We start from the raw sequence: 72089 nt of genomic DNA, 5'->3' as shown, positions 1-72089 counted from the left end.
TTTTTCTAAAATATGTAAGGGAAAATAAATAAAAGCAAATTTCTATACTTCAAAGGAAAAGTTAATCGAATTTTTATATTTAATAAGGTTTATTTTTCTAATTTATTAAATAGAGTTTACTGCATTTTCCATTAACTATCTTTGAAAATGCAGCATTGAGTGAAATATTTTTAATAAGTGTAACATTTTAATTTTTAAATTTTTTGAAATTACATTTGATTCAACGATTTTCATGAATAAAAATATTGAATAAATAAAAATAATGAATAAGTCTCTTTATCCCTTTCATACGATTATTATTCCCTTTCATAGAATTTGAACAATAATTGACCTTTTGACCTTTACATTTTATTACACTGATGTGTTGTACTTTTGTTCTTAACTATTGTCGGGAGAATTCATTAAGCTGTTTTGTTCACTTAATCCAGATACCTATTGAATCTTAAATCTATATAAAGCTTTATATCATAGATATTCTGATGCAAATATATTCAACTGTGAATTATCTACATTTTTAACAAAAGCCTTTAAAACAAGAACAATAAGGAGATTAAAAAAGATGAAATATTCGCGACATAAAATCAAAAAAGATAAGATGTTTGATAAAGGAAGAAATCGCGGCCTAAATTCTTTTATTATTCAGATCGATTTTTGTCCAATAGTTTTGAATCAAGAAACATTTTAATGAAGGTCGCTATTATCCAGGAAGTTAAGCGTCAATGTTCAGAAAACTTTAAAACTTAAATAAGCTAAATTTTTTAAAAAATCAAATATTTTAACAACGATTTTTTTTTTTTTAGATTTTAGGAAACTTGTTAGATTGTTTCATTTCACGCTGACTTTTATTTATAGATTGATTCTTTTACAGCAAAATCGACACTTTCTTTTCTTTGGTCTAAAATATCAATTTCATCGCAGAATTAAGAAGAAAAATAATTTTGTGTTTATATTAGAGCATGTTGCAGAGTTATTTTTCAGTTCTTTAATACATGCCACTGAATTAATATATATATATATATATATATATATATATTTTTAAATTTAAGACGGCTTAATTTCTCTGCAAATAGGACATAGACCTATTGTTGGAAAAATATAACGAAACAAATAAATTAAAAACGGAATAAACAATTTAATATACGTCTATACGTCATCTGAAACAATATGTCACATGACAGTCATAACCGTGCATACCGTCTGTAATTTAACTTCATTTTCGCTCATTGAACCGTAATTCTAATTCTCTCATGTGAACAATGGAATCAAACCTACAGATTGAAGCAGTACATTAAATATAGCATTTACAGAGGTTATTTAAATAAAATTTTAAATTTAACTTTAAATGTGCAAAAGAAATTTAGTAATTGTTATGAGACAATCCCTCGTAAAGAGATATTTGATTGTAAGGACAAGATTTTTCTCAGGACAAATTTTACAGGAAAAAGGATTTTAAATCAATGAAAATAACATTAATAAAAATTTATCAAAAGCCACTAATTTGCCATATATTTTCTCTGAATACTTTGAATAAATTTTTGAAGATTATAAAAAGCAGTTTTTTTTAAGCTGCAATATGATTGCAATTGATTTTGAGGTAAGGGATAAAGAAAAAAAAATGATTAATCAAATAATTAATTGTTATTGTAGAATTTTTATTTTAATAATAATTCTTGAAAATGATGTTACACTAAACAGTTTTTACATCAATGTGAAACAAAATTGACAATGTATATCTTATTTACTTGCAATTTTTAAACGTGCTCCCTCCCCCCTCATTTTTTTGTTGCTTTTCAAATATTTGTTTTAATTTTTTAAGTACACTTATAATAATGCATTTATTTGGCGAAATGAAATTCAAATCAATATAATTATTCCTTCAGTTTCTGTTGTTTGTATTTCACTCTTCTCTCTGTGATGTTGTGTTGTGACTTATGGCACTTTACAAGCCCACTGACAGTTATCTGTCAGCGATTTAAGCCGAGTGAGCGTATCTTGTTTTTTCAGTAGCTCCATCAAGGGCCAAGAGAACGACTTAGCTACACACGCCACAATCCTTTTTACAGGGCGGACTTCATTCATGCATTTCATTCACTCATCCACAGATCGTAATTTAGGCGTGAATCAGAGAAGGGTCACCTCTGAACCAGTACTCCCAGGGGTATTACTCTCGACATGCAGGACTTTCCGACCACGACAGATATATACGTGCATAATATAAGTAACAATTTATAAAAAAAATAAGAGAGGTAGATAGATAAGATATGTTACACAGATTTCACCTTTATATTGTAGATTTGACAAATTTTGAGCCAAGTAAGCCATCTGACTATCAGACCCGCCACGAAGGCACACCGATTTAAACCATAAAAACTGAATGACCGGACCGTCGCAACAGCAACACTGGCGGGACTGTGGTGGAGTCCTAATGGCCATCACCATCTACGGTACAACCCTCCCCGAAGGAAGTACGTCCCGTCATCGATGGGAAGAGTCAGATCTCCCACCTATTAGTGTACCCTCCAGGGTGGCGAGATCCAACCACCATGCCGGAAGCATCTCATCCTCATTTCGAGGCTTCCCCCCCCGGGGGTTCAAATTTTGAGCCAAAATCATCAGCGAATTGACTGTCTGTCGATGTTTAATTTGAAAAAACGTATAAATACGATAATTCTAAAACACAATAGATTAAATATACAAAATTTAATATAGATTTTTTTTTTTTTTTTACTACAAGTGCAGTTTTGTGCCACATTTTTGGATCAATCAGTTGAGAAAAATATGTCTGAAATGCAAATTAGATTTTTGGGTACTATTAAAGCATTCCAGGGATTAGTTACCAAATAACACGCCAAGGAGAACACAATTGGAAATAGATTCATTCAGTAAAAATGTTAAATTTACTCCAATAATTAATATTTCGTAATTTTTATAAGTCATTGATTGATCTGTAATGAGTTCTTTCGCATGCCAAATTTACTAAACAGTATGCGAGAAATTTTTGGAGTGACCACTACCACTCGTTTTATATCATTTTATTATAATTTAATCATAGTTTAATGCAGTGAACATTTTCTTAGTTTTAAAATTTGTTGATCAGATGTCGTAAAGTACGTTTTAAAAGCTTAAAGGTAATCCCGAATATACCTTAAACAGCAATAAACATCCATTAAATTTTCAAACATTATTTTTATTGGTCTTTGGTAGTGTTGAATAAATAGGATCTGACTAGGAAAGAAAGAGTGAGAAAGAAAATAGTTCACAATAAATTCTTTCTACTTCCATACTGCGAGGCTGAAGTCGCATAAACCAATAGTGAGAAATACCAGAGTGCTAAGATTACCCTTATATATTTATGTTTCGCTTTGGAGAAAAAAAAGAAAGAAAGAAAAAGCGCCAAAACTAGAACTAAAAATAACACGATCAATAAGGAACAAAATGGGCCTGGACGTTTACGTTGGCAATAATTTAAAAGCTGCTCTGCTATTACGTTGTAGGTGGAATTTCTAGAAAAGTAATGCTAAAAGAGATTAAAGGGTGAGCATTCAGATTTCCTTTTTATAAACTGGGAAAAGTTGCTCCATTTCCACCTGCATATAGCAGCAGTGCTTTTATCTCTATGTTTTTTTACATGCATCATGTTTTACATCACATTCATGGTGTAAAATTTTCTGTGGGTTTTTTTTAATTTTGCATTTTTGCATTTTTTTTTTTAATTTTAGGAATTTTTCTTTCGAATATTAATAGATAAAAGTATATGTGTTAATGATTTACCTGTCAAAGCACTTGTCAAAACGATACCAAATTTGGTACAAACGAATTTTAGACGGTGATGGAAATGTAGACTTGAAAATAACCTTTTAAAATTTTGATAAACTAAAAAATGAAGCATGAATTCGGTGTTTCACCACTTAACTCTTGTAAGTAAATTTGTATAAACCTCATTTTTGGCATCGTTTTAAAATTCTAAAAATTATCATTTTTTTTAAAATATCAATTTAACTGCGAAGCTTCTTTTTTTCCTTGAATTTTGACAATTTTTCAATATTTAACCGCGTACTTGCGCAATAATTTGTGTTTTTATGGAGTTGAATACTTAAATAATTAAATATTACAATATTTTTAAATTATACTGCCTAATATATGCGTTATAAAAATCATATTCATATATTAACACTAAAATTATGCGTTAATATCCTGAATATTTACTGCAAATAAACTAAGAATTAAAAACTGAAAGTTGATAGTTTGGAGTTTCAAACCTTGGCATTGTTTCAAATCATTTTCTAGGAATTCCAATCCGTACTCTCATGAGTAAGGACTTTTTTAAATTAAAACTATTAAATTTTTAACAATTAATTAATAAAAACAATTAATATTTTACAATTAAAACAATTTTATAATTGTAAATTTACAAGCTTAGTGTTAAACATATTGCACTATTTTTATTAATATATAACATTATTTTAATATGACGTTTATATTTATCTTTATGTAACATTATTAATAACTATTAATCTCAAATTTATTTTAGCTTATGGGGCTTAAACAAAATTCTCAATCTGAATTCATTTTGCTGGAATTCGTTTTAATAAACAAACCGCACTAACAAAATTTTAAGAAATGAATACCTATCTTTGTCTTTATCTCTTATACAAGAGAATGCTAGCAGTCTATAGGTCAGACTGTTAAACTTAGAATTTTTACATTTAGCTTAGATATTCTTCGGAAAAGCAGTCTTTATTACATCTTAGCGCAATTTTTATGTAATTTTATTTAATTAAAAGTTATGTTAGATTTTAGCACTTAACGATAACTTCTAAGAATAATATTTCTCAAACATGATTACTTTAACATTCGAAACTCAAAGCAATTATCCTTGAAATTATATCAATTTAGCCGTAAAATAATGTTTTTTTTTTTTTTCAATTTTAACTAGTTTTTTAAAATAATTTTTGCATAATTTCAACAATAGGCTTCATTGTAGCAATTAAACTCAAGTCGTTTTCATTGTTTTGTTGCGGCATAAATCGTAAATATTTTATTTAAAAGTAGCTAACGATTATTTTAATAATTATAAATTTTATTTTGTAAATAGTTGTAAAATTCAGATTGGCAACAGTGATACTTTTGGAACTTGTTGTTTAAAAACGATGCTAGAATGTTGAATGAAAATAAGTTAATGTAAATTTGATAATATTATCTATATGTAATATTTAGTTTTATAGTACGTTTGTCTGCATTTTATTTTTGTTGATGCACTAACACAACAGTTTCATCAAACAGCGAATCACATGATTTTTCTTCCATTGTTGAAAACAAAAGAAAAAATATTTTACTCTTTAGCTGTGCAATTTACTTAAGAAATTAAAAATAAAACAACAATGTGTAATTAAGTTAAATTTAAATGACGTTAAAATTCTATTGAATTTTAACGTCATTTAAATTTGGACTTGAATCTAATATGAAAGTTAATGCATACATTAAATAGAACAAGAATGATGCTAAAAAATTGCACTTGTTTTAAAATCAAATCCAATTTAATACTTAAATAAATTATTAGAGAGAATCTCGAACTTTAAATTATCATAAGATATTTGATTGAAATTAAATGCAACCAATATTCCAAACAAACTAACTGATCACTTATAGTAGTCAATGTTAAAATAAAAACGTTTAGACAAAACCACAGAATTGAACTTTGGCATTTCATTGTTTAACAACCACAATTTACAAAAACTCTGTATAAACAAGAATCTTTTTTTTTATTCTTATTCAGTGTTTACAATTAACAGACGACTTAATAAATTTCCACAGAACAATTAAACAACTCGACGACAGATTTGCGTTTATTTGCAAGCAAATTTATTCATGGGAGAAAAGGAAAAGCAAACATTGTCAACAGAATGCATAAATTTGACTCAAGAAATGAAAGAACATATTTTTTTCGGTGCCATCAATAATGATTCAGCACATGCTTAATTTTTTTTAACTGTTGATAAAAACAACATACAAAAAGACGTTGAAGCTCGCCGTTTTATATTATTCATGTGCCACTAATGTTAATTTGCTTACCTCAAATTGAAGAGCTTCGTGTATTTTATTTCAGACACTATCTTATAAAGGTATTCATTTGATTTTTTTAAACTATCAGTTTTGGGAACACTGTCTTTCCATCATTGATTCAAGATGGATATGTTTTTAGCCGCGAGGTAAATTTCTAAGAGGTTTCTATAGATGCTATTTTTTTTCAAATGTTCTTTTGAAAAAATAGAGTTACGTATGCATTGTAGTCAGAATTCTAATGAGATAGTTAACAAAATGTTATCTTAGAATTTTATTATTTTTAATTCTGAAACTGTCTGTAAAAAAGGTATTTTTGGAATTATTCTGTTTCTATATGTTCAAATGGAAGAAAATTTCGATTACCATATATAATATATTGATCATTTAATATTTCACCCATTTTAAAGTTTTCGTTTTGCTAAAGCTATGAACGGTTTTTATGTAAGTTAGAATTTATAATAATTTGTTATAACAATAAATATTTATAAGTAGAGATTAAAATTAATAAACTTTAGTAGTGAAAAAAAATTTGTAAGCATATTTTTAAATTTGTATAAAAGATTATTCATCATAAAAATACATGTAATTTGATAGTGCACATAGATTGTGAGTTGGGATCCTCAAATCTACACCCCCGAATGTATCAGACTTTTTTAATTTTGTTTTTATTTATTTTATTTTCTGCGTAAATTTCATTTCGCCGTTGCTTAATTCACTGAAAATGAATGATAACACCACATAATACGTTTTTCAATTTTAGGATGAACTATTCTTCAAGCCATTGAGAATTCATAATTTTGATACCAAATATGTCCGACATCAAATCTTTATAAATTGTTCTTAACCGTCTGCATTTATTGAATAAAATCATCATTTATTTCAATTTTTATCACATATCTAAAGATGTAATTGCAAAATTCTGAAACATCGCACTTTTATAAAGGTTTTTTTTTTTTCAAATCTTAGTTGCTCAGTTTATAATAAAAACTAAATAAATCAATAAAAATTTATTAAATTATTAAAATAAATTAAATTATCAAAAATGAACTTAATACTTATTTAATCTATGGCAATAAAATATCCGTTATTACTTTTTATAATAATTCTTAAACTCAAAACGAATAATAAAGATATGAATTTCAAAAACAATTATACCACTTATTTAACATTTGTACAAAACTCTAATAAAAATTATGATTAAACATAATCTCTTTTATGTACTTTCGCACAACAGAGATGGATTTCTACTTTCTTTTAGCTTAAAAAATATTTCAGAGTAATTAAATTCCTCGGCAAGGAATTTATCTTTACTTGCGTGCGGAATTATTCGTGCGAGAAAAGAGAAAAAAAAAGAGAAAAGAGAGAAAAAAAATGATTGTCAACCAAAAACACAAACTTGACGCAAAAAGGGATTTTTTTTTTTTAATGTAAAAGTGACAGCACTTTTTTTAGGGCCATCAATAATGAGTCGTCGCATGCTTAACTTTTGCTTTTTGAACTATTCTTAAAAATGATGCAAAGGATGTTTTATTCTTTAAATCATATTATTTTTATGCCACTAAGATAAATATTTTTTCTTGTCAGGTTAAAGATGCTCGAAACAGTTCTTATATTTCAGACACAACGAGTTTCCAAAAAAAAAAAAAAAATGTCAAGGGTGTATTTTTTTAATGAACGGTCCTTTAAATATTATTTGTAATTTCTTTTGAAATCGAGATGTATCTGTTATTACTTTGAAAATACTTTATGACAGGTATTATAAATGTATTAATATTCGTTTAATATCTCAAAAATTACAAAGGAGTAGTGCGAGATACACCATTTAAATATTTAATAAAATGCATAAAGCGGTTAATAAAAAAAAACTGTTTTAAAATAAATTATTTTATATACATCAAATTACTATAACTATTTTTATTTAAAGTGATTATTTTTACAATCATTATCATGCATATTCCAAACACCAAAGGAATTTTTGTTTTAAACGGCCTTTGGATTAATTTTTCTTGCTTCATGATTATGATGGTATTCAGTAATTGTTTTTTCATTAATTTCCTGGTGCATTCATTCTTCAAAATTTTATATAAATGCGTATTTTTAAATAGACTACGCAATTTATATATTTCCAAACCAAAATTATTTGTTAACAGATTAGTCCAATTATTTTTATACAAGTGGCGACATCTGGTAGCGGATTAGAAGAAAATTGAGTTTAATATTTTTAAGTATTTATCATAATGCATTTGACAATACAAATATTAAAAAAGGGGGGAAATAATTTATATAAAAATATTCCATTTTATGTTACCTTGATAAAAGTTTGTTTTAAAAGATTTTTTTTTCTTATAACTTAATTCTAGTGATATAAAAAAAACCCCTTTAAATGCCAATTCAACAAACCTACAGAGAGTAAATTAGTATTAAGTATGACTGATATAAAAGTACATGGCGTGTACTTTGTTCGTTAGAGATGTCTACCGACATAAATTTATGGTAAAGGATGGGACCAATGAAAGGATGTCCCAACAAACATCTTAATATTTATTAGTTAAATGGGGTTCTAGTTTCTATATAAACCCCTTAAGAAAGGACAGTCATTGCAGTTTCTGAGGAAGTAGAGCGTTTTTGGGAAAGAAATTCTAGCATTCCAGTATTTTGAGGTACCTGAAATCGAGTGATCTTTCAAATGAAAGGGTTAATATGATTTCCTGAGAGAAATAGAGCTTTATGAGAACAAGATAAAAATTAGTTAATGCAAGTGATTATAATAGAAGGTATTGAATATAAATTATCATTATAAAATTATACATTGAGCATTCATTTTTATGAAAAGAATTAAAAATAAATAAAATATGTCTATTAACAAACGATCTCATCACTGTTTTCATCATTATTTATTATTCAAAACGAAGATGAGTTTCATTTAGAGAAATTATTAAATAAATAATCGAATTCCAGAAGGAAAAAAAAAATTTCTGCCATCACAGTCAAGGGATGTTTTGCCCCATACTTTCGATATTTTTTTCTGAACTTTATGATAAATCTCTTAAATTTTACCAAAGCTGTGATCTACGTAATTGTACGCTAATGTATGAAAAAACTTTAATAAATGAAATATAAAATTTCTTACATAAGCGAAATATAAAATGTCTTAATATATGATAATATAACCATCATCGCAATGATTAAAGACAAATAGCTATACATTATTATTACTTAAAATCTGTAAGTAAGATGTATTGCTATGAACAAAAAACTTTATTATACTGGAATTTTTTATATAAAAATTAACCCTTTACATAATTAACATATGAATAAAAATACATTTTCAACTTTATGAAATGGCATTCTATTTTAATTTGTTGAATGCCGTATTTTTATAATCTTAAAATTATTGATTTGTATCATTATTATTTAAATGTTCTTCGGAAAACTACTAAAATGTTTACATTAAAAAACAATGGAATTTATAATGTTTTTCCAGTTTAAAAAATGCAAAAGTCCTTGAAACATATCTTTTTAAATATTCCTTGAAGGGTATCTTCTAAAATACTCTTTGAAACTTATCATTTTAAATATTCCTTGAAACATATCCTCTTAAATATTCTTTGAAACGTATCCTCTTAAATATTCTTTGAAACGTATCCTTTTAAATATTCCTTGAAACGTATCCTTTTAAATATTCCTTAAAATATATCTTTTGAATAAATTTCACAACGATATGATTTGTCATTTATTTTATGATAACATATCTTATTAAATTACTATAAAACAAGCAAACAACAACCAACCAAAGAGATATTTATTCCATTCGAATTAAGAAATGCATTATTATTATTTACACATGAATGTGATGCAAGATACAAACTGAAAAGAAATTGCAAGAACATCCGTTGCAGCTCTTAAAAATGAGTCATCATATGCTCTACTTCCATTTTTTTTAAAAATATCTACAATATATAAGAAAAATAATAAAAATACTGTTCTGAAATTATACATCTACCTCTGAAGCAAATATCTCCTTGCGTTAAATTGGAGATTCACTTAAACGCATAATTTATTTCATGCACGGCGTTCCAACAGAATTCCCTCGTGTCTATTTTTAAATGAATGATTTTGACAACGCCTTATCTTCTCTCTAAACTTGAGATAATTTTTTTCGTCGCCTGTAGCGAATTTATTTATTCGATAATTTTTTTTCCAAACTTTACACCGTAAAAAAGTGCTAGAAATAGCATTTCTGATGCAATTCTAATGAGGTAGTTCATGAAATATTATCTAAGCAGTTTTAAGTTACTAAGTAAAAAAAATCTATTTGCAAGATAAAAAAATATATAAAAATGGCTAAATACATATTTATTAGAAAGAGATAAATTGTAAAAAAATGTTAAAAATGTGGATGTTATTTGTTATATTAGCATACATTATAGATTGTCAAATAATTTCAAATATGTTATCGCTCAAAATAAATTTCCTTACAGAATTGTCAATATTTTATCATTAACGATAAAATTTTGTAAAACTGTACAGTGAATATATAAGAATATAGTTAAAATATAACAGTCGCTATTCATTCTTTAGATTTAGATATATTTCCTTTATTCACACCATGAGTAAAATGAAATTTTATATATTCCATTTTAAGCTATTTCCTTTTTAAATGAAGCATGAAGAGAAAATAAATAGCAACAAGAATTTTATTTTTAAAATGTTAAAATTTATAGGCTTTCATGTGGTTTCAAATCAGTAACAGAGCCTTCATCAAAACTTTGTATTGTAGAAAATTTACCATGGTCCTTAAGACAATAACTTCGGCCACCATCAAATTTGGCGATAAAAATAAAAGTTATGGACAATACAGGATATATGAAGTTATTTCTTTTAGGAACTGAATTTAGGTATGGTATCCTTCTAGAAAATTCCGTATACTGTCATTGCGTCTGAGAAACTTAAATATATATGTACCTGAGAAACGGAAGACAGACACTCTTTCTCTCGAGCGCTACCGCGCTGAGAGCACATGCGCCAATCGCTTTATGCTATTGCTGTTATTTAAATAGAGATTCGCTATTTGCTTGTATGAAATTAGTTTCTACTGTTGATGTTCTTTGTGTATACCTCGGATGTGTTTTCTTTACCAAAAAACTTCGTAATTTCCATGGAATAAACTCTCATTTCCCATTATCCAGCCTGTTGGAATAAATTCATCATAGGCCAACTCGGAGAATCTTCGTAATAATATTATTAGCGAATTGCGTCATATATACATGGTTAAATATTCTTTCAATTCACTTTGCTTATGGATCGCTTATGGATGAAATGAAATATTCAATAAGGATTTAAAGCAAAATTTTAGCAATTTGTAACATTAATTTTTAATCTATAGCAGGAATATATTTTCTGTCTGTCTATTTACCAGTGCATGAATGCACAAACTATAAATGAACACTTTTAAAAAAATAAGTAAACTTGGGAAGTGAAATTTTATATTCTCCCTCTATGTAAACGACGAGATTGCAAGGAGCTTTGTGAGTATGTTGTCACCCGTGCTTGAGCTTGAAATTAAATAGCGTACACCAAATTGCAAATTTATGACAAAAATGTTAGAAAAAAACTGTCTAGTGGGAACTATTCTACTTTGCAATGCTTTATTCTTCCAATGTTCAGAATAAAGAACATTATGAAACGTATGTGAAGATTGATCGAAAGCTCCGGAATTTTTTTTATTAATATGCTGTTGCCGATTTGATGCATATAATAGTAGTTTTTATTGTAAAAATTTTGATTCGAAATCAAGTATTTTTTTATTTGTCTTATTTTGAATCTATCTATTAGGGATAACTCAGTAACTGAGAGTGCTTAAAGTGCTTAGCACTGATGTTTATATATTTAAAAAAATTTAAAAAAATGTTATTATATGGTTTTTTTTTAATTTAGCTTAAAAAGAAACTTGCTAATAAATAAATTTGCTTCTTTCGAATAAAACTGTATAGTTTGATTTTTTACTGATTTTAAATAAATTATAAAGAATACAAATAACAAGAGATGCTCATTATTATTTTTAAGGGCATAAATTTTATCTCCAATCTATGTGATAAAGCTTTAAAAGTTCCCATACTTACATACACATGGAAAAGCTACATGTATAATTGAATAATATTGTAGAAATACATCGATATATCAATTTCTATAAATATATATAAATTAGTTAAACGAAATATAAAACATTTTTAACACAACAGATTCATTTTCTTTAATAATTCTTATTACTCATCTGTATAAATTGAGAAGGCATCGGAAATATTTTCGAGTTAGAAACCATCATTTTTATAATAATAAAAATTAATAAAAGATACTACAAAATAATATAAATCTGTAAGTTGTAGGTAGGATTCAGAAGGTATTCTGCTTCAAAGCATCATTTTGTACTGGAAGTTATATGAAATTTCAGCCATGTGTAGTTTATCGCTTAGCTACTGCATCATAAACTCCAAATTATGTTGTTGTTTAAAGAAAAGTATCCGTTTCCGTTGAATTATTTTTTATGGTTCCTTCCGATCACCGAAAGGAAATTGCATCAGTGATATAGATGTTCTTTCATAGATGTAGATCGTGATATAGATGTTCTTTCATAGATGTAGATCGTGATATAGATGTTCTTTCATAGATGTAGATCGTGATATAGATGTTCTTTTATAGATGTAGATCGTGATATAGATGTTCTTTCATAGATGTAGATCGTGATATAGATGTTCTTTCATAGATGTAGATCGTGATATAGATGTTCTTTCATAGATGTAGATCGTGATATAGATGTTCTTTTATAGATGTAGATCGTGATATAGATGTTCTTTCATAGATGTAGATCGTGATATAGATGTTCTTTCATAGATGTAGATCGTGATATAGATGTTCTTTTATAGATGTAGATAGTGATATAGATATTCTTTGAGGTTTATGGAAAATACTAGCCCAATATGAAAGCTTCCTCTGCACTGATGTTTATTAAGAATTTCAAACTTACATGGGGTATTTGCTATTTAACAACATATTCCTCATTTATTTTCTGAATAGAATAATTCTTTTTAAATTGGTTTCTTTTCAGACATTCTTCTGGTCATTAGATCTTGTTATACTGATGATTCTTAGACAGGTATGATATTTCACATTGATAATTGTAAAGAGATTTATCTTTAACTCTTGATTAATACTTTACTACTGAGTAAAAGATTCCACTTTTTAATCCTCATTTGAAGTTGATAAATTGGTTTCTGTCTATTTTGGGATATATTTTTTTATCACTGGAAACACCATACCCAGCAGTTTCAACAGATCTTCTGGGCATCACATATCACTGAGAGATGTGTGGAGTTCTAGGCTTGCAAAAATTGACACTTTTTCTATAAAAGTGGTTATATGTTTCTCTGGTGAATAACAGGTTCGTATTCTTTCTATTATGTGGGCGTCTGAAGAGAACCATCTTGCTTTTCTTTAAATTTTTATCAGTTCTTGTGGCTTCATCATTGTCTTGAACAGCTTCAATGAGTTTCAATACATATCTGGATTCAACGTATCATATACACAAGGCATGCTCAGAATCAATACCGTAAGGGTACACAATTTGACGTTCAAATATGGAATAATTAATTGTTGGTCTGTCATCTGAGAAAGAGGATGTGAAAGAGAAGCAGTTTTCTTTTTGATCTGTACCTTGGTGATTGTTTCAGGTGACTCGAAAACGATCAGCAAGATTTATAATTATGTGTTCATATGAAGAGAATCATCTTGTTTCAATAAATTCTCATCAAGACATGTGTTCTGACCATTGACTTGATCAGTTTCAAGCCATATTTTTATTCTATTTATCATGCACACAAGGCATGCAGGGAATCATTATCTTAAGTATACACAAATTGGCATTATGCTATTGAATAATTAATTTTTGATCTTCCTCTGAGAAAAGCAATATGAATGGCGGAAGCAATTTTTCTTTTCTATCTGGCCATGTTTCAGGTTACTTGAAAAAGAACAGCAATTTTATAATTTTGTCCTAATCTGAAGAGAATCATCTTGTTTCAATAAATTTTTATCACGGCGTGTATTCTATTCATTGACTTGAACAGCTTCAATGAGTTTCAATACATATCTGAATTCTACTTATCATATACATAAGGTGTCCGCAGAATGAACATCTTAAGTATACATAAATTGATTCTCAGCTATTGAATTGATTGTTGGTCCAATGTGAATGAGAAATGCAATTTTTCTTTTCTGTCTGTTTTAGGGCCAGGTGACTTGAGGATGACCAGATTTATAATCTGGTTAGTTATTATTAAACAAAACAACTGAGTTTCTATAAGACTCATCATGATTATGGTACCATATTAGCTTGTTGCATGTCACTAGGATTTCTTCTCCAACTGTGTGTCCCTTGTTGACTCAGACATTTTTTTATTTATACGCATAAGTTGGATTGAATCACTAGAATCTTTAAAGCATTTGTTCTGGTCGTTAACTTGACCATCTTCAATGGGTGTCAATGCAAATCTTGATTTTATTTATGATATACACAAGGTATGCACAGAATCAATATCTTAAGTATGCACAAATAGACCCTCGGCTGTTGGTTGGTTAGTTTTTTTTGGCGCAAGAGCCAATCCTGGCCATACTGCGCCAAAATAGCGCTCGGCAATTGAATAATTAATTTCTGATCTGTCATCTGAGAAAAACAATGTGAACGACAGAAGGAATTTTCTTCACTGTCTGTTTCTAGGGCCCTGCGTTAGGTGACAGCAACATTTATAATCTGTCTAGTTATTAAACAAAGCAGCTGAATTTCTATAAGACTAATTCTATTTATGGTACCGTATTAGCTCGTTGCATGTCACTAGGATTTCTTCTGCAAGTGTGTATCCCTTGTCGACTCAGGCTTTCCTGAACTTGGTGCACCTGCTGGATTGAATCACTGGAATCCTGACTACTAGATTCAAAATTCTGTTCTCTTCTGAACAGAAGAATTTGAATGGCGAAAATGCTGGCATAGAAGAGAGGTACTGATAACATATAATAAAAAGGTGCTTCTGGATCACTGCTAAGGGTTTCGTCCACCCAGATGGGAATAGTCTGGAAAAAATAATTTATTTCTAAGTCAGCATTTAAAAAAATATCGAATTAAACGTAATTTTTTTTTTATTTTCCACGTTATTAATTTGATATGTTTTTGAAAAGATCGGTGTAAGGAAACAAATATACAGGGTGTTTATAATTAAAGTTCTACTTAGAAATGGCCATAAAAGGAAAACGACTGAACCAAATGGTTTAGTTTTAAAAACGTCATGGGAAATTCTTTTCCACCAAAAAAAAGTTCAAAAACTCACCATCGAGGAAAAACGGTGCTGTATGCAATATTGTTAAACAAAATAAGACATGAAGACATCGGTTTAAAATGTGTTTGATCGTTTCTGAAACGAAACTGTTTGTGGGGTTATGTAAAACCACAATGTTTTGTAATTAGCTTACGGCAGGAAGAAGTAAATGATTTGTGCAGATGCGCTTTGCACGTCATTTGGTTTTCCAGATAAAAGTGAGCCTATGTGTCAGTGTTCTCATTGTTACGAAACGGCAATGTCTCTAACCATGCAAGACATGCTGTTCTCGTTAAATCTTATTGTGAATGCGACAACATTGAACGGCGTGCTTTGCAAAGGTATCGTTCAGTACGAGGAATACGCCAAGGGATATGCTAAGAGCTGTTTTTGAGAATGCAGTAAAGCGATTTAACTTGCTTTCAGAAAATAATGGATGCCACATTGAACATGCTTTGTAACACATTTCAGAAAAGATTAAACACATTTTAAAACAATGTGTTCATGTCCTTTTATTGTTTAACAATATTGTATACAGCGTCATTTCTTCCTGGTGGTCAGTTTTTGAACTTTTTTTTTTGTGCATAAAAAATTCCCATGACTTCCTTTAAATTATTACCAAATTTGAAAACATTTGAACCAAAGTTTTCATTTGATGACCGTTTCAAAATAGAACTTTAATTATAACCATCCTTATTGCGTATGCATTAGTCTAATATGTATTAGACATTATATTCTGTGTATGATATTGTAATCATCAGATGCATTAATCACTATATATATATATATATATAGGAATAATTATTAGTTGTTTGATTCGAATTTCGAATGTCGAGTTGAATCATGACTCTTCATGTCATTCTACTAGGAATAATGAAGAACTGAGAAAATGTTTCCTTCCAATCATAAACAATCATCAGATTTTCTTGCTTTTGAGAATTTGTTTTGAGAAATAGGATTATGTAAGATTTGTAAATAATAAATAATATTATTTGCATTTACCATAATAATGGCATAATATTGTTTTGAGATAACTGTTGTGAAATTCGAAATTAGGAATTACTAGAAATTTTTATTGGATGGAGTTTATTTTGAGAATTATAGAAAATGACAATAAAAAATGAAAGATTAGCTGTAAAATAAATCAAGCAGTTTTTTCAGCTCTTAAGAGGAATCTTACGTATTTAATTCTAACCACGCATTCCTTTTTTTAAAATAAAAAAAGATGACTTTTTTTTTCATAATACTATGTAATGTAATAAAGAAGAATTCACTTTTAGAATGCGGTTTATTGAAATATAGAGCTTTGATAGCTTCGTATCAGCGCATAGCATCAATTCAAATTCGAAATTGTATCCCACTGAATATCCTCCGTATGCATGCATTAACATGTTGAATATAAAGAAAGTAAAGTGTCCTCTAGAATGAGTCTAGCAAATGAGAGAGCATATGTTTCTTCAAAATCTTACATTCCTTATACACTGAAGAGCCAGAAAAACTGTTATGCTAATCTTATATCATGTATAGGCACCATGAGAACTCAGAAGTACCACAATACGGCGTGGCATGGATTCAATTAATTTGTGAAGATATTGTAAGGGCATTTCATGCCTTAATCCCTGCAGGGCAGGCCACAAAGCCATAGGAGTGCGAGGTGGTGGAGGTTGGGACATCAGGGGAATTGGCCAAGAGAGGGAACGGAATTCAGAAGAATGCTCCTCGAGACATTCGGAACTTACTGTAGACCTATGGGAACGCATATTATTCTGTTGGAATTGCCCACGTCCATCTGAATGAACACAGAACATGAATGGATGTAGGAAGTCAAAAAGGATGTTAACATACCGCTGACGTGTCATGGTCGTATCTAGACGTATCAAAAGTCCCATTTCATAATTGCACACATCCAATGCTATCATAGAGCCTCTACCAGCTTGAACTATTCTCTAAAGGCATGGGGATCAATGGATTCATGTGGTTTTCCCCACACATGTGCACGGCCATCCGCCTGATACAATTGGAAATGTGATTCATCAGACCAGACAACATTTTTCCGGTCATTAACTGACAGTGCGTACGTTGACGTTTGTTGATGGCCCTGCATTCAAATCTGTAGCAAATTAAGGGAGTGTTGAAAGTCTGTCTTGTCTAACAATTCTTTTCAGCCGTCGATGATCCCATTCTATCAAACTATTTATCCTGCCGCATCGCTGTTGGAGATTTGAATTTTTATTGGCACGAAAATACGAATTTCATCGTTACTTCGGAAATGTTATACCTCGTTTCCCTGGCGAATAATCCCCGTTGAAAATCACTTCAATATTAATAACCTACCATGCTAGTAAGAAAAATCGATGCAATAGCCTCATCAGACATCTTTTATCTTATATACGCACTGCCTACCGCATCGCGTTAAGCTGATTGGTTGTATACCTCCATAATTTGCACGTGTCCGGCTGTACCAGGTTTTTTTTGGGGGGGGGGGGCTCTTCAGTATATAACTGTAAATCGTAGATCTGCGGTCGATCCCATTGTATCGTTGTTATATTCAGCATTTGCTTTAACCAGAACACTTTGTTATAATTCAAGATATTATTTTACTACTTCCTTCCCCAAGATATTCTAATATTCTTCATTTCATATATTTCAAACTTTGGAAATAAAATAAATAATCTTTAAAAAAAACTCATAGAATTTTTTTAAAGTCTGATTGCATAATCGACCAAATGTGTCTCACACAAGCACATTAACGACAGATACAAAAATGAAAGTTGGAATAAAAACTTAGTGTTTCTGAATCAAATGACGTTTTAGATATATATGATAACCACATTATAGTATATAATATCCATGAACCATTAAATTGGCTATCTGAAACATGTGATCCATGTTTATATTTACTGAGGGCCATTAAAACTTTAAAAATTGTTTTTCTGCTCCGAGTGGAAACAAGAATGAAACACTCTTCAAATTCTTTCAATGTTTTAATTTTTGTATGCCAAAACACTATTTAAACTTTCAAAATGGATTTCACGATGAATTTAAGCCATTTTCATTTACTAAATGGCTAACATTCCATGGGTAAATATAGCCTTTGTACCATAAAATGCTACAAACCACTTCTAAATTCAATATAAATGCCCTATTTTATATATTATGCATATATTGTTACGGATCTATAATGTTGCTCCCCAGAACAATTATTTCCACCGTAGGGAAGACCATCTTACGGTCGGCTCTATTAGATGCTCATCGGATACTTGAACAATGACTCCCGGGCTTGGGGACAAAATAAATTATACTACAATTTTCAGAAAATTTGGCGACAGAATCAATAGGAGGAGAATTATATTGATTCTCCAAAACACTTCTGTGTTCTATTCCTGAAGCTAGGAAAGGCTGGCAAACAAAGTCGGAGTGAGTCTTATGGATAGTCAACGGTGAATTAGTTGGATCAGACCAGCGACGCGCAAGCGTTGAATGGGACTCAAGCGATTAGTGAATATAGAGAATTAATCCGTGGGCCAAAACTTGGATAGAAGTATTGAAGTAGTTCGAAATCTTGTGTTGAGTAGCCAGTTATATAGTAGTGAGTCGACAGTTCGGTACACTTAAAGCGAGGTGACAGTGGAGCAGGCGTTTGGAGAGATGTGAATGAATAACTACATGAATTCTCTCTTCTTGCTGTCTACAATGTTGTGCGCTGTTGTAGTTCTTGTTACTGCCGATTATTACTTATCGGCTGCAGTTTATTGTAAGTGCTGCTATGTATTGTTTGTGTGCATCTCGACTGTGTTTTATCATTTGCGCATTCGTGTCTTCGGCTTTATAAACGAAGTAATTTCTTATTGAGGCCTGCTGACTGTGACACCTACAAGCGAATCCGCCGTCGAATTTAGCGAAAATTTTTTTCGTAACAATATAATATATTGTTTATTTAATAAATTCTGCCTGAATATGATATTTTATATATAGAAAGAGAATATTTACCAAAAGAGTAACGATACTGGCAGCATACAGGATTCCAATAATTTTTCCAGTGACCATAATGTGAGAGTTCAGCCACGCTAGGGTAGTAGGAATGAGTGATGCGTTCGACAACCCCGCCAATCCGCTTACCACCCACAGTAAAGTCTCTTCAAATATGCCGAGTAAGGGCATCAAGGCTGCAGCAATTACTAATACAATTAGATCGAGAGTGATCATCCACCCTGGTGTGAGCAATCTGAAATTACCATATAGCAATCTTTATGATGAAATTCTTCCTAATTATTTTATATTTACTAATATAAAAATAAAACAGAGTTTTAAGAGAGTTTTTGCTTTCCTGTAATTCAACAGTTTTCATTTAAGTAGCTACAAAATCTTAATGTAAATTGTATACTACTGAGCTTGATATATAAAATTGATTTCGTAAAACTACTGAAAAAAAAGTATATTTTTAAGTCAACTACACATCATGTATATGAAGGTTTTACACGTTGACATCTGTCACTTTGAGATTAAATGCTTATGTATTTATGCTTTAAATGAAAGATGCAAATGTATGATAATATTGAAGAGAAAAATTGTATGGTTTTTTTTAATATACATGTAGTCGAATGAAAAAACAATTAAACTCGCATTGACAAATATATCATATCATAATTTTTTATTAAAAAAATAGCACAAAAACACTAAATTGATGTATTTGAGAACGGACGGTAATAAATTCTTGAGATAATAAGAAATATTTCATTTATCATATAAATATATTCTGTTAAAGTCGGTTCGTTATTGTAATAGTAAGTCAAAATACATGTTCCCAATAACCTCATATTTTCTGAAGTAATTGGGAACATACCGAAGTAATTATGAATTTTGCTGTAATACAGACCGGTAAATTAATGAATTAATTTGGGACAAAAGCCATTCTTTAATGAATCTCACTATAATATGATTAAAAGCACTCACATAAATTATAGACTTATTTCCCTTCGAAACCTTTAAATCGAAGGAAATAACAACTGACGTAGAATTCGTTCCCAAACACCTCTTTTGCTTTCATGCATTGCAACATTTCTTCCCATTTTTTAGTTACAGAATTTACACACACAAGCATTGCAACGATATCAAATAGACTTCGTGTGTGCGTAATATTGCTTCAATAAGTAAGAACTGGTATTTAAAAATAAAATAAATTTCGATGAATCAAGCTTAAAACTTTATCATGCCACTGTAATTTCATAGTAAATTTTAGAATCTGAACATATCACTTACTTGTAGGCGAAAACAATGGCTAACTGTCTTCCTAACACCAAGCTGATATAGTAAAATGAGATGACATTGTCTTCTTGGCGAACAATCCTTCCGAACTTGTTGGTTGCGTAGAACCTGATCATTAGTTCGTAGACAAAATCGAGGAAAGAAGCACTCATGAGCATCGGTACTGTTGTGACGACTGCCAGGGTTTGGAAACCCAAAGTAGATTTCTGTTCAGTTTTGCAAACAAAAGAGTAAAAGGGAGTGCAGTAATTCACCCAGAACTGCGCAACAAAATACTTTGGTGACACAATTATGACGAAAAGACAGATTTGTTACACAATTATAATAAGTTAACATGATGTTATTTTATGTAGTTAAGAGTTTCTTAACTCCTTTAAATTTCATGTCACATAAATGAAAGGGGGAAATGTAAATCGTAGAAATAATTTTACATTTAAGTATCAATGCATTGTAATAAGACTGCTTATAATGAAAGAATGAAACATTAAGTTTATGTTATTCGATAACCTACGCAAATGAAACTTTTACGTCATATTGGAACATGAATATTTTATATTGCATAATAAAGGACGTCTATAAACGAACAATAGCAATTATTAATATTTATTATTTCTGGTTATTAATGCGGCTATCAAGTCTGTTTGTTTGACGATTGACCAAATCTAATTCTCTGGGTAGATAAACGTGTCATCAGATCTGCCGAAAAACAATTTTGAGAAATGAAAGGCAAGATTGCTTTATATTCAGATTCTTTAGATATATGTAAGGATATATCGCTTAAAGAAATTGTCATCTTAAGTCTTTGCTTAGAACATGTCGTCAAATCTGAAGTACATAATGTCTTATCAAGATCGTCTAAAGATTCGTTGTTTTAAAAATTGCAGGTGTTCCGTGATGAGAACATGCTTGCTTCTATATGCCAGCAGGTATTTTGAAAATCTTCCCATGTTAATATATGGAAGTACCAATGCTCATGTTCTCATTAAAAGGGCTTTTGTTTACCGGATAAGATTCATTCGTATTGTTCTTGAAAACTATGGGCCATACAGATATAGTAGTTCTTTGGTTAATTTTTCATATTTCAAACAATGAATTTAGTTCTATAGCATTTGAGCAGTCTTCATGGGAAGATAGCTTTTATATGTCCAAGTTTAGTATTGAAGGAATTGAAGACAAGTTGATATCTTTCCGATACCCAAAATTTATAAATGAACTTTTCGATAAGAGAAGTTGTCCTCTAATCATTCAATGGTTAAATGAACGTGTCATCTGATCTGATATATATGTTTGTGAAGGATAGTATTTATGGAATTAAAGACATGGTTTTTCAGATACTCTAGATTTAGATGAACGTGCCATCAGATGTCAGATATATGCTTATGAAAGATAGCATTTATGGAATAGAAGACATGGTTTATCAGATATTCTAGGTTTAGATAAAAAGATATAGATTAGATTACATGAGATCTTCTCGTTTGATTATTAGATATTGATATGTACATGTATTGTTCTTGTACATTTGTATTTAACAAAAGTAACAAGGGAATGTTCGAATGTTTCAGATATTCTTGATTTATCTAAGAGCATTAATTAGTAGATTCGATATCCTGTCTTTCTATGATTCAATGAACGTATCATTAGATCAGATATATGCGTGTTCAAGAATATTATTTAAAGAATTAAATGCAAGATAAGACTCATTCGGATCTTTTAAATTTATGTTAATTTAGTTATATTAACTTCCCGTTTTAAGGCAACACTAGGGCCGTTTCGAGACAGACCTCGTAATTTTGAACCGCTGGCAAATGACAAGAATGGTACTTGAGCCGGCAGACCCTCTACAAGATTCTAAACCACACCAGCGGGAGAGCGTTTAGCCCCAACGGATTTAACGGGCACCACCTTCGCTTGTACGACGGTTCTTCGGTGGAGTTGTGTCTCGAACCTGAAGCCCTTCGGTTCCAAAACCGAAACCTTGCCATCAGGCCAACGCGACTCCTCTTAGATTTATGTGCGAATATACTGATTAGATAAATTACCAGATAAGAGTTAATCGAATCTGAATGCATGACTCAAGAATAGTATTGAATTGATACACTTTGGGGCACTCTAGAATTGTATATGGTTGAATTGATACACTTTGGGATACTCTGGAATTATATATGGTTGAATTGATACACTTTGGGATAGTCTGGAATTGTATACGTGTTGAATTGATACACTTTGGGATACTCTGGAATTGTATATGGTTGAATTGATACATTTTGGGATACTCTGGAATTGTATACGGTTGAATTGATGCTCTTTGGGATACTCTGGAATTGTATATGATTTCATCGATTAGAGACCTCGTCATTTGATGTAATGAACACGCCATTTGAATGTCAAGTATCCTTTACTACATACCTCTTGGCGGCTGTCATCAAAAGGTATATGGCTACGGAATTCCTTTGGTGAAAACCGATACAGACAAATCCAGGCGAGAGCTAAAACTGCTATGAATGCTCCAAGCGTGCTGTAACTGATAAACAGCTTTGTAAATGCTTCCCGGCGGATCTCGTAGGTATGCGTCATATTTGCGAAATTTGAATATTTTCGGTAATCTATTCTTGTTCCCATCGCTGTAATAACTTTACCGAGGAGATTCCATGCATATATAAACTGTATACCTGTGTTGCTGTTTACACCGTACAGGCCCATTATATAGGAATTGATACCTGAAATGAAAGAGAATCCGGCCAGTTAGAAAAAACCTTAAGGTACATGACAAAAACAATTTCTATTATGAATCTGCAATTCTTTTAAGTTTGGTGGTACTGTTTCTGTATGATCAATCTTCCTTTATTTTTCTCATTGAAATATACAGGGCACTCACATTTATCATAGCCCAAAAGTTAATTCTAGTCTGTTTTAAATAGTTATATACCTTCATTGGGAGAAATGCTTTAATTACTGTATAAACTAATATTTGGTGTGTTTTTTTCATCAATAAATGTACTAAAAAAATACGAAATTTAGATATATATAGTACTAGCCGCCTTTGGCGACTAGTGTGTTCGCCAATCTTAATGCTCGTTAAAATTTTAATAATTAACTATTTTATGTACTTCCTACTTTAATAGCTTCTTCATTAAAATATTTTAAAACTTCAAATTTCAATTCACTCGGAATATTATAAAGGCCTTCAGTCATAACGTAATCTGTATCTCTCCAATTTTCTGTTAGCTCCCGTAGAATTTATGTTTTAAATTAAAGTGGAAATGATTAATCTGCAATTAATATAATAATATTTTTTACTGAAACAAAGCATTTTTTTGTAATATGATTATTGAAAACAGAGTCACTGAGCATTTAAACCTTATGGGCACTACAGAATATCTTTCTTAATTTATGTAATATCTCAAGAATTTGTCAACAAAATTTTTTTGAGATTCATCTTGAGCAGGTATATTAATTAACAATGTTTAATTTTAAATGCATCAAACACTAAGAAAATAAACAGAATCGTTTAAAATAATCGTTCGAAAACAGGTTAAAAAAATTACTTTAAAAACGATGAACTTAAACTAACATAAATACAATTTAATTACAAAAGCATACAACTAACCTAAAAATTATTTAAATCGAGTCCGCTTCCGTTGAAATGTAAACAATCAGAATCAATGCGCATGCGTGAATTTTCAACGCCAGTTACGGTAACGCAAATGTGTGAATTTTTCTACTCCAGTTGGGGTAACGCTATGTAGATTAGATATTTTTAATTTCCTTTAATCTGTTTTATTTTAATTCAAAAGTACTTCCGAATGAATCTGAAAGATCGATTCATTAACAATGTTTAATTTTAAATGCATAAAACATTAAGAAAATAAACAGAATCGTTTGAAATAATCCGCCGAAAAATCTTAAGCCTAGCCTCATTACTGTTGGGAAACAGTAATGAGGCTAGGCTTAAGATTTGAGACTAAACCCTGAAGTCTTACTAATTTGGAGGTGGAGAAAAATGGAAGATTTTTTTGGCGGGAAAGTTAGTTTTTAATTAATAATTAAAATTCTAGTTAAAATTTCAAAAAAAGGGACCCCAGGGGAACATTCCCGACCTCCAAAGTATACACGTACCAAATTTGGTAGCTGTAGGTCAAATGGTCTTTTCTGTAGAGCGCCAACACACACACACATTGAGCTTTATATATAAGTATAGATTATTACTTTCTCTCATCCTTAGTATAAAGTTTAGTAATCGTAAAAAAATTGAGATTTTGACGAATCTCCATGTTTTAGACTTCCTGGAGTTCCAAAAACACATTTTTGGAAATGTCCGTCTGTTTGTCTGACTGTGACAAAGATAACCCAAAAACGCTTCAAACTAGACGGTTGAAATAAAATATACTGTCCTTACACCAAGTTTGGAGTTTCTATCAAATTTTGTGTAAAATCTGTTTATTGGAAGTTCGTCTGTCTGACTATTTTAATATATTTTAAGACCCTAACAACAAAACCAAGAGAGCTAGACAGATAAAATTTAGTGTGCAAATTTAACATGTATAATGTGGACACCTATAAAATTTTCATCCAAATTTAATAAGGGATTAGTGTCTGCCAGTCTATAATTTCGGAAACATGCAAAAGCAATAATTCGAAAACGCATTGACTAAAATTTGGTGTGTGATTTTGTGACTGCAATCATAGTTCTGTGACAAATCTTGGTACCTTTCCGTTAACCGGGCGCAAGCGAAAAATAGTCAAATAATGTAGAATTCCTCTGAATAGATTTCCCTCAATATTTGATAAAAATCTACAAATCCTTTGTCAAATCAATATACAAAATTTACATACATAGGCATATATAGTTTCAAAAATTATGTGTGTATATAATTTCTGTGTCTTTCGAACTCGGAGAAGAATAAAAATTGGAGAATCTTCAAAATCACGAGTTCACAGTTTTTGACGATTGCAGCACTTATTCTGTGAATTATGGCACTTTACAGGACCGCTGACAGTTATCTGTCATGAGCGTCTCTTGTTTTTTCAGTAAAGCTAACTAGGGCCAAGAGTACGACTCAGCTACACACACGTCAAAACCCTTATTACGGGGTGGACTTCCTTCATGCATTTCATTCACTCATCAACAGATCGTAATTTAGACCTGAATCAGATAACGATTACCTCTTAACAAGTACCCAGTTGTATCACTCTCGACATGGAGGACTTTGTAACCACGACAGATTTATACCTGCGCCAGCCACCACACACGGAGAGTCTTCGCCCGGCGAGGTTCGAGCTCGCAATCCAGGGAATGCTAACCCAACGCCCTACCAACCAGGCTATCGCTGCCTTTCATTTATCCTAGGCTTCTTATATAAAAAGTAATATATATATATATATATATATATATATATATATATATATATATATATATATATATATATATATATATATATATATATATATTGGTATTTTTAACACATTTATGATTTATCTATAATCTTTAATGAAAGATTAAAAATTTTCTCTCTTTTCTAAACCAACGTAGCTAGATTCCTTGCTTTGCTGACTTCAACTTCTCATCTTTTAAAAATTTTTGAATTTATGATTTTGTTTTCATTAATAAGAACTGCCATCTTATTAGTATATAAATTAATATTATTATTTTTTTTATTTTCAAATTTTTATTTCTTAATATTTTTTTTCCTTTCATTACAATTAATCAATACGGTATTTTGTGATATATGTGAAGGATCAAAAATTATTTTTTTAATGTTGCATGCTGTGTAAAATTTAAAAATAAATGTCATTTTATATTCAAGGATGAAAGGAAGGAAGAATTTAAATAAAAGTATGTGTTAACTAGTACCATGAATTTGAGCATTAAGAATTTTTATGGGTATCTAATGAAGATAAGGATTTTAACTTAACGTACTTGCGGAAATGAAAGTCATGCTGACTCCAGATATGAAAAGTGTGAGTCCAATTCTGATTATACTCATGAAGAAAGGCGTTAAAACACAGGATAAGGCCATAACAACCAGTACGACAGAAATGAGTACTTGTTTCTCCATTGGCAAGACAAAATAATCGACAGCCACTCCTCCTGTAATAAACAATTTTTTATTTAGTAAATTATAGATTTTAATGCAGAAAAAACTTTTACTTTTTTGTACATGAAGTATACAAGTAGAAAATATTATAGTCTTCAAAAGATTCATCCTGGGAATTGTAATGAGTGTCCATTTTAAGACCTTAGGGAAAGAACAGTACTCTTTTTTCAGTATCCTGCACAGTTATAATAAAAGTAATTATCGTTTTTTTTTCTCGGTTATATTGATTTGAATGGTACAATGCAGTTTAGCCATCACCGAAATTTTAATATTTTCTAAAATTGAAATTTTTGAAATTTTTACAGAATATTTTATATTTAGTATTTTTCTATAATTGTTTCGACTGACTTTCTGTTAGATTTTATTAACGTAGGCAAGAGTTAGTATGAATTAAATATCCGAATTTTTGAAAAATTTAAATAATTGTTTTTCCAAAAAAATCCCATAAAATCATGAAAATTATGAAATTATCAACTTTGAAGTTCTTTAAAAAAACAACCAGAACAAATCTAAAAAATAGCTGTAACTACTATATTTTTTAAAAATTTTTTTATCCCTTAATATTTTTAATATTTCATTACAAATGAAAAGCTTTATAGTATTTTGTAAACAAATTATTCCCACTTTCGTTACCAGATGGCGTCTCTCACTGCGGCAGGTCAAAATCACATTGTAGTAACTAATAAGGTTTTTAGGGGATTTTACATGCGCATTTCCTACTTAAAATATTTACAGAAACACCATTTAAGCTCAGTATGATTGAATATCTCTTTTCTCATATAAACTATTATGTTTTTGAAGATTATCAGTATCAATAGTGACGAGAACAACAGCAGAAAATTTGGTGAAATTAAAATTCTTAAAATAATTTCATAAAAAGTTTGAACATGTAACACACTTATGTAAATAACTTATGCATGCACTTATGTCAGTTAACAATAATAATAATGCAAATGCAAATGAAAAATAATCATAATTTTGCGTAAAGCCTTTTAAACGTCTAAGCAATTTTAAATCTACCCAATAAATGTAATTTTTTGTTTCACGACTTCACTGATTTCATATTCAATATCCATAATAATATAATTTAATATTATAAAAATATCTTTAATTTTATTTCCAATACCTGCATTCAAAACACTATGTATTTCGAAAATCGACATTAGTGGCTGCAGAAGACTGGTTTTTAGAATTACTGTTTTCTCTAGTTCCGAAACTGTTTAAGATATTATACATCTTTGTAATTCACAAACATTACGTTGATTGTATTTTCTCAACAGACAAATGAACAAGAAGCAACAAAACATTAAAATCCAAAGTTTCTAAGTAAAAAAAATTGTATTGGTCTTGAAAAAATTCTTATCTAGAAATGTTATGGATATTACTTAAGTAGTAATGAAAATTTTTCATTAACCCTCTATAGGTGAGCCCGTTGAATTCCGTTAAACTGGAATGAGTTCACCTGTAGTGGGTGTATGATGATATAGTCAATTGTTCTCAAAACCGAATTACGATGTTTATTAACACAAAGACACATACAACAAAATATAGCTGCGACGCACATAAGCAATGAACAGCGACATTTCTAGCGAACAGCATGATCCAAGCAGCACAACAATGATAAGCAGCTCGAAGCGTCCAGAGAAAGAATTCATTCAACTAATAACTTCCTTTGATCGCAAATGACTGCCTGCATCTTAGTCTCACCGCCTTTCATAGTCCTCAAGACAGGGCAGAGAAGATCATCGAAGGATCAATTTAAATCGCGTCCTACTGGATCTATCATCAAAATTTCTAAAGATACTGAAATCTTTTTTTTTTCACCAAAGTCACCAAATTCGTTGCCAAGTCGTCAAATGATCACCAAGGTCGTGGGTTTCTAGCGATTGGTGATAGCGAGGACCAAACTCGCAATGTCTGGGTTCGTAGCCGAGTAACAAGACCACAAGACAAAAGTAATTACTCATGTCTCGTAGCTGTTATCTGGCTTATAAAGCGTCAACACAGGTTATTGATCTGGCATCTGTTCAATAACCGACAGAACTATCTGCAAACTGTTTTCCTCGCGCTGGAACTACGTGTACAGGGAAGCAACGTTAAAATTCGTAACAATATTTAATTGAATGCCGTTAATTCATTTTGACCCGAAAGTTGCCTGTATGTGTGTGTATGCAACTGGAGAAAATATTGATTATAATTCTATAGTTTGTTATGTCGCGCGCTCTTAAGATGATAAGTTTTTGAATGATATCTTTACATACCACATAAGAAACCACACATATATCCCATCTGACGAATATTAAAAACAATTCCCAGTCTTCTTCGGGTTCTTTCCTGGACTGGACCCAGCTGGACACCCAACAATGATGCGGTACCGCTGGGAAGTTTTTGAACACATCCCTGATAAAATATATTGTTAAAATTTAGCATAAGCAAATGAGCATTTAGTGTAACTAAAGTAGGGAAAAATGGATAATATTATATTACTCCTTGACTATAAAAAATAAATTGTTTGCGTATAAAATTGTACTTTCAGGATAAACATAGGAGAGGAAATTTTGATGTTCTAGACTCCTTCATAATATAATGATGCTATGAACAATGTTTTAGGTGTGATTCTTCTAAAATTATTTGGGCCGCGGTGGCCTGGTGGTAATGTCTCTGCTTCGGAACCGGAGGGTTTCAGGTTCGAGACCCGACTCCACCGAAGAACCATCGGGTAAGCGGGTCTGGTGCACGGTAAACTTCCTGGCTAAACGTCCTCCCGCTGGTGTGGCGTGGTGTGGAGAGGGGGGTGCCAGCTCGGGTGTCGTCCTCATCATCTGACCGAGGTTCAAAATTACAAGTTCCGTCCCAAAATATCCCTATTGTTGCTTTAAAATGGAATTAATATAACTAAACTAAAATTATTTATTTTTAAAAATGATTTCTAATTATGAAGCAACAAAAGTCTGTTGCTAAAATTAATTACTGCTTTGAGATAAAAAGACGAGCCAGAAGTCAGACCTCTGCCCTCGGGTGCTCATGGGTCTTTACCCTCAGAAGCTACTGCACCCCCTTTCCGTGGTAACGTGGACACAGCATCATCCTCTCCTTCTGCATAAGATTGTGGACATTAGATAAAACCGCGATAGTCTTTGATAGTATTGGCGAAAATATGTTTCATTACTAAATTTGAGTTATTATTTGGAATACGTTTAGCCTTTATATTGAATCTATCTTGCGATATTAGCGGCTTTTTACCCAGCTTAATCCCTGTCAGGTGATTAATTCACCATCTGGCGTGATTAACTTTCTCGCATGCCAATTGTTAAATAAGTTAACGTTCTCGCATTGCTGAAAATCTTTAATCTTGAATAAAAATGTTTTGCATGGCATGGCAGGATTTTAAATCTAATTGGCGATTTTTGGCAATCTCTGACATGACGTTAATGCATTTATTAATAAGTGGATTGGTTTTGAGTAATTAATGAGTGGAGTGCATTTCCGTACACTTTCTCTATACTCTCAATTTGTGTGACGTTCAGCGATGTTTTTATCGATTAATCTCTTACATGCAGCAAATATACAAAAACCAGAAAAGAAAATGCATATTTAGGATGCTTTTTCCTACCAAATGAAATGAAATTTTGACACAAAAATGCAACTATAATAGTAGGATAATATACAAAATTACATTTTTTTAAGTAATGGTGTTTATCCATTATCTTGTTTACATTCATGTAATAAGATAATTTATGTAACATTCACACATTCAAGATAATTCATGTAACATTCATATATTCATACATACAGGATTATTCATACATTCATACATACAAGATAATTCATACATTCAAGATAATTCATGCAACATTCATACATTCAAGATAATTCATGCAACATTCATACATTCAAGATAATTCATACATTCATACATACAAGATAAATCATACATTCATACATACAAGATAATTCATGTAACATTCATACATACAAGATAATTCATACATTCATGTAACAAGAAAGTATAGATTGCTAGACAATCAAGCCTTTGATGGACATTATACATATTTTTATAAAGATTTATTTTTTTTAATCTGGTTATCAAATTTTATTTGTGATTCTCTATGTGTTTTGTTTTTATTGTGAACGTTTGTTCTCGAACAACCGGACAGATGAATTTAGCCAATGATATAAAATAAGGGGAATATATAGATTTTGTGTTAAGTCCACACATTAAATGTCATCCATATTGCTCAAACCGTTTTTTGAGTTATCTGCTCATGGACAGACAGACAGACAGATATAATTCCAAAAATGCATTTTTTGGGCCTCATGGAAGTATGAAACGTGGAGCCTCGTCAAAATCTCAAGTTCATTTTTTTAATTACAATACTTTCTTTATATTTCATATATAAGTAAGTGAAAAAAAATTATGGAAAGTAGCAAGAATACAGACTAAACATATTTGCAATAATAAGAACCGCGAGTGCGTTTTGGAATCGACGATTTATTTTCATATCATTTTTATGTCTCTCACGTTCTATGGAGAGCAAATACTACTCATGCAGTGAATTATATTTTTTCGTCCCACTAGTCATATTGGCCTAAAATGCTTAAATACAACAGTGATATATTGTTCTTTTGGGGCTACTAAAACTCACACCGGAGTACATAATTTCCGCTTCCCCTATTATTGCGCCATTGACCAATAAATTGTTTTTATCTTTATTTTTGCAGCAAAAATCAATACTATATGTATCTAAAATAATACTTTTAAATCTATATTTCTTATGTTATGCACCTAAACATAAGAGTCAAGATCTATTTCAAATCTAATTTGTAATAGAAATAGTATCAGAGATGTTAAAAATAAATAATAGTTTTCTGTTTCGGGCGGGGTTCTTTTCACGTTAGAAATAATATTTTCTAATGAAATCTAATCCATAAATGACAAGAGATCTGTAAGCCTTAGGCAAGAAACTTTTCTTCATTATTCCCTGAGATTCATTATCAAACAGGAACCACAAACAAAAGAATAAATTTTTGGATTTAGGCATTTTGTTATATAAATTTTTGGATTTAGGCATTTCGTTATATAAATTTTTGGATTTAGGCATTTCGTTATATAAATTTTTGGATTTAGGCATTTCGTTATATAAATTTTTGAGGGATTCGCTTTTTGATCTTGAAGCAAACGGAAAGAGATAAATTTAAGTGAAAAAAAGAGTGGAATAATTGTCTAAGAGAATTAAAATATGCATCTCTGTAATTGTTAGATTGTCTAATGTTGGCTATATTATTTCGACTTCTACTATATGAAAGCATAATTTAGTTAAAAATATTATAATAATATATATAATATTGTTACGGAAATTTCCCGGGGTTCGTTTGGATAGTGGGAGTTATATGGTGTGGAGAACACTCAATCAGCAGGCGGCAGTAGAAAATGAAACAACGACGTTTATTTACACGAAGACACACAGGACAACACAAAGACGACAACTATAATAACACACAATTATCTTCAGCCGAGACGTGCAGACAACAGCACACAACAGACTCTAATTCAGACCATAGCGCACAACTTAATTCAGAACTCACTTCACTCCGTCGCTGCTCCGCTAATCTCAGGAAGGCCAGTTCTTTCTGTCGATTCCGACTATTCTGCTCTAGCAGCTGCAGCCGCTTCCTTTTATAGTTCTCAGGAGGTGGGGCTAGACGCCTCTCAACCAATCAGGAACGTTCGAGGCGTATCTCCGTTCCTACTGGACGGATAGGGAAAATTCTCTATGTTTCGGGTATAATCTATTTTGGCGCCAAAGTCGCCAAGTTTGTCGCCAAGCTCTGGGACCTGCCATGGAACCAACTATGCTGGAAAGCCGCATCACAGATTTGTAACAATATGATTATAATATATTAACCGCAGACCAGGATTCACCAAAAAATCTCCAATGATGCCATATTTGTTTTTGTCAAGTCAGTAACAGTTCAAATTTTACTATGTTCCGAGAGAATTAAAAATCCATATCTATAATTGTTAAATTGACTAATCTAAGACTCTCCAGTATGAAAACAGAATTTAGCTGATGTATAATATTTGGTACTTATTTGTTAGCCGCATAACGGGATTAGACAAACAAAATCGACAAAGATGTCATATTTGTTGCTGTCATACTAGTCATGGCTCAAATCAAATTTTGTTCGCCAATAGCATGTGATTAAGTCGGAAATCAGCCAATGGCATGCGTTTAATGCATACATTTTTTTTTTTTTTTGATGCTGGAAAAACTTTCGATTGAGGTGATGATATGTGATTTCGAACTATCCGTAGCAACAACGAAATTATTTGGAATATGATTTGTATGTAACCAGGGGAAACCAGCTGCTATATATGAAATTGAAATTTCTTTCCTATGAAAAGGGTGCTTGGCGGTTGTAACGGAGATCAAAAAGCGCCAAGAAAAAGTTTCGCCAATTTGGAGATTTCAATCGTCAAACTATATAGAATGGGATTATATAACTTGATACTTCAGTATATTTTTATGATTTTACGAAAATTTTTCTTTGCGCTTTTTGGTCGCCGTTAAAGCCAAATTGTACCTTGAAAAGTGAACTCGTTAAAAAAGATTTCAGCAATGCTGGAAATGCAATAGGGAAGTTTCGGCAATATTATTAGATGTTTTGAGGAGTAATTGAAATTTTGTAAAGTATTTTTTTTTATTTCTTTATCTTTTTCATTTAATTGTAAATTCAAATTATACTGTAAAAATAGAAATTAGTTTCTGAATATGATAAGTAAATTTGGTAGATGCATATTAACCATTATTCGAAATTAGCCAAAAATTCTGAAATTTTAAAAAGGAATGATTTGATAATTGTATATTAAAAAAAATCGAAATGGCATGCGTTTGAATTTTTCAGGGAGGAAATGTAATAAACGATTTTAGCAATCCAGTTAGATATAACAAAGATTATCGATGGTAGTTCATTATAGTTTTGCAGAATTTGAATGATGATTCCTCAAACATGTTAATAATTGGAGAAAATAATAAAAGTGATAGAGAATACTATATAGTCAGCGATTGTGATTATAATTTAAAAATTCTAGTCCATTACCTATTTTAAGAGCCCTAATTTTTAGATTTAAATTATTATTCCATTTCTATTAATTTTTTTAATGGAATTCCGAATTATGCGATGGTTTCATTTCGTATAAATGCAGTTTATTCTAGCATTCTTTAGAATTACCGCAAAACTAATGTAATCATAACATGAGTGTTGTTCCCCTAATGCGAAATTATACATACAGTATAAACTGTTTGAAATTCTAAGAAAGAAAATAAACTTACTAAAGTCAAATAAGTTAAACCCAATAAAAAAGTTGTTATTAATTTTCCGTTTCTTTCATCTTCGTTCGAAGTAATGACCGCATGTGCTGAAATGTCTAGAATTACGAAAAGTTTTATATTTATGAAGCAATATATTATGAAACATTGTACACAAAAAGTTAACTAAAGAAATTATCAAAAAATCACATTACTTGTTGGCGTCATTTGGTTTCACAAGATATGATTCATTTTCTATGCAAAATGTTGTGTTGTTATACTCTTAAAATAAACAAACATCCGCTTATGCTTTATGACATTGGTTTCGAGAGTATTAACCAGACCCAAGTTCCGGCTTTACCTCAAATGATCTTGAATTTTTTGTTCAGAACAAGAACAATAATTAAAAATAAATATCCTAAAAGGAAATTAAGTATTAATAACTCAAAATATATATATATATATATATATATATATATATATATATTGCTGGCACCGTCATATTTGGTGATTTACTTTCAAAACTATCTTTTTAAAAACTACTTTCATTTGCTGAGCACTACTGTTTCAATGGTTTATTAGAGAAACAATTACGTTTTTAGTATCTTGTAGAAAAATAGATGACAACACTTACTACATATTTTTACATCGATATATATATACATTAGTAGCACTTTCCTATGGGATATTAGCTTTTTTCGCTATATACCTCACTATTTATACTCAAGTTCATTTAGTAGCACTTTCACGAAAAAAAAAATTTTTATGGGGGGGGGGAATTCTTTTAAAATGACATTAATCACCTTTAAATAGTTGATAATTGTGATTTTAAATTCCTTTCTGCCGATAAGTTATGTAGAATAGTATGTTCGGTTTACCTGATTCAATGCGTTGTTTTATCTAGAGTAAAAACTGCCTACCATTTAAAAATTGCATGACAAATTTAAAAAAAAAAAACTTTCTAATTTTTGATTATAATTTATCACTAACTATAAAAATGTTTTCTTGTCTAGAAGTTTATGCAAGTGGATTAACTATGCATTTAAAATAAGAAATATGAATCAGCTTCAAAAATTTAAAGCATGGGACAAAATAATCTCCCGAAATTAAGAGAAATATTAGATTTTAATGTGTTATTTTATGTTTAATCCAATTTTATCAATCTGAAATTATTACTTGCATAAATAATGGGCCAATAGCCACCAAATGTTCAACTGGAAAGTATTTGCTTGAGAGTGCCATACGATTTAAACTTTGGCATACTGAAACAGCATATTTTATATATTTTTATTAAGATAGACATTATAAAAAATAATGCAAACACAGTATTGCATTTTCAGTAGCGAGTGTTTTTAGTAAAACGACCATATTATATTTCTCTCTACAATGAATTTAAGGAATCAAAAAAATTAGTTTACATCTTTATGAAAAATGAGCACTACAAAGTAAACAATTTAAACCAAATATTTTACTTTTGGAGTGAATAAAGCATTTTCCTTGTAAATATCATGTAATCGCTGATGTAAATATCATGTAATTGGTAATAAATCGCTGACATGCAAGATAGTAATTCCCAAAACTTGAATCGAATAAAGTTTTAGATGCATTTTTTTTTCAACCGACGGAAACCAAAATTTGAAACAGAACTACAATTCTAGTCACAAAATCGCATCCCAAAATTCACATGTTTAATTCAATCGTTTTTTTTTTATTCCTGAGCTTATATGCTCATGATAGTATAAAGAGACAGATGATCAATATCTATAATTTTGATCTGTGCATCACATTTTTTTGAGCATCACTGACGCTCTTTAAATAGACTTCCACAAAAAAAAGATTTACTTCAAAATGTTATAGAAATATCTAAATTTGGCGTAAAAATCAATCATGTACCAATTTTCATCCGTCTGTGGTAAAGCTAATAAGCCAGATAACAACCTCGGGGCACGGGTGGTCACTTTTGTCTAGTGGTATACAAGCCCCAATGTTGCGAGTTCGATTCTATCCAATGCCAATCTTCCTCACGTCTTCCAATCATTATTTAGTTATTGTGTTCACAAACGTACAGACGTAATGTCAAAAATATGTTTTTCGAAATCAGAGAGCTCTAAAATATAAGATTCGCTAGAGTTTTTTTTTTGGCGATAACAAAATTTTCTCTGAACTTCGTACGCGAGAATGTAAAAATCAAAAAGATATTTGATATATAAATTGGGCGCGTTAAAAACATAAATGTACTAAAATACACCAAATTGTTAAAGAAATTTCATATTTTCAAAAGAGATCGCTTAATGGTGAATTACAGCAGGCGTATAATAAAATATTTGCTTTGCTTTACATATTAAAAATAAACAACTGCAGAAACTAGCTTAACATTAATACTTGCAAAAGCTCTTAAAAATTATATGTGGAAAAATTTATTTTTTCAATAAAAGAATGGAATTGAAAAAATATTTCTTTTAAATTGCTTTTTAAAAAGATTGGTTGAAAATCAGGGAAAATCAGTACATTAATGAAATGGACGTCATTATAAAGCTAAGCTACTGACTTTTCAGTTGGTAAAAAAGTGCGCATGTTCGCAAGTTAATTTGTTCAAATGTTATGGCGGGAAAGCGTTTGTCTTTTAACCCTCTTTCATTCTCTTTAACGGGACATAAAAACTTCTTAATCCATCCAGTTATTAAAAAACATGTGCACTATTTTTTTTCCAAATTCTATCAATGAAAGTGGAATTGTATAAAGCAAAAGAATGAAATGGACTTTTATCCACATTATCCACATATATGGTCTTTCATCCATATATATAGGTAGATTAAATATCATGAATATTAGGTTTTCTCTTCTGAATGACAGTAATATTAACAGTTATCAGTTCTAGGTAATGTAATAATAGAATACAATTATATTAAGAAAAAGTCGTCTTTATCAATCAGCTGATTATCCAAGAATATTGGTTTTACTTAATCCCAGATATGTAATAAATAATCCCAGATAGATCCCTTTAGACATATTTTTATGCCTTTGATTCCGTCCAATTGTCTGGCTTTAAATAAGTGTTATTTTAATTGCCTTATATATGCTTTATTCATTGAGTACATGGACGTTTGTAATGAGACATGACATCTCATGACATCATAGTTCTATTAAATGCGTAAATATACGATTACCTATCTAAATTTATAATTAAATCTATCTAATTTTCATCTACCTAAATTTATAAAATAAATATCCGGTTAATACAGTGATTAAGATGCTAGAGCATTGGTTGTAACTGATTTCTGATAAATCATTTCTTATAACTTCTTATTCATGATTCAATCAATTGCCTGACAATAAAGCCATTTTATTTTACTTGTCTTAGTTCTGTTTATCGTGTACATGAACCATTTTAAAGGAAATAATATCATAACATCATAAACGCTGTTAAAAAGTAAATATCCAGTTAATCTTTTAAATTTAGCGATATTATAACAATTTTTTATTTGTTTTGTTAGCTGCACAGATTTTAGACTGAATCCTTTTTCCTTCGCTTTCAACAGTGAAAGAAAATCGCACGATTAAGCATTTGATGAAACAATGAAGACGGTTTAATAAAAAAAAATAAGTTCTAAAAATGAGCAAAACTTTTCAAGGCTTTGGTATCATGAAAAAGTCAATTTCAAAAATTTTGAAACGGCGTAAAATTTACTTTTTTTACGATAATGTTTTTGAAAGTTATCGTGAGAAAATGTCAAAATTTCCTTAATTTTTAAGTAATTAAAATTTAAAAAACATTTTGTTGTACACATTTCCGCTTAAAGTGAATTTTTCCAAATACGAAAACTCTAGATCTGGCTGTAATGCAGTAACACACGCACTTTTTATTAATATGGATATATAACAATTTATTAAAACTACTGCCTTCTTAATAGCATCTTCTCAGTTGTTCTTTAATATCAATTGCAATTGCCACTTAATATCTTTTGAAGAATTATGAGAATTATTATACACCATTCTATTTGCATCATAATAATTTATTTATTTTATATTAAAACAGTCTAGAGCGATTGCCATAAACAAGGTAATTATCCATAGATTCATGTCTAGAATAATGCATTTCTAAAGCATTTCACTCAACTTAAGCGATATTATTTAATGCAACAAAATAATAATAATGATAACTTTTAAAACTGTATCTCAGTAATTTTCCCTATACAAAATTAAAGTCACTTACACAATCATTATAAAGAGAGAAAATTTTATTACAATAATTTTTGTTTCGTTTATTTCGTTTGGTTAAAAATATAAATTTTAAAAGCTTTACATTTTATATAAAATATCGTGATCCAATAGTTTAATATCAACACCCACAGTCGATGATAAGTGCATTTTAAAACACAGTATGTTGAATTTCAAATTCTGTTTTATTCTTTGAGATATACAATGTTACTGTTTTAAAATCTCAGAGTAGTATTTTATTGAATGCCTTAATACAAGTTAGTGCTATAAGAATTAAGACAAACACATTTTCTGTTTTTATTTTAGTTGGTAGTTCCTTGATTGCAACAAGGAATGATTCTTTATGAAATGTCTCTTGATGAGTAGTATTATCACAGCCATACTTCACATAGTGCTTAGGCCCTGATTAATCTAATATGCTATCTATCGATTAATATTTTTTTCTAACTTTCTTGCCTGCTACAGTTCTTGTTGTACTCCAAATGTCATCCATTTTATATAGTTTTATATGTAATTAAAAAGCATCCCCACAAATTAGTCCAGACTGAACCAAAATTTTGATTTTTTTACAAAAAAAAATGTATATAGTTTTTTTTTTTTTAATTTAAAGATAATATAAATCTATATACTACTTCATTGAATGATGTCCTAGCCATCTAGGCATCGAAGCAGATTCATTCGATTCTGTTTCTGAGCATTCTATTCTTTGTCACTGATGGTACTTTGATGTTTTTTCTGTTTGTAAAGTTTTCGTTTCTCAGCATATTCTTAGGAATGGCACGACTTGGAATAACAATATTGGTATCGGAGCTTCTTTTGATGCATTTGTTGTTGGAAACTCAAGACATCGAAGCTGATTCATTTGATTTTGTTTCTTAGCATTCGGTTCCAAGCCTCTGATGATACTTTGATATTGTTTCTGCTTGCGAAAGATTTCGTTTTCTTAGCATATTCTTGGAAATGGCACAACTTAGAATAACAATGTTGAAATGGAAGATTCTTTTGCTGTATTTATTATTGTCCTAGCCGTTTAGTTTGATATTTGTTTGAATATCTTTCGCTTCATGAGTATTTTAGAATGGTTCGTCTGTTTCGCCTGAAAATGAAAGACAACGAAGCAGATTCATAGCACTTTAGTTCTGTTTTCAAGATTCGATTTCAATGTACCCATGCCGCTTAAAAACTTTGGCATTCTTTTGAATGGTGAACATTTTCTTTCCTTTGTGTATTTTTCGCAGGCAACTTGGAATACCAGTGTTGGAATTTCTCTTGTTGATTTTAGTGTTGTTCTTACTGATCCACATCAAGATTCGTCTGGTTGTCTCCGTTCGATCAGGGATTTTGAATGGTTTGTCTGAATCACACTTTCTGCTGGAAACTCGAGGCTTCGAAGCAGATTCATAGTTCTGAGATTCTGTTTCTGAACATTCGCTTTCAATGTACCCATGTCGCTGATGACGTGTTGACATTCTTTCGAATCATGTAACTTTTCATTCCTATGCAGATTTTTGGAACTGAGGCATCTTGGAATGCCAGTGTGGGACAGAGAACTTCCAGCTCTCTGTACACGAGGCATTCTTCGCCGTGGAGTGGGATGTTCTATTTGCTTGAAGACAATAGCTTGGATGGCAAAGGCGATGGCATACAAAGTAGGGGATAGGAGAATGAAATAAAGAGGAGCTTTGGGATTCTTAGCGAAAGAGGTTTTGATCCAAAATGCGTTTGTCTGAAAAAGATTATAAATACAATAAATGATTCATTTCATATAATTTTTTTTTTTTTAAAAAAAAGGCTCAATTTACATAAAAAGAATTTTTAAGATATTCTAACAATTTTTTTAAGGTTAGTTAAAAAATATCTGTAAAGGTTCAATCAAACTGATTTCCTGAAATGTTAGCTTATTAAAAAATGTAAAGGCAATTTTTTATCTGTGCAAAACGTGTTGAACACAGTATAACTTTAATACCGATGTGAAATTTATTATATGTACATTGATGTAACTTCAATTAAAGACAATGTTAAGCAGTTTTCTTGACCACTTTTCTCTGAAGGAATGAAGAATGACCAGGTTAATATTCACAATAAATGCATTAAATAACATCAATAATGAAATAAATGTTATTTCGTGCGCATTACTGCAGGCAACTCAATGACTTTATTTTGTCATTGTTGCAGAATTCCAATTGAATGAACTTTACTGCGTTATTAAGCACTAAGCCATTAAACATTGACATGATTACCTCCATTTGGAGATGTGTGTCATATCGTGTTATTCTTGTCACGTATCTCTCAAAACTCCTGTCATGACTTAGAGACATTTTAGGTCGTCATGGTTAACTGCCTGTTTAATGTCAGCCCTCTTCACTTGACACTAATAGATTCGTTGTATCCTTGGCCCGAAATTGTATATTCTACGTCGCCCTCCACTTTCAATGATAGTTAATGAGTTTTATACGAGGAGACATTTTGACATGAGTAAGATTATGATATTACACTTCTAAAAAATATAACCCCCCACCCTAAATATATTTAGGACGTTAAATGATAAATGATTCTAAGTATGATTTTTATATAGGTATCAGCTACATGGTAGACACCATGAATATCTTAAAAACTTATTAGCATACGACTTTAAAATTTATACATTTTATAATGTTGATAGGAAATGACCCTCCTCTTATTTAAACTCACATTAATCAAATCAGTCTATCTATTACCAGAAGTGCTTTGATACATTTAACGAACTAAGTTTTCAAATAAAAAGGTATAAAGGTAAATAAAGGTAAAAAGGTTTCAAATAAAAGGTTCTATAAAAATCCGGTTATGATAGCTCCTGCATACATATAGCATGGTTACAAAGTATTTTCCTAGTTACAAAAAAATTACTTTAAAAACAATTTCAAGATATCATGTCGTTACTTCGTTATATTTTGAAAACGGTGATAAAGTTTCGACTAAAGCCACAAACTTAAATAGATAAATGCATAGGTAAATCTCAATGTTAGCACTCTTGGTATCTCGAAGTATATACAGACAATTTGTCCAATACTCGCCAAGTGATGTCTAACATTTCAGTTGTCACGCCAGACACAACATATGTGATCCCAAATTCAAGTATATTCATATTTTCAACAAGCGTTACAAATCTTTTGTTATTTATGTAAACTCCAAATTGATACTGAACAGTAATGGTCGATTTGATTTTATGGAACTAATAAACATATTGAACATTCTACTTCACTAACAAAATTTTGATTGTAATCGAATGTAAAATCACTATTTCCATGTTAGTTGGAACATTGGACTAAAAATATTATTAACATTCCACTAACTCCACTTCACTAAAAGATTATAGTATTATATTACATAGTTCTTTTGAAATAATGATTTCTAATGAAGGGCAAGTAATATGATAATCTTGTATTATTATTATTATTGTGAGTTTGTATTAAAGGCTTCCTGTAACATTATTATTATTGTGAGTTTGTATTAAAGGCTTCTTGTAGTATTATTATCATTGTGAGTTTCTACTAAAGACTTCTTGTAACGTTATTATTGTTGTAAGCGTGTGTTAATGTCTTCTTGTAATATTGTTATTATTGTGAGTTTGTATTAAAGGCTTCTTGTAATATTATTTCTGATAATTTGTACTAAAGCTTCTTGTTATTGAGAAACTGTGGTAAATACATATATGTTGTTGTCTCTAATTGGACTTGTCATAGATAAGCCCACTGACTTTAGAAGTCAGTGATTTTAAGCCGAATGAGCGTCTCTTGTTTTTCAGTAAAGCCATCTAGGGGCAAGAGTAAGATTTAGCACCATACACGTCACAACCCTCTTAACGGGGCAGACTACATTCATGCATTTCATTCACTCATCCACAGATCTTAATTTAGACCTGAATTAGAGAACGACCAACCCTGATCCAGTACCCCCAATGATATTACTCTAAACATGGAGGACTTTGTGACCACGACAGATTTATACGCGCTCCAGCCAACACACACACGGAAAATACATATATAAAATTTTGCTATGAAAAAAAACAACATTTTAAACGAATTAAATGAAGAATCCGTGGATAGAAATGCGCATTCTTATTTAATGCAAGTTTTATTAACTTTACAAAAAATATATTTAAACATTTTTCTATTATCCTATCAATATATCATATTATGCAGCAAGTATTATTCTATTAATATAACAAGATCAAGCTCCGGACTATTAAAAATCTTTGTTTCGACTTTGCACTGTTTGAACCAACGATCTATAAACATATAAACTTAATGGCATTAAACGCTGTATATTATTTTGTATTTGGTAATCAAGAGAAATTCAGAGCTTACTATTAAACAGGTTATGGAAACAATGAGCAAAAAGCCAATCACTTTGCTGTTTACATATATATGGTCATGAAGCCACACAAATGTGCTCGGTATGATAGAGGATCCTGCTAGGCCCAAGAACCCAGTGGCAATCCACAAAATTACTTCCTCTTCGTGACTTGTCAAAGCCAGAAGACATCCGGAGCACAATTGGAGACCCAAACTGACGACGATAAATTGAGGAGAAGAACAACATCTGCAAGAAAACAAAATAATATTGTTGTGAAAATCTGGTTGTTACACTGGGGAAAAATTCCCATATGCTGTATAATAAAAAAAGGCGCTTTATTTCAAATGAAAACCGAAGAATACACAAAAATAGTACTTGTAGAAGGTAACAACATACACAAAAATAGAAAATCACTACTTATAAGAACAACAGATATTTAGCGCACCAAATTGCAATGCGGCCACTAATTATCGAAGGAAACTTCTGAATCGCTTCAAATCATCGCGTTTACGTAGGGTTTCCGACAGAATAAGATCTAGATGTCGGTTTCTAATAAAGATATTAATCTTGCAATTTTCCAAAATTCTTGTATTTTCCAGAACATTTAGTTTTGTCGCCAAATAGTCACTAATAATATAAACAAATAACTTAATATCCATTAAAAGCCATTTTCCAACCTTCACACTAACAACAACAAAAAAAAAAGGTTCATTGCCAATTCATTACAATATTTCCACAACACACCAACACTCAAAATTTGTATGGGAGTATTCAAGTGTCCTTTAGTTTCGAGTTTGGTTTTTTCACATAAGCTACATTTATTGACTATATTTAGTCAGAAGAAAATCTATACTTTCTCTATTTGAAATCAAATAAAAAATGTTGGGTAACAGTTTTTTTGTTCGAAAAGTGCAACGAGGGTCATAACGGAGAAAATAAAATATCCCGAGATGAAACAGTGTAAGATAAGGTGTCATGAAATTATTTCCAGCAATGGCAGCTTATAACAAGACGGCTTTTATTTGCACATACAGTCCACTTTCCATATTTCCCCTTCTACAACACGAAAGAGGCATTTCAAATCTCTCATTTATACGTGATTCTGAATTCCCTTTATATCCTTCTACCAATCTCTCCTGCTGATATGGTGTATTGAATCTGATTCCTTTTCTAAAACCTATAACTATCTACTCAGACCCTCCCGAAGGCACACGGAAAAAACTGAATGACCAGACCGCCACGATCACAACATCGGCGGAAGCTGTAGTTGAGTTCTAAGGGCCATCACCGGTCACGGCACAACCCTTCCCTTGGGATCATAGATGGAAGGAAGACGACCTACACATTTTACTGTACTCACCAGAGTGGCGAAAACCAACTACCATACCATACCATACCATACCATACCATACCATACCATACCATACCATACCATACCATACCATACCATACCATACCATACCATACCATACCATACCATACCAGAAGCTTCACTTCCTCAATTACGGTATTCCCACCTCCAGTAAGAGATTCCTGTAGTATAAATGAAGTTTCGTATTGAATATTTAGTGGTAAAATAACTCACCTATATGCTAAGCCAACAGAAACGAATCTTCCGAATACAAAACAACTCCAAAATAGGGTGATGACATCTTTCTTCACGTCGATATCCTTCGATAGTCTGGAAATTGCAAACTGCGCAATCATTACAGGATAAACCGCTTCCACAGAAGTTGCGAAGAACACAAGAGGCATTGTTGAAATGACAGCGAAAGCGAAGAAACCCGGACCTGCCGTCTTCGTTCGAATTTAGAGCATGAAAAACAATTCACATTTTTATTAAAAAACGAACATTTAATGCTGTGGATAACCAAATAAGATTCAAACAGGCAAATAATTTTCGATGTCATAGATAAGTTCATACACTTCTAAAGGAATTAAAAAAAATTAAAATAACTACTTCAAAATATAACATACTGTTACAAATTTTTTTTCTATAAATACCGCCAATCAATTGTAATAACGCAGCGCATTTAATCGCTAGTGCAGCAGCTTGCTTGCTGTCTAATCCTCCAATATTTTTACTTGTCGGCGACTCCGACTACTCTCAAACACCACTTCTGACTATAAATACGACTTCACTGCAGCTTCAGAGTGCCTTTCTTTTATAGTTACGGGAGGCGGGGCTAGAATCTTCGAGACCAATCAGGGCGTACCTGGGTGTATCTCGGGTCTTAGTGGATGGATAGTGGAACTCTCGAACTTTCCAGTATTATCCATTTACTCGCCAAATTCGTCGCCAAATTGTCGCCAAGCTCAGCACGCATAGGCCAGTTCTTACAACCTTTTTAACGGGTTTTCCCACGATGACACGATTCGTGCCGGGTAGCAAAATTACAGATTGGTAACAATACTATATTAATATGAGTTAAGGCTGGCGTGTATTTTGTATTAAATTTCACAATCAGATGTTTTAAAATAAGATTATTTACGAAATTGATATTATAATAGTCTACTAATTTTAAAAATACTGTTCAATATGACATAAATGTCTATCTAAAATCAGACTAAATTTCATTTGTTTAAAATATTCATATGTCAATCATTATTCAAACTGCATCATGGTTTATTTTTTTATTTTAATCCCTTGAGTATTCTTTTTCAAAATTACTGCAAATGTCGTTCAAACAGCAAAGGATTAATAGAACAAATTTAAATAAAAGCAAATTAATATACAAGGACAGTAATTCAATTAGCGAATAGTCAGAGAACGTTTTCTGCTTCAATTGCCTCCATCGATGAGTCGGCATGATCACCAGATCTCTCTTACCTTGACTTTCCTTTAAATAGACGTGAGAAAAGCTTTATCTATAAGGAGAGTTCCTCGGATTGTGACATTTTTGGCATGAATGTTATGGCTTATTTGGGAGCAAGATCTTGTTGGCGTGATTTTTGTTGATGAAGCAATCTGATATGCACCGTTTTCTTTGTATCGGAATTGTATAATGTATTCCATAAATATGCCTCATAAATCAATGAATTCTGTTTGTTTTTTTTCTTCTCATATACGAAGTATAAAGAAAGTACTGCTATTGTCAAATAATTCGTGCTCAAGATTTCGACGAATCCCCACGTTTTAGAACTTGTGATGAAAAGCTTATAAGCCAGTTAACAGCTACGCTACCCGAGCAATTGCTTTTGTATTGTGGTCATGTTACTCGGCTGCGAAACACAAAGTCCCAGGTTCTATCCTCGCTCATAACTATCTACCACATTGGTGATCTCGGACGATGATCCTTCAACCTCCGTGCTGCTGTTGTGGCCCCATCTACCCATAGTAAACCTAAGTCGTCAGATTCACTTGACGCAGCAACGCAAAAAGGCCGCAGCAACCCAAAGTTGTCAGACTCACTTGACGCAGCAACAGCATCATCAACAACTCACCCACACACACTCGCCATAACGCTTGGCGCTACTCAAATGCTCAAATGAGTACATGCACATTAGAATCAACAGCTAAATACATCACCACTCAACAACCATATCGTTCGGCTCACTGTAGGGAGAGTATGTGGTGAAAAGCTTATAAGCCAGTTAACAGCTATGCTGCACGAGCAATTACTTTTGTATCTTGGTTATGTTACTGGGCTACAATCAGTAAGGTCCCAGGTTCTATCCTCGCTCATACCAATCCGCCACAAACTCTCTGAGTCCGAAAAACACATTTTTGGTATTATGTCTGTCTGTCTGTGATTAAGATAACTACTAATGTGGTGAAAGTAATTTGGTATATAAACTTCAGATACTATTCAGATTTCTACAATGTTTTGAATGAAAACCATTCAGAGAAAGTTTGCTTCTCTGGTTGTGCGAATAGAAGTGAATCCGACATTTACATTATAGCTACACAGAGTATAAAATGGGAATTCTTATTAAATTTTGAATCAAATCTGAGAACAGTTTGCCATCCATCAGTCCGGTATTTTCGAATGCATGTAAATATTGTAATTCGTAAATGCAATGACAAATTAAATTTTGTTATATTTACTTATGTTTATAATCGCAGTTCATTATCAAATATTTGTTTCAATTGGTCTGAAACAAGTAATATATAAAAAAAAATAAGTTAATCCTGCTTAGGTCAACAAAAAAAATTATTGTAGTTACTTTTCATTAAACAATTACTATTAATATAAATATGTCACAATTAGATATTAATTACATATGTCAGAGTTACAATATTAAGTGGCAAAATAAAAAACGAATTTCCTTGTAGTCTCAGAGTTTGATGACCATTTGGCTTGGGCGATGGATTTGGCAACTTTGACGACCAAATACATATGACTGGACAAATTTAATTAATTCATTAATATTTGAAAAAAAAACTGTATTAACATCAATTGTCATCAACTACACATTTAAAAGAATGTATTTGAACTTGAGTGGATGAATAAAAAGTATTTTATTAACGATTGAAAATTTGAACAAGATATATATATATATATATATATATAATGATATTAATTCTAATTTCAATTTAATTAATTTCCAAGATTTATCTTAATTTAGCCCATAGTAACTTCAATTTAAAAATATTCTTTTATTTCGTGATCTAATTCCACTTTCGGTTTAATTAATCCCTTTGTAAAAATAATGCTACGTATCAAATGAAAGTGATACTTTCGTTGACCTTGTCAGAGGTCAAAACATGTATTCCATTGCGCGTGACTGGAAATCTCATGTTATATGAGACTAGTGATCATTTGTTTCGGCCCGTTTTTGCTTTTTTCTTACTTCTGCTTTTGTATCGCGCTGCGTCTGCTTGTAAATAAATTGCTTTCCTGAGATGGATATTAAAGAAAATTAAACATACAGCTTCTCGTCTATGTCTTCAAACCTGCACTCTGCTTCAACTAAAATAATTATATATACATTCGTAGCTTTACCTACGATCCACAATTTTATTCGGAAGAGGAGTATAAAATCTTTCTTGAAATGTACGTATTCGATTAGACCACTTTCCTTGGTTTAATCTTGATTTTCAGCACTTTTAGACACAAAAGCCAAGATTTATAGCGCTTTACTTATTCTCTTGCATTGTAAGATAGTTTATGGTGGTTTAGATGTGTTTAATCTTCCCTTAAAATATATTCCACGAATTTTTTGAAAATCTCTATATTTGAAACATTTTTAATGACAGAAAAATAGCATTGTATGCATTTGTAACTTCTCATATACTAACTATAAAAATAAATGAATAAGCATTTTATGAAATCTCTACTAATATCTTTTACTAATTCTTTAATATTCAATACATGTTTATGAATATATTTGGCGAACATCCTCAACCTCAAACAAACACATGATTCATTAATATGTTGTTTCAATAAAACAAAGAATAATTACAGTATTCTGGATATTCACTCAACCATGACCCTAAACATTTTCTAAACTGTTAAAAATAAGTATATATTTCCATGTTGTAATTTTTTAGACAAAAATAAATTTATATTTCTGTAGTTTAAATCAATAAATGTGTAGCTCCAAAAATCATGAATCCTGAATTATCATGTCAGAACATGATGCTGTTTTGGTTTGAGATAATTGAAGCCTCAAAATGCGTTGGCAACAAATTGGCAATTTATTGCTTTTGAGGCCTTAATTTTTCGCTTTTAGGGTTATTAGAAAATAATGCAGAATTTTTTGGCGATTTCTCGCCAACTAAAGTTACAACTTGATTTCCAAATTATTCATTCTCTGAATTCTTATGAATTGTCTTAATTTAAGTCATTAACCAGTTTAAACTGGTTTGAAATAATTACGAGACTATCAGATTACGCATGTTTTGATATTTGGAAATCTTGTGATTGTTTCAAACCGGTTTAAACTGGTTAATGACTCATTAATTAAGACAAATAATGACTTGAAAATAATAATGTTCTGACATGATAACTTCAAATGTGCGATCGTAGATTTCATTTTTATTGTTTAATCTAAATTCTGACAAGTATGAATACTCAATATTTATCTTGCTTTTTTATATTGTTTTCCAATGTCTTTTATCGCATTTTGTGAAAAAATTTCAATAAACAAATCCACTATACTACCATTATGGCTGGTCTATAAAACTTTAAACAACACTTTTTTTAGACGATTTCTCTAATCAACAAATGATGACCAACTGCCGCCTGTTGATTGGTGATTTTGATTTAAGTAGACAGTGATTGTTCTAAATCAATGAAACATGAACTTCATACCCCGGACAATTTCTGGCTTTAGTTTAGTTTAGTTATATTAACGTCCCGTTGTAAAGCAACACTAGGGCTATTTTGGGACGGACCTCGAAATTTTGAACCACGGTCAGATGACGAGGACAACACCTGAGCTGGCACCTCCCTCTCCACGCCACACCACACCACACCAGCGGGAGGACGCTTGGCATGACAGATTTAACGTGCAACAGACCCCCTTACACGACGGTTCTTCGGTGGAATTGGGTCTCGAACCTGAAATCCTACGGCTCACAAGCCGAGACCTTACCACCAGGCCACCGCGGCCACTGGACAGTTTCTGGCATAGAAATGTTAAGTATTTCTATATATATTTTACTAACTATGATTAACAATATTGCATAAAAACTAAAATTTTATAATTTCTTCTAATAATACATATATTGACTCAATGATATTATTAAAATTATTTATTTAAATTAATATTTTTTTTTCAAATTTCATCTCTATACACCTTACTTAAGATTTATTTCTAAATCTTTACACAATTAGAATGAACACTCAATATAGTTTAACGTGAAACTACTTCTGAAAACTCACCCAGTTTCTGCTGTCGTCAAATGGTATCTTGAGCATAAATCCAGCTGGTGAAAAACGATACAAACAAAACCACGCAACAACTGTCAGTGCTATGAGAGATGCCATGAGGATGTGGCTGGTGATGAGTTTTCCTGAGGATTCTGATCTAAGATGAGTAGTAAATGTGAAATTCAAGTGCTCAAATTCGCTGTGTTCCAAGCTGCTGACTGTGGCCGTCACAACCGTACCCAAAGAAAACAGGAAGAACAAAAATTGTATACAGGTGTTGCAATTTTTACCTAAAAGCCCCAAACAGTAGGCAAGGATTCCTGTGAAAAACAAATTATTTTCAATTTTCTCATAATAATCTTGTTGTTTTGTAGAAATCTAGCAACTGTATTTTCAATTTCACATGCGAATACTTATTCGAATGTTATGTGAGTGAAAAATAAATGTAAAGAAAGATAATTTTATGCCAAACAATTTTCGAGTTCTTATATTCAATTACTAAAGGGATTAAGATCATCAACCCTAATAAAAATAACTCATTAATTAATTTTCACTCTAATTAGTCAGATATTAATTCTTTATATCTTTGTTTCAAAGTATATATTATATATAAAACTTACTTGGAATTCCAACTCTAGAATTTCGCAAAATACATTTACAGTGAAAATATCAAGTTTTTAGGTGATGCTGGCACATTTAGCAAATAAAATTTTAAAAGTTTAGAGAAAATTTAAGAGAAACCAATTTAAAAAGTTCTTTTGTCTGAGATAATACATACTTGATTTAATAATTAAATTAATATCTCCCGTAAACATTTTCAGATTGTTTTTCAGGTTCATTTCTTTTCATTTATTCATTTTCACTAACATTACATAACTTTACTTATAATAGATAATTACTTATAACAGAAAAGGTAACATATTTAGACAAAATTCATTTGAGCAATCGAGAACTTGGTGAATTTTTCGTCCCTGTCATACAAAACGGTGTATGAATACTATTCAGGAAGAAATGAGAGTTGCTTTTCGTGCCTGTCATACAAAATGGTGTATAAATACTATTCACGATGAAATAAAACTTATGAGCGATGGACTCTAGAAGCCATTTTTTTCAAATCATTTATTCACAAGAGTAGAATTTTTCATATATATATATATATATATATATATATATATATATATATTATAATATAAATGCATAAAAGATCATAAATTAAAAAACATATAGAATTTTTAAAAATGCCGAAATATGGCAGAAAATTTTTTAAATTATTATTTTTTCCTTAATAACCTATATAAACTTATTTGAAACCAAATTGGGTATGATTTTGTAAGTCCAATTATAAGTTAATTTATAAGAAATATCTATACACAAACACAAATTCTCATAGATTTTTTTTTTCTTTTTTAATTGTCTAAAGAACTCGAAACATAAAATGCTAATGCCTTTTCCCTTTAATGTTTAACTGATATCTTTCATATCAATTTTATAAAATTTCCTAAAAAATTAAGAACCTGGAGCATTTGAAAGATATTTACATCGAATTACATCTAACCACAGATTTGTGAACAGAAAAAGTAAAATAGATTTATTTCTCTAAGCTTTTTAAATGTTCCATTTATTGAACAATACACTTTATATAATAAATGCTTTTTATTTTTTATTTATTTAATTTTTTTTTCTTAATTTTAAAGTGTTGAAACTGATTATTAGCCAACATTTCGACTTGTTAGTAATTAATAATGGCAAGCTTTCGCATTTTAGAATATGCATTCCTTTATTTGAATAGATAGTGTTTCAAATCTGGATTATTGCTTCCCAGCACGGTTAGTTCAATTACTGGAAAGACCGTTTTGTGATCCACCCCTCGACAAATTTGGTGCCCATTTAGCGACTTGGCGACGAATTTGGAGAAAAAATAGATATTACTGGAAACTTTGAGAATTTTAGCGATTCATCCAATCGGAAACAAGTTGCGTCTGATTGGCCCAGAAGGTTCTCTGCCCGCCTCCAGATAACTATAAAAGGCCGGGTCAGGCTGCTATGAATCGGAAAAAAGTCCATGGCATTCAAGTAAAGCTAGGTTAATTTCCACCACTTCCTGCCATTTACAGGAGATAGCTTCTACGGAAGCGGGCTCTCCTTAAACTCCATCGTTTCGCTATGAATCGGAGTTGGAGTCGTGAAACGAGTCGTCGAGAGGATACCGAAGCGACGGCGGAATAGTGCAACGTTGTGTAAAGCTCAAGTGATTGCTGAACTGATCTGGACGCCGAGTCCTGTTGTTTTTTTGTGGAAGCAGTATCGAGTCCTCTCAGGAACAGCCAGTTGTGTAGTAGTGTGTCGGCAGCTGGATACATCTAAAGCGAGGAGACAGGGAAGAATTTCGGCCGTTTGGAGAGACCGTAGAGCGAAGCTCCGAGATCCTTTCTCCTGCTGAATTCTGCCTGACCGCTTTGTGTGCTGTGGTTGTTATCACTATCGATTACGACTTGTGGGCTACTGTTTGTTGTAGTGCGCTGCTGTGTTGCCTGTCTTAGTCTCGGCTATATATATTTGTCGGCTGTGTACTAGTGTCCATTGTGTAAATAATCATCGTAATTTTTTTCTATTAAAGGACTGTTTATTTCATTTTATCGACCATCAAATCAAAAAGAATCCCAAACGGAAGTAATAAATCCGTAACAATATGAAGTATTTGTTTAATCATAAACATGACGATTCCATTCACTAACCTGTGACCTAAATCATTAAATTCGCTTACCTGTCATACAAAACTGAACGCATATGCCGGTCACGAAAAGATTCACTCCCAATCCAAAAGCGCTAGAACAGAGAGGAACGCTGGCGGATGTCAAAGTCATGACAATTAGCATAAACGAAAGCATAGCTAATTTTTCTTTTGGTAATTCAAAGTAATCGAAGCCCACACCACCTGAAAGCAATACGAATTCTTAGAACATGAATGGAATGGAAATAACTTTATTGTTGTTATATACGTAGAAGATGAAATTATTCACAAAGTTAAAATTCAACTTCAATGGTTATTTAACAAGTAAATTGTCATAACGTGTTTTGTGAGTTCAAAAAACTAATAGAACCCATAAAGATAATATATGGATGATTCATTAAAGTAGTACGAAGGAAACTACTATATTTTGAATCTAAAAGAAATAATTTATTTAAAACTCTTGAAATATTTTTTTTATTTAACTATGCTTTGAACTTTTATTCGAGTTGTAAAAATATCATGGAAGAAAGTCAATAATAGTATAAATTCAGTAATTGTGAATGAAATATCAGAAAATATTTATTACAATAATAACAAAAGTTTCAATTCAAGAAAATAACACTTGAAGGCTAAACTTTCCCTTTATATCCTTCGAAATTTATAAAATAAAATTCCTGGCTTTAATTGGAAATTTTTTTCTGCCAGTGAAGATGATTTGATGTTTAGATAGTTAGTTTATATCAGGAAATAATGAATTATAGCATCTAGTGATCTACAGTAATTCCTCAAAAGTGTTTTTTAAGATTTCGTTAATTTGCCTGCCAAAATGAAAGTGAATCTTGGCAGGTAAACAAGTGAACAAGCAAGTGAAAAGGAACAATTCTTATATCTTATTCATTTGCTTATATTATCCATTTTATTTACTTTTATGAATACAGTTATACATTAACAAATTCATCACAGAAAAATATAACTTCAATTGATATTGAAATCATAGTCTATCCCATTGGAATACATTAATGCTTTTAGATTTCAAAGGCTTTTAGATGACATTTGAATTTTTTTACAAAATCATATTATTGTGTAATTGTAAGAAACAAGTATTGTATGAACCGACATTATTTCAGTGGTCTCTTACTTATAATCTAAACAAAATCTCTTTCATTTTCTGAATCACCATTTGGATTTAGATGTTAAGAGTTCTTGCAGGTGTTTGTCAATGATTAAACCTTTGTGGTATCACTCTCTTATTATCTGATTGAAACAAGCCTGTCCGCGGTGGCCTGGTGGTAAGGTCTCGGCTTCGGAACCGGAGAATTTCAAGTTCGTGACCCGATTCCACCGAAGAAGCAAGGTGTAAGCAGGTCTGGTGCACGTTAAATCCATCCTGGCCAAACGCCCTCCAGCTGGTGTGGGGAGGGGGATGCCAGCTCAGGTATCGTTCTCGTCATCTGACCGAGGTTCAATTACGAGGTCCGTTCCAAAATATCCCTAGTGTTGCTTTAAAATGGGACGTTAATATAACTAAACAAAACTGCTGAAACAAGCCATTGTACTTCCGTTTAGAAAGTGGAAAGGGAGGAGTCCTTAAACATGTCCGATCACAGGCTTATATTTTTGAGTAATTCTCTAAATGACATATTAAAAAGATATTTATCCTAAATATTTATTCTCAATTCGAAAACATTTTAGGTTTAGGTATTTCACTTTGTATGTATCTGCATGTGTGTGGAAAAGTTGCACATTATTTTGCATCACATAGTTTTTTTTTTTTTTTAATTCTTATATTCAACCCCTTAAGATGTTGCAGAACTCTCAACCCTAATTTTGATGCAATTAACTAATTTAGAAAATGCACATAATGAATACCATTCTTATAAATTTCGTTACATTAATTTTGGAAAATTGTGTAAAATCAGATAAACAACCGTATGGGAAAAAACTTTTTTTATTATTGGAAATTTATTTTTTTAAAGAAATGGTGTAAAAAGTATTCTTTTTAATAATATTTCTGAATTTATGAGGGGGAGAGAATGAAAAAATCATTCTGTCCCTCTTTCAATCTCTTTAAAATGGCATAGTTACTTCTTAACTGTGCAATTATTTCTTCTAGATGCTAAAGAACATGAGTGCTAAATTTTGTAAAGGGATGTAGAATTGTATAAGACTACGACAAACAATAAACAAACGTCCATTCAATTATAAATATAAATATGTATACAAGAATTTTTTAAAAGCTCAAGAAACTTTCTGAGCATAATTTTCTATACAGAATATAAGAAAGTAATTTTTTTTATTTTGCCGTGGAGCGTGCTGTCGTGTAAACGTTCACCCAGTTATGCATAGTATAAATTTATATGTTACTTTTTTTTTTCTGTAATGCGTGTATGCTATCATAATCCATCACTGTGTTATTGGATTCCAGAAAGCTTTGCTGTATAATTTCAATGAGTTATTTCTATCAAATAAATCAATAAAGCTGCTGTATTTTTGTTTTGATTCTGATAACCTCCACCTTCGTTAGAAGAATTTTTTGCACTATGGCGTTTGTCTGTCAGTCTTTTTTGTCTCGTTTGCCTAGAATGAATTCGGAGAACTCTTGTCCAGTCACCAGTTGTAGTCAGGAAAAATCTCGGACAATTCAAAATTTCGCACGCAACCTATCTTATTTAGTCATGAAATCATTTCTAGTCAATTTTTGCCAGTGTGCATTCTTTTACGACATTATCTACTAACTTCTACTGTAACCGATACTAATTATCATATCAGTCTTAATATTAAGAAATTACTAAATCTGCCCAGGGACTCATGTACTTCGACAAAACCCAAAGCCTGTCAAAATGTCCCTAATTGAATTTAGTGATCTAAACGTGACAATATAAGTGCCTATAATAATTAGTGAAATGTAGACATCTCTGTTTCTCATGAACGGACATTAAAAGGAGTTAGCAACATTTACAGAACTGTAGAGCTTTAATTAGAAAACATGATGAGGTCAAATTCAAAACTTTTTTGTTTTAATGACTTTTACCTGAGTGCAATGTCAATTTATTTCTTCACGTTGAATTGGCGGTAGGAGATTTGCTTTGTTTTAACTGAGATATATAGTATTCTAAATTTCAAATCTGCATTTTATGGACTTTTTCTTTATTGAAGAATAATATATATGTATTTCTTCAATGGAAGAATTAATCTTTCTGGTCTAAAAATATTTAGAAAAAATTGCCGATTAGTATTTACAGAAAATAAGTATATTTGCAGAAAAATAAGTAAATCAATTTTATTTCAGGGTTACAGTTTTAGTGTGTATTTGGGAAGTCAAATTATGCCCAAAGGAATTTTTGTTTTACCTTAAAGAAAGTTAATGAATTGTGAAAAATACAAACTAATTATTTTCGAAATATGAAAAACAACAACATGAAAACAATTTAAATGCTAAAAATAAACATACTTACCAAAGATGCTACCTAAAATATATCCGATGTAAAAAGACTTTAGGAAGACTGGCATTTGCTGTTCTAATTTTAATCCTGTCACAATCTCCATTAAGTGTATATTTGATGTGGGCAGTATCATATTAGATCCCTATTCGAAAAATTTTCATAATTTGTTATTACTTATATTATGCAACATGCCCCTCATTCGATGACCCAAAAAATGACACAAGTGTTTATTTCATTAAATATTGCACTTAATCATATGCTTCAATTGCAAAATTTCCTTGAATAAGATTGTATGAATATGCAATTGTATAAAAATAATTCTATGAATATATTTTAATAATATACGTATATTCATATAATAATGTTGATGAAATAATAATTAAATGAATTAATTCATATTTCGTGGAAGTTTATAATAAAAATTTTAAACAAGTTAATAGTATACAGTCCCAATAATGTAGAAAATCCAATTCGTAAAGAATTTTTCTTACATTTATCTATGTACAAAAATTAACACTTCGGCTTTTAAAATTTCTAAAAGTATTTACAGGCAAATGTATTGATTTTTACCATTTTTTTATGCCTCTAACTGATGTTTAAACTTACGAACTTTTGTACGTTTTAAAGGTAATCTATCGTAATCAGTTATTAAAGGACATGAAATAGAAGAAATAAAGCATTTATTAATTTCTGATATTTTTTTAAATGTTTAAATAATGTATTTATGGAAGTGTTTAAAATCTTATTCAAAATGAGCAGTTTCAACTTCCAAACAAAATTGCATGCACGTATAGCTGCATACATATTGGTATACAAAGCGTACATCATAATTCATCGAAACAATTGCATACATCATAATTCATCGAAACAATTGCATACATCATAAATCATTGAAACAATTGCATACATCATAAATCATTGAAACAATTGCATACATCATAAATCATTGGAACAATTGCATACATCATAAATCATTGAAACAATTGCATACATCATAAATCATCGAAATTGCAAAATGTTCCTCGTTTCTGAAATACGAAATTTCAACTTCTATGAAAAACCTAATCTCACACACATAATTGCTAGCAAAGAATTTTATTTATTCGAAATTTTACTATTTCTCTGATATACCTTAAATATTCAACAACTTGCATTATATGAAATCATTGTATGTACTAATTTTTTTAAATTTTATTTTAAGACATTGATTAAAAGTGCACACTTCTCATGATCATAAGCATTGATTTAACAGAATACACTACTCGTAATAAGGCATAAAATGTGCAGAGTTACAAAACTATTCTAATATTTATTTATGTTATAATATGAAATGATAAATTCGTAATAAATAAAAACACTCAATATAGGCAGAATTTAATTATTGTTTTGGTGTATTTGAAGCTGAAATTATTCAAAAACTGTATTAAAAAGAAAAAAAAATGACTCATTATATATTTCCAGAATAAATTTAAATGATAGAAACGCAGATTTTGAAATGTAAAAGTTCAGTTACTAATTCAGGATAAAACTTAATTTTTATAAAAATAAATGATTTAATTGATACAAAAAATGAAAGTTTCTATCTTAAGAATGATCCGTCTGGAAATTTCAACGGCCATCCAAGAGATATAAAATTCAGCGGCTTCTAATGAAAAAGTTTCCTTTTCAAATTAAGCTTTCTGCAAGATCTATTAGAGTCTAGTATCAAATTTTATGAGCCCCTGCCAATGACTGTTTCATTATAAAGAATAGTAGATACGACGTCATTAAATCGGTTTACAACAAACAAATTTCATGGATACATCAGAATAAAATGTATTTCTAAGTAGTTTTCTTGTTTATTGATTGCTATTAACTAGGTTACGACAGAACTATCTGATTTTCTTTATAAAAAACGTTTCAGTCTTCATTTTAAATGATTTATTTAATATATAACCAAATTAGAAAAAAAAATATTAATTTTGATGCAAAAAGAATAATAAAAAAAACGATGAATCCGGCCTCAAGACTTTCTCAAGAGTCACCCTCAGGTGGTACTCACAAGAGTTTACCAAAAAAACTCTCACAGCTCTAAGATTTGCAGTAACAACGGTTAAACTAGCAACCTATTTTCATTGGTGCCTGACTTATGAACTAACAGAAAATACTCTTGTTAAGGAATTGATTCAGTTCATATTGTTACAAAATTTTTCTACTGCTAATACCACCAATAAATCGTAATAACGCAGCGCATTTAATCGCTAGTTCAGCAGTTTGCTTGCTGTCTAATCCTCTAATTCTATTATTTATCGGCGACTCCGACTACTCTCACACACCACTTCTGACGATCCACACCACTTCTTTGCAGCTTCAGAGTGCCCGTGTTTTATAGTTCAGGGAGACGGGGCTAGAATCTTCAGACCAATCTGGATGTACCTGGGTGTATCTCGGTTCTTAGTGGATGGATCCTGAAAGTTCTCGAACTTTCCAGTATTATGCATTTAGTCGTCAAATGGTCGTCAAGCTATGAGGTCATTGACGCGGCACCCGCTCAGCATGCACAGGACAGATGGTACAACGGTCTTTCTTACGATGACACTATTCGGTGCCGGGTAGCAAAATTACAGATTTGTAACAATATAGAACATATGACATAGTATATAAATCAAGAAATGTTCTTCTGAAAAAGTTAAGAATTCTAACTTTTTTATGCTCTCATTGTCTTATCACACACAATCAATTAAAAGAAATTGATGATACCCAAAAACATATGATAAAAATACCACCCATTATTTTATGAATAAAATTGACTGATTCATAGCTTTCTAAAAACCAGCGGTCTATACAAACTGATCTTAAGAAATAATTTTAAAAATATCACAAAAATGCATAATTTAAATTTGTAAATGATCTCTTAATATCCATCTCAGGATCAAAAATTAGAGTTGGATGATATTTTGCATCAGGTACATCATAAAATATGTTTAAATTAATTATTTTTGTAACTGAAACTATGTGCCTTATTACCAAAGATTTGGAAATTAGTTACAGGTAAAATAAAAGCTATACCCTGCATATCAATATATTAACAAAAAAATGTTTGACACTATTTTAAAAACTTATTAATTTAATTTTACCAAACTTCTTTGGCGCCGAAAATTTGAAGCAAAATATAGAATATACTTACTATAAATAGGATAGTTATGCCCATCAGTATGCATGTGATAATTTTTCCTTCTCTTTCTCTTGATGTTACTATTTGTTCTTCATCTGAAGAATTGAGTTCATCTGAAATTTACATGATCGAACTGTCTAAAAATATTTAGAAAATCCGTAGTTTTCCAATATACCAGCGCATATCTCGCCAAGCAGACTTTTTGGCGACTGCATACATTCGCCGGAACAAATCGCATCAAGCAAAAGGTTACCAGCGGCGATATTCCGTTTGGCTTGGTTGCATCATTATTGGCGACTTTATCGCCTGCGCCGGTATAATGGAAAAGTACTAGAAAATCTAATATATTTAGGTGAATAATATGGTTTAAATATGTTACTTATATCAGTCACATACAGATGCATAATCGCCAAATCAGCAATTAATAGCCAAAACTATCAAGCTAATAAGAACTAATGTTTGATAATGTCCTCCAATGACATGTGGTTAAGCTTAATATTTACCAATGATATTATTGAAGCCAAAAGTTCGCCAATGACATGCAGTTAATATATTAATAATTAAATTAATTCTTTATAAACCCGTAGGAATATAGAAACAGTCAAATTTATCCATATCCAAATGTCTATGTTATAAACAATAATAAATATTTGATCTCATAATTTAGATTTAATAATTAAATTAATTACCAATTAATTATTATTATTATGTAGATATTGAAATGTGCCAACACATATTTTTAGCTTACAGTTTATTTAATATATCTCCAAACTGATGAAACAATACTCGATTTTATATTGTTGTTGCTAATTTGCAATTAATTTCAAAAAAACTTTATTTCCCAGAGCATTATTAAATTAACTTCTTTTTTAAATCAATCGAGCACTCTAAAATGGCTTAATATATCATTATTGAGATGCCTGAATTCGTCAAGGATATTGGTTAAGCCAAAAGTTCGCCAATGACATGCAGTTGTTTTTGAAAAACAAAATTGTTTTCTAAGGGTTACATTTCATATATATTATAAGTAGATTTCAATTTGCATGGTAAATTTCAAATTAAAGGCATTATTGGTTGCACCAAATTAATAAAATCAGTAAATATTATTTAAGTTATTTTACGATAATAAAATTAGATTTGATTATATTTAGAGAAAATTTAAGATAAATATAAAAGTTTTTCTCAAATAGTTTTAGAGATTTTATGATATAATATTCTATATTTGTATAAAAAAAGGTTATTTATCAAGATCGTGTTCGCTGTAATCTAATTATTGGTATTACTTTAAGTATAAATAGCTATTGTAATTTATTATACTTACCTTCTCGACTCATATTATTTATCGGCATTCGGGATTTTTGATAAAATTATTTATTAATTTGTGAGTTTTAAATGAATAGATTTTGTTTTATATTCAGCTAAATAAGCTTAGAAATGAAAAGCGTGAAAATTCACAAATTTAGCTGTTGAATATTGCTTCAAATGCCACCAATAATTTTAACTTTTTTTTTTTTTTTTTTGTCAATCGTTTGCTTTAGAATCTTTTTTTTTTAAATCTTTGCACAGCCGACTGGATTGTAACAGGGGATTCGCTGGTAAGAAAATCAATGATGCTTGGTAAAAAATATTTAGTGATATTGCCTTTATTTACAATTCACTGATATTTAATTCAAATTCACGATCAGATGAAGAATATCATAGGTTGTTGCTTGTGATTCTGCTTTTAGGCGGCATTATACAAAGCTGTTAAATCAATGCTCATTTTAGCAATGAATTTCATAATGTTGGAGACTTAGACCTAATTAAGATGAACAAAAAGTTTGAAGCAATTTTCCCTGAAAATCCCACAAAAACAACTTAGACACATATGTTGTGGGACATACGACTTCCGTTTCAGGTGTTATTTATATTTCCCTAACATAATCTATTAATGTCCATTCAATTTAAAGCATACAGAGTCAATATTATTTTAGATTCCGTTATTTTCTTTCATTTTTTTTGTACTTGTAGAGTAATTAATAATAATCATTAATATAGTGCTGCATTGCAATGTAATATAAAGGTAGGTTTGTGTTTAGTCAGTTATAAGATTCCAATAATTCACGCATTCGCAGAAAGAATTGCACATGCGCTGAGAGAGAGGACAATATCAAGTTCTTGTCTTATGGGGCAAGTACTTGTTGTATAATTTATGCGCATGCATATTCTAACTGGATGGCTTGTAGCTGAGATGGCTGAGTGTAAAACTACCTTTAATTTGACATATTTAAATTTCAATACTCTGATTCTCAATTCTATTTTAGTGAAGCCTTTTAAAAACATTGAATTTATCACCTAAATGTAAGAATTAAACTTATATCAATAGAAGATATATGGTCATGTACCTCATTTGAAATGTATAAGAATATAATAAGTTTTCTTGGAGAATTCTTATGATTATGAAGATTTTAGGAAATTTTACTTTTGCTTTGTGTTAAAATGTGTTTTATATCTTTTATCTTATGTCTTATATCTATTAGTACTGCTCTGATATGTCAAATTAATTCGACACATTTAAACTTGAATCATTTGAATCTCAACTCACACTGGATGAAACATTTTTTAAAACATTGAAATAAGCACTTAAACGTAAGAATTAATTATGTTATCGAAAGACATATACTCTTGTGCTTCATTTGAAATATGTAAAAATAAAATAGGTTTGCTTAGGGCATTCTGATCATTTTGAAGATCTCATAAAATTTTATTTGTATTAAGATGAGTTTCATATTTTATATATTGCGTCTTTCATCTATTAGTATTGCTCTACTTTGTCATATTAATTCGTCACATTTAAACCTCAATAGTCTGATTCTCGACTCCCATTTGATGAAACGTTTTTAAAATATTGAAATAATCACCTAAATAAAAGAATTAATGTTACTTATGCCATCATAATTAACAATACTGCCTCATTTGAAATATGTAATATATATATGTATGTAATAGGGTTGTTTATGGAAGTCCTATTATTATCAAGATCTAAGGAATTTTTTTGTGTTAAAATATGTCATATCTGGAAGAGAGACCTTCAAGTATGCTATGATTTGAGAAAATATTTCATTTGATATTTTGGCCTATCCTTTAAGATCTTCTAGTCATTTTAGAAACATTATAAATCTTCTATAAAAACTCCTCCACAAAAATTAGAAAACATCACGAATTTATTTCCCAAAACTTACACAATACATACAAAATTAAAGAAACAAAACGTTTTGACACCGAAGATTCTTTAACAATGTGGTCGAATTATTCCAAATCATTTTTCTTCCTCCTCTTTTTCTTTCTTTTGGAACAAACTTCCGAAAACGGATTTTTTCCTATCTTTAGACTTTTCTTTTTCCTCGTCCTTTGACTTTTCTTTTTCCTCATCCTTTGACTTTTCCTTTTCCTCATCCTTTGACTTTTCTTTTTCCTCATCCCTAGGACTATCTTTCTTCTCCAATTCTTCACTGTCCACAACTTTTATACTTTCGTCCTTCGAAGTCTCGGAGTCGTCTTCTTTCTTTTTATCTTGATCTTCATCAGATATAGTTTGAGTGTCCGAGTCTTTGCATGTCCCTTTGAATTTCGGAGCTTGCTGCAAGGCGTTTGGTCGCTTTTTCTTTTCAACGTCAGTCTGTGTCATGGACTCCTTGCTGCGAGGCTCGAATATTTCACCAAGTTCTTCTTCGTCAAAATCCGTTTGGGAATCCATAGACGCTATTTTCAAAGGAGGATACAGGTATATGGGGCAGGTACGGTATCTGGATTGCTTCTTTTTCTTTCCATAGTCACTCGTGTACTTCTCGCCGTATGGGAAGAAAAAGACACATTGGATCATGAAAATTACAAAATATGTCAGTGGTACGGCCAATACGAAGTAAAATAGTCCACGAAAGTTGTATCTCAAAACTGCTCCAAGCATTTCCGGTATAACCTGCGGTTTATTATAGAATATTTGTTAGTACACAATTATAAAATGATCATAATAGACTATACAGTTCTACCAATTGTAGCTATAAGTAAATGCAGACGTTCTACGGTTCCACATTTGAAATAACACATAAAAAGACACATGATTGAAGAAATGATACATAATCGATTAAATGAAAGTTTATACATAAAGCTGGCGCAATGATTTAAAGCAGCCATATGATCTTATTATACATAAATAGAAAAAAATTCTTCTTTTGCAATATATATATATATTTTTAAATTTTGATGCTAAATTCATAAAATTTGTAGATGGTTAGTAGCAAAATGAATAACCTTTAATAGGTTTCCATAAGGTACGACTATATATAATCGGATATCTATTTATTGATAAAAAATTTTATTCAATTCAATTACATTGAATTAATTTTTTTTACGAATCAGTAATGTTGCTTCCTCACGGAGATAATTCCATCGCAAGGAAAACATTTTGATAGATAGTTCTGTCGATTGCTGTACGCATGCCGGATCAATAATCTAGGACCATGGCGACCATTTGACGACTTGGCGACGAATTTAGGGACTTTGGTGACAAAATGAAAGATTTCGGAATCTTCAGGAATTTCCATGATAGTCCATTAAGACTCGATTCAAGGCGAATTTTCGAGAACCTTCTCTGCCTTGTCTCGGAAACTATAAAAGGCCTTAAAACCAAGATAAAGGGAGTCGTTTGAGTTTAACTCAAGTTATTAGTTCAACGAGTTCTTATTTTCTAAGCGCTTCGTTCTGCTTATCATTGTTTTACTGCTTGCGTTCATGCTAGAAGTGCTGCTGTCTATTGTTTGTGTACGTTTTGGTTGCATTTGGTTGTATTCCTGCCTTTATGTTAATAAACGTCTTTATTTATTATTAAGACCTGTTGACTGTGTCGCCATACCCCCATTACAAATAACAAGTCGATTTTAACGGAATTTTTCCTAACAATTTTCATTTTTCGTTTTGCGGAAATTTCGTATGTATATGCTACTGACAATTTCTTATTCAAAAATTCATAATTGTCCTATAAATTCTTAAAATGTTTTATTTTTAACATATGGTTGAGAAAAGATTGTTAAAGCAACATTCTTACTCTTTTTGATTTAACAATCTATACACATCACAGCCACAGGTTTAAAACAAAAATTAGGACTCGCACACTTATAGATATGCAAAGTATTCTCAGACAGATAGATTGATTTAATAATAAGATAGATTGATTTAAGAGAAAGTGATTTAAGATAAGAAATAAATCAATATTGATGTAGATTTCAGGATATGGTACACAAAAACAGTTACTTCAGATGATTCTTTGTCCAGCTGATTAAATAAATGAAAAAAAAATTCCATATAAAATATAGTGATATGAGTGACATAGGAATAAAGTTAGTTTCAAAGCGAAACAAATTTTCGAAACTTAATTACAAATAGTGATTGAAATTACAACTGTTGAGCGATCTGATTTTTGAATGCTGTTTTATTTCTAACTGTTGAAAGATAGGGAAGATGTTGTGGGCAGTTTGGAATGGCACTTTTGAATTGTGCAATAGGTAAATGATAAAAACATTGGCAAATGATCTTCACCTATGAGGGGAAATATCTCTAGATATAAAACGCTAACTTAGTGGCACAGAAATCGTTCTTTTTCATATTACGGAATGACAGCAATGAAATGTAAACATATCGATTTACGGAAGTTTTAGCAGACTGCTGTATTCAGCGTTTTTACAGCTGCGCGTAATTCAACACTTCGCTAATTAAATAAAATATTTTGTTACAAATGCTGCTCGCCGTGTCAAACATTTCATTCAGTCAGAAGACGTAAAAGAAATTAAGAAATTAAAAATTAAAATCAAATCTACGATCGCAAATTTCAAGTTATCATGTGAGAACATTATTATTTTTAAGTCATTATTTGTCTTAATTAATTTGAGTCATTAACCAGTTTAAACTGGTTTGAAGCAATTACGAGACTCCTCTATCCCTCCCTCTTTCTCTCTCTCTCAATATATATATATATATATATATATATATATATATATATATATATATATATATATATATATATATATATATATATATATATATATATATATATATATATATATTTTAAAACTTTCATTTTCAATTTTTCTAGCTGACAAATAAAGTTTTAATGCTCGACCGATTTTGAGATGAAATAACAGCTAGGATATAATAGATATACGTCAACCTTTTAAAAAAGCATCTGCTGTTAAAGAAGCATACGTAATAATAAATCAATTCTGGTAAAGCAGGTCAACCTTTTTAAACGCCTCTTCTTTCAAAGAAGCATGCATAATGATAATGCAATACTGGTAAAAGCAGGTAAAAAAATATATGCGATGAAAAGATGATGATGAAAATTGTCATTCATGCTTCATTCATTGCCTACGCGATTTTGAGCTTCAAACTCCCCTAACCAAAAAAGCATCATCATCACAAAAAAGCATTAATTCAGAAGTAGGACTTTCATTTCCGCTTTTATTTCACAATATATACATTTTGAATTTGGACCCACGATAATTTGCTGCCTTATCATTCAGTTAAGTCTTATTTTTAAGTCAGTTTCAAATAAACTAAAATTTTAAAAATTGCATTCCATATCAATTATTTAATAATCTAAAATATTAACAGTATTGGATGAAAAGCTGGTCACCAAAAGCGGCTATTTAAGAGTAAGTTGAAAAATCTTCTTTTCATCTCAAAATAAACAATGAATATAAAATCTAACTACAGTACCATTTCAGCTATGGCTTCCGCTAAGAGAATGACCGCCATAATTTTGTGCGTTATCTTGACGTAAGAGTTGAACCATAGCACAGTGCAGGCAAACAACGAAGATGCACCAAATCCAAGCAGAGCATTCCCCAGGAACATGTAACTGTGAGATCGCTCAGCAAGAAAAATGAGAATCACAGCAGAGATAGTCTCTGTCAGCAAGTTGCAGAGGATCATACAGAAAGGGTGGAATCTGTAATCAGAAAATTTTAGATAGGTTATGGAAAGAAAAACAAGCGCAATCAAACGGTATGCGACTTTGCTCTTGTCACGTGACTATGGCGTCATTTGAATTATTAAATTCTAAAAATGCCTATTCAAAAAAAAAAAAAATGCTAATATTAAGTTCTGTGAAGACAAATATTTCTTCAGGGCTTCAGTCAAAGCAGTCTTGCATTAAAGTGATCACAAGAAATACCACAACAAGCTTATCACTTGATTTAATTTTTTTACCAAAAGGGCATTTACCTACCTGAAAGACAGGAAAACTGCAATCAGCGACCCAAACGTATAACATATCCAGAATGTGAAGGTCAGGTCGGCACTCTGTGTTGTGCTTAGGCCATAAGCAGTGAATACAAAAGTGGCAAGCATATGCTGATACCCCAAGTCGATGCTGCCTGTTATAAAAGCCAGAAGAACTGTTGTGACAATACCAAATACGAAAAAGGTTTTCGTTTCAATCTGAAAAAAAGATAACATTAAATGATTTATGATAAAAAAATTTCAGTTCTGCTGTTTACAGAACGTTATCTCTTGAGGCAATTTATTGGCTCTTTAAGATAATGAATGTATTACCCTTGTACTTAAGCCAAGTTTTCTGTCTGTTCTGAAGCAAGCTGAAGGGCATATCATCATAATGATCCACAAAATTGTCACGATTGCTATCATACAGGAGAGGAATACGTAAGCATACATGAGCTTGGGCATGCGGATAGTACCTAGAATAACATCCACCGCCTCGGTGCTGTTTGAATTTTGAGCCGCTTCGATGTCTTCGATGAAACTTCGAGCTAAAACGGGACCTATTATTGACCCCATTCCGTATATGAAGCTAAGAACTTGAAAATACAGGTGGCATTCACCCTTCCAAAGGAATAGAAGATATGTATTGAAACCTGAAGAAATGAAATACAAAATTATTGACTAAATCTGATATATTTAAATGAGTAAATAGACTTCACAAATTATTCTGATGAGTAACATAAACGTTATTACAAATCTATGATATTACTTGTCTGCAATATTATATTTATCGTTGAAAAGAGATTTTTACATTTTTTAATGGATGCCAGTTCAATGACCATCGTTCTTGACAACAAAGTTGAGTAGAAAATAATATTCTATAAAATACTTACGGGATATCTCAATTACTCATTATCAATATACCCGAGTTCTGGAGATTCCTCTATATTACACGATATCCAATTTAAAATCTTATTAGGGTTGTCCAAACAAAAAAATGGACAAATTGAATGAAAAGACTGCTTTTATTGGAAATGAAATTGCCATGGGGGTTGTAATACAGGTCCCATCGTTTAGGTAGCAGGCCTAAGTTTTAGCTGCAGAAAGATGGGGGTTTGTGCATGAGGAAGTCATGCACAGATTCCTTCATTCCGTCATCTCGATGTAAACGTGTCCCCTGCAATGCTCTCTTAAATGGTCCAAAGATCTGGAACCCACAGTGTGACAATTCCTGACTGTATTGTGGGTGTTCCAACACTTTATAACATAATTTTTTTCAGGTCGTCTGGGTTTCACGGGAGATGTGTAGGCTGGCATTCTCATGTAGGGAGATCACTTATTGTGTGAGAAGGCCTGGCCATATGCTTTGGATTGCTTTCCGTAGTTTCGTATTGCGTATTGTGTTGAATTGATAGCTGTCCCTTGGGACTAGGGATTGCAATACCGGACCAAAATTGCAATACCGGTATTCGGTATTTTTTAAATCTTAATACCGGGATACCGGTTTTAATACCGGTATTAGAAATTTTAGAAAAAGAAAGAAAACACAGGTGTTTCTTTATTTTGTTTGCCAGTTTTGTTAGAAAGGGTAAATATCACAAAAAATAATTTGTAACTTATAAATTATAACAGTATATAAAGAATCACAAAAAAATAAAGGAACAACTTATTTATTTAAATCACAAAAAATTGTAAATATCACTATTCAATCTGTGGTACTAATACAAATTTTTGAAATGCGATCTTAAAAAACATAATGCATCGATTGTACTTTAATTAAGCCTGAAAGTAATTTTGTGCAAAAATTACTAGCTGTCGAAAACGCTCTTTCGGCATCTACGATAGTTAGTGATACTGTTAACAATGCGCGATATACTTTTTCCAAGTATTTACCTCTAAATCTCTCATCTTCAAATAAATCGATTTCCTATCGGATGGTTTTGGATATAGCTGATTTCTGTATTGTATTTTGGTTCGTTGAAATTTTCTTATTTATCGCTAATTCTAATTTTTGTTCAAGAGACAATTTCTTTTCACTATCGACATTAGTGTCATCATAATCTTCGATAACTGAACAGAATTCTTTGAGTCCCTGAACATATAGTGGAGACAATTTTAAAAATTTCTATTAAATACCGAAAAACCGGTATTTAAACTTGTGAATACCGGTATTACAAAATTGCACAAATGGCTCAAAATACCGGTATTCGGTATCCCGGTATACCGGTATTGCAATCCCTACTTGGGACAGAACATCAGCTATGAATCGTCCACGGCAATCGAAGAATCAGAAACCGTATTACCGTGCGTTGTTTCGATCTGGATATATACGTGTATAGCACGTCTTTACTTTTGATCAATTTTTTACCACGATCAGATTTCACTGTTGAAAACAGTATGCAGTTCACACTTCCTACCACCCTTTATATCCATGTTTGATGGTTCTGCTATAGCTGCAGTCATTCTGACGCAATCGCAAGTGTCCACTTTTCATTTAGGGAACTCTCATATATATAAAAAGAGTCTAGATTCTCTTTACTTATATCGAGATAAAATCCCCTAATTTCAATCTGGGTGCTCTTATTGTTTCAAACTAGCAATTAGATATCTGCTTATATTCCAATTTTTTTTGCAAGTCCTGTTTTTTAGTATCTTTGGCTGGGTTTTTATTTCCTACGCTTTGAATCTTTCATGGAAAATGGCATCGTTTACCCTTATTTATCATGTCTGATTTATACTCATTATTTAGCATTTCCCTTATTTATCATGTCTGATTTATACTCATTATTTAGCATTTCCCTTATTTATCATGTCTGATTTATACTCATTATTTAGCATTTCCCTTATTTATCATGTCTGATTTATACTCATTATTTAGCATTTCCCTTATTTATCATGTCTGATTTATACTCATTATTTAGCATTTCCCTTATTTATCATGTCTGATTTATACTCATTATTTAGCATTTCCCTTATTTATCATGTCTGATTTATACTCATTATTTAGCATTTCCCTTATTTATCATGTCTGATTTATACTCATTATTTAGCATTTCCCTTATTTATCATGTCTGATTTCTTTCATTCATCAAGCAATTTCCATAACAATGCAAAATGTAATTTTTGGGGAAATTATTTCTTTCAATTGTACGAATAAGTTTTACTAAATAAAATAATTCAAAATGAGAGCAAGATGATTTGCACCTCATCTTTACACTACGCAATTATTATTTTAATGTGGGAATCTAAAATTTAAAAGGAACTTAGATAAATAAGATAAGAATTTAACCAAAGATAAGAATAATATCTTATGCATCAATCCGTCATCGCCAGGACATTAAACCATACACATTTGACACTAAAGATAAATTCTATCATTAAATCTCATTATGATATTGGACACTAAACTTCAGTGAAAATTTATTGAACTAATCAAATTAAAAGAAGCATATAAAAGCAAAAACTAAAGGCATTGTTTCCCATACGAGAGCTGAGAAATCAGCCTGAATAATCTCGATTTTTTTCAAAGAGAACAGGGAGATAAATTATTTCTGAAATTTTCTATAATTTAAAGTCATTTTTGGAATTCATGACAGTTTTAAAGAGTACTTATCATGATTTATAACCAGGATTGAAAAATAAATTTTCAAAATGACTATATCAAAATTTATTATTGAATCATTAGAAGTTAATATCACGGATCCATCTGCGTTTACTGCTGCAGAAGAAAATCACCAGATTGAATTGTTTTGTGAGAATTCTTTAAAACGAAATTCAGACGTGAGAAAGTATAGGTGACACTTAAAGTTGAATATTCATTTCTAAAGGCGGAAGAGCTGTGAATTTTAATACCATTTCAAATGTTTTATTTGTGTGAAGTTGGTTTTTAACAGTTGCGCAAATCCTTCACTTATTAATTCAGATAATTGATAAAATGTACATTAGTTAATTTTTTAATCCATTATATTATACTGTTACTAAAACTTCTCCCAATGTGTATTCGGCACATCTCCACAAAATGTACAAATTTTGCCATAATTCTTGTGTTTTCAAGGACCATTATCATCAAGTAACCAAATGATCGCCATCGCCGGGTATCATTGACTTAGTATCCATTCATTATCCAATGAAATATCTGTAAAACTCTCTTCCTTACTAAGAGTTAATTGTGATATAAATAAGATGGGTTCATCTTTTTTTCCTTGAAGTTCGCCATCTCTAGGAAAATGCTACGAAAATCTCTTAGAATCGCTCTCTATAATGAAGATAATGTGCTGTTTTTGTGGTGTTTGGTAAAATTAATTTGCTCTGATGCTTCCGTTTAAATCAATACAATTTGATGATCACGAAAAGAGTTTTTTCAAAGCCATTTGAAATCATATGATTAACCGAATTCGGCAGGTATAAGCAAAGATTTTAAAGTAACAGTGCATGTTCGGGGAGCCGTAGAAAGAAAATATTTCTTTTAGATTTATAAAATACATCAAATTAATTGATTTGTAATTTTTTTATATAATTTATAAAGCATTTTATCAGCATTTAAAGCACTTGTTTTTATCTAATTTATATAAGAATGATTGGGTTTCCATAAAGTGTTTGTTAAAATTTAACAACGGATAGCAAGTTTGGCAACCACTGGCCAATACCATTGAATAGAATGAATAAGACAAATATTTTATAAAGTTAAGCAGCTTTAAGTGATGGAAAGAGAACAAACTTACCCACGTCCAATACACTCAAACAGAATCCAGCAACGAAGAATGTTGCTATAAGTGTAACGATATTTTTGCAGAATGGTACTCCAATTGCTGTGACTGCTGCTATCATTTTGATGACTATAATAAACAGATGCCTGAGATTTCCAGATCTCAAAGTGTCAAATGCAATGCCCCCTAAAATTATTACTAATCTATTAACCATTAGATACTCTATTAAAATGTCTGAGTAATCAGATATTACTTATTAAAAACGTTTTCTAAAATGATTATAATGTGGAAATAATTTATTTTTCTGAAAAAATTTCGTGTAGGTATTCTAATAACTATCACGCGCCTTTAAATTTGTTCTAGTTGTATAAGAACATTCAGCGTCTATTCTTATTTATTTTTAAATTTATTAATTTCCGTTCCTTTTATTATGTAAAACAAAGAAACGCTGATGAATCCAAGTGTCGACGATTAGTTAATAGAAATTTGAATTATGCTTCGTTTAATTTTGTGAAATTTCAGTGAATAAAAGAAAAAGGAAAGCATTTTTTGCCATTAAGATGATTCGATTTGTTTTATATATGATCCCCAAAGGGGCAATTCTATTTTAGACAGAGGGGTCATCAAACATAATTAAAAAATATTTTTTAAAAATTCTGTTAATTTGGGTAGGAAATTCGATACACAGACATAAAAAGACACATTAGATCGAATTATTTAAAATTTTTGCTTTCTGTTTTAATTAACAATTAATGAATTCGTTTAATTAAGGTGTTGATTGGAATACACCTGTCACTACTATCATAGTTACAGATATGTTCAATTTTTCTAGCTACAAGATTCTGATGTAACAGTTTATGCTAAAATGTATTCAACACTGTAAGTATTAAAAATAACAATGCATTTCATGGAATTTCAAAAAAAATATTTCGTCTATAATAACAGTAAAATTAGTTCATCCTCTAAATTACTTTATACGATCATAAAACAATATTCTTATAATTAAATTATAGAAGCGTATTATATAGTTATCAAATAAAGAGTCACTAATGAATTATTTAATTATAATCATAGAGTTACTTACAAATCAAATATAAGAATTTTCAATATTAATATCGGGGATTTCATTTTATTTATAGATTAAAATTTGCAATTTATTGATAGGATATCAACAGGAAATTAATTTCATTCTAAATGCATACTGACCTATAATATACCCTACTACATAACCAAAGGAGCGTGAAGTGAAAATAATGGGCATAGTTGACATTTTCTCATTGACTAACTGTTTCAAGTAAAACAACGTGGGACCAGGTATTGTTCTGTAACATC

General features: G+C 30.8%; 1 protein-coding gene across 1 annotated transcript; it reads right to left on the bottom strand.

Annotated features, from left to right (window-relative positions):
• Nucleotides 1–39472: 39472 nt before the first annotated feature.
• LOC129974879 (uncharacterized) lies at nucleotides 39473–44406 on the bottom strand. Its single transcript, XM_056087656.1, has 3 exons — nucleotides 44237–44406; nucleotides 42663–42897; nucleotides 39473–40042 (listed from the first exon to the last, which is right to left on the bottom strand). The coding sequence occupies exons 1-3, from the start codon at nucleotides 44404–44406 to the stop codon at nucleotides 39620–39622; spliced, it is 828 nt and encodes a 275-aa protein (XP_055943631.1). The 3' UTR covers nucleotides 39473–39619.
• Between the last annotated feature and the right edge of the window lie 27683 nt (nucleotides 44407–72089).

This window comes from Argiope bruennichi, chromosome 1 (assembly GCF_947563725.1).
Source record: "Argiope bruennichi chromosome 1, qqArgBrue1.1, whole genome shotgun sequence".
Taxonomy (NCBI): domain Eukaryota; kingdom Metazoa; phylum Arthropoda; class Arachnida; order Araneae; family Araneidae; genus Argiope; species Argiope bruennichi.
The sequence above is the reverse complement of the archived record's forward strand: the minus strand, read 5'-3'. Positions and strand labels throughout refer to the sequence as shown.

Excerpts from the sequence above, each read along its gene's own strand:
- LOC129974879 (XM_056087656.1), bottom strand. The coding sequence starts at position 44,406 with ATGCCTCTTGTGTTCTTCGCAACTTCTGTGGAAGCGGTTTATCCTGTA. Across the intron at positions 42,898-44,236 it reads TCTGTTGGCTTAGCATATAG|ATGTTGTTCTTCTCCTCAAT; the intron begins GTGAGTTATTTT and ends GTTTTCTTGCAG. Across the intron at positions 40,043-42,662 it reads TTTCCATAACCTGTTTAATA|ACAAACGCATTTTGGATCAA; the intron begins GTAAGCTCTGAA and ends AATCTTTTTCAG.